General features: G+C 45.1%; 1 protein-coding gene across 1 annotated transcript; it reads left to right on the top strand.

The window, feature by feature from the left end:
* Positions 1-34,170: 34,170 nt before the first annotated feature.
* Positions 34,171-43,037, top strand: LOC141075457 (uncharacterized). Its single transcript, XM_073562524.1, has 2 exons — positions 34,171-34,430; positions 39,666-43,037. The coding sequence occupies exon 2, from the start codon at positions 39,672-39,674 to the stop codon at positions 42,333-42,335; it is 2,664 nt and encodes an 887-aa protein (XP_073418625.1). The 5' UTR covers positions 34,171-34,430; positions 39,666-39,671; the 3' UTR covers positions 42,336-43,037.
* The last annotated feature ends 29,052 nt before the right edge of the window (positions 43,038-72,089 follow it).

Genomic DNA, 72,089 nt, shown 5'->3' with positions numbered 1-72,089 from the left:
ATCGGATCGATACCCCAAAAATATCGGGTATCGCCGATTCTAATACCGGAAACCCATGCAAGTCAATGGGGCACAAATATCGTAATAAAAATAAACCCTTTCTTTCCTTGCACATCCAGTTTGGGTGGGGGGAAGAGTGTGGGCAGTGCATGGGCGGAGACTGTGCGTGTGTGTGTGCGGGTGGGGTCTGTACGGGCCTCTCGGGGGTCTGTGTGGGCCTGCCGGGGGTCTGTGCGGGCCTGCCGGGGGTCTGTGCGGGCCTGCGGGGGGTCTGTGTGGGCCTGCCGGGGTCTGTGTGGGCTGCCGGGCGTCTGTGCGGGCCTGCCGTGTGTGTGCAGGCATCGTCCAATGGGACTACAAGTCTCATCGGGCTATGCCTGCTACAATGACAGTGATTGACACATTAGCCAATGATGGGACAGTAGTAGTCCCATCATCCAGCTAATGTGTTGCATGTAAAAAAAAAAGAAAAAAACATACATACTACATACATACTACATTCATACAACATACATACATACTACATACATACTACATATATACTACAATCATACAACATACATACATACTACATAATACATACATACTACATATATACTACATTCATACAACATACATACTACATTCATACAACATACATACTTACATACTACATACATACTACATATATACAACATTCATACAACATACATACATACTACATACATACTTCATATATACTACATTCATACAACATACATACACACTACATACACTCACTGGCCACTTTATTAGGTACACCTGTCCAACTGTGTGTTAAGACTTAATTTCTAATCAGCCAATCACATGGCGGCAACTCAGTGCATTTAGGCATGTAGACATGGTCAAGACAATCTCCTGCAGTTCAAACCGAGCATCAGTATGGGGAAGAAAGGTGATTTGAGTGCCTTTGAACGTGGCATGATTGTTGGTGCCAGAAGGGCTGGTCTGAGTATTTCAGAAACTGCTGATCTACTGGGATTTTCACGCACAACCATCTCTAGGGTTTACAGAGAATGGTCCGAAAAAGAAAAAAAATCCAGTGAGCGGCAGTTCTGTGGCCGGAAATGCCTTGTTGATGCCAGAGGTCAGAGGAGAATGGGCATACTGGTTCGAGCTGATAGAAAGGCAACAGTGACTCAAATTGCCACCCGTTACAACCAAGGTAGGCAGAAGAGCATCTCTGAACGCACAGTGCGTCGAACTTTGAGGCAGATGGGCTACAGCAGCAGAAGACCACACCGGGTACCACTCCTCTCAGCTAAGAACAGGAAACTGAGGCTACAATTTGCACAAGCTCATCGAAATTGGACAGTAGAAGATTGGAAAAACGTTGCCTGGTCTGATGAGTCTCGATTTCTGCTGCGACATTCGGATGGTAGGGTCAGAATTTGGCGTAAACAACATGAAAGCATGGATCCATCCTGCCTTGTATCAACGGTTCAGGCTGGTGGTGGTGGTGTCATGGTGTGGGGAATTTTTTCTTGGCACTCTTTGGGCCCCTTGGTACCAATTGAGCATCGTTGCAACGCCACAGCCTACCTGAGTATTGTTGCTGACCATGTCCATCCCTTTATGACCACAATGTACCCAACATCTGATGGCTACTTTCAGCAGGATAATGCGCCATGTCATAAAGCTCGAATCATCTCAGATTGGTTTCTTGAACATGACAATGAGTTCACTGTACTCAAATGGCCTCCTCAGTCACCAGATCTCAATCCAATAGAGCATCTTTGGGATGTGGTGGAACGGGAGATTCGCATCAGGGATGTGCAGCCGACAAATCTACGCCAACTGTGTGATGCCATCATGTCAATATGGTCCAAAATCTCTGAGGAATGCTTCCAGCACCTTGTTGAATCTCTGCCACGAAGAATTGAGGCAGTTCTGAAGGCAAAAGGGGGTCCAACCCGTTACTAGCATGGTGTACCTAATAAAGTGGCCAGTGAGTGTATATACTACATTCATACAACATACATACATACTACATAATACATACATACTACATATATACTACTTTCATACAGCATACATACATACTACATACTACATACATACTACATACATACTACATATATACTACATTCATACAACATACATACGTACTACATACATACTACATATATATTACATTCATACAACATACATACTACATTCATACAACATACATACTACATTCATACAACATACATACTTACATACTACATACATACTACATATACTAACAACAAAAGTCCCATAAATAAGGGATATGAAGGAGACAAGGGACAACCCAGCTCCAACACCCTAAAGCAAGCTCAATAACATGTAATACTTAGGAGAAAGAACATGAGAGCACGCAATAAGTTCCATATAGAAAAAATATAAATTTTTTATTATTATTATTAAATAGTTTACAAAAGATGGATAAAACAAAATGTGCTCATAAACAATATGGACCATAAATCCCATGTACCGACCAAATCCCCTCCAGATGGAAAACCAGGTGAGAATATACTGACGGCCTCAAATCATGTCCAGGAACTAAAAATCGCCCCAGCAAATATAGAATCCACAAATCACGATAGCGGTAACTGGTATTACCAGTATCAATACACGCTAACAGCAGAGATCAAAGTGCTGGTGGACATGATAGATGACCACTAGGTTCCCTCCCTTGTCGCTGTGTCCCTCTGTGGATATTTTTACCAAATTGGTGAGTGAGGATTTTAAAAAACTATCCTCACGACGTAAATTGGATAACCTAACTCATAAACAGCGGTTGGCGATCTCCCAATTACAATCATTGGAGGATGTCGTGTTTAAACCTGCTGATAAGGGGGGGAACATAGTGGTATGGCCTAGTCAGAAATATGAGAAAGAAGTGTTTCGCCAACTGAGGGACCCAGAAACATATAAAAAACTACCCTCTGATCCAGGGAGTCGTTTTTTGTATGAACTCAGACTGATCCTGGAGAGGGCATTTGAAAGCGGTGTCATAACTAAGAAGGTCTTTGAGGGCTTGGTGGTAAAATTCCCCAGAACCCCCACTTTTTATCTTTTACCCAAGGTCCACAAGGATGCCCTCGACCCCCCAGGACGTCCTATAGTGTCAGGGATTGGCAGTATTTGTGAGCCCGTATGTCGCTTTATTGATTTCTATCTTAAGCCATTAGTAGAAGCACTGCCATCCTATATACGTGACACGACGGATGTCCTGGCTCGGGTTGATGGCATCCTTGTGGAACCGTCCACTCTTCTCGTCACTGCCGATGTAGAGAGCCTCTATACATGTATCGATCATTCGGTTGGAGTTGATGCTGTTCGCCTGTTTTTGGGGGCCTCCGACCTGGATGGCCCGCTATGTGAGCTGGTACTTGAGCTGGTCGACTTCATCTTAACCCACAATTTTTTTGTTTTCAAGGACCAATTTTATTTGCAGAAGCGGGGCACAGCCATGGGAGCGGCTTGTGCGCCTTCGTACGCCAACCTCTTTTTGGGGGCTTGGGAGAGGGATCTCTTTGGCGACGGGGGCCCACGTGACGCTTCCCATGTGCTGTGCTGGTACCGCTTTATTGACGATATTTTATTTTTGTGGGATGGTGGGGTCGACCTGCTCGGGAATTTCATGAGGTCATTAAATGTCAATAATTACAATATTCGCCTGACATATAAGCATGATGGCAGGGTTGTGGATTTCCTGGACGTCCGTCTGGAGATCGACATTGATCGGCGTATCCAGACAGACGTCTTTAGGAAACCCACCTCTGTCAATTCTTTATTACATGCATCTTCGGCCCATGATCCGGCTACTGTGTGGGCCATCCCGGTCGGACAGTTCCTCCGCATGCGACGCATCTGCTCCACCAATGATCGATTTGAAAAACAAGCCCAAGATATGAGGGATCGCTTTCTCAAAAGGGGCTACAGTCGTAGGTGCATTAAGAGGGGTTATGATCGAGCAAGATGTACCCCGCGCAATGGTCTCCTACAATCTACTATGAAGACTGGCAGACGAGATAAAGATGGACCTATACGTTTTATATCAACATACAATCATGAATGGTCCAATATGCGCACCATTCTACAAAAGTATTGGTCCATTTTGGAGACAGAACCAGCCCTGAGGACCGTCCTTGGACACTCCCCTTCCATGACGCCACGTAGATCCAGGAACTTAAGGGATCTCTTGGTTCGGAGCCACTATGTACCCACCCCCAGAAATTTCTTTGGGACTAGTGGCCCGGTCTGGGGATCTTTTCAGTGTGGACATTGCCTGGCTTGCGCTAATGTCCTACGCTGCTCCACCTTCAGCTCCTCTGATGGTAATAGGGAGTTCACAATTAGACAACGGATATCATGTGGGACGTCTAACGTTGTCTACTATGCAACTTGTCCGTGCCCTAAAATTTATGTGGGCCTCACCACGAGGGAGCTGAGGGTACGGACACGTGAACATGTGCGGGACATTGGCGCAGCCAGGGCGATGTCTGATTCCACTGAATTGAAAACCATCCCCAGACACTTCCGGGCTTATCATAACTGTGAGGCAAGTCTATTAAAGATCAGGGGGATTGATGCTCTGCATATGGGCATAAGGGGTGGGGACCATAGAAAGATCCTTGGGCAAATGGAGGTTAAGTGGATTGTCCGATTGGACACTATGAGACCTAGGGGACTGAATGAGTCCTTGAGTTTTATTCCATTTTTGTGACACTCCATTTTGCAAAATAAAATTCTGTGGTTGTCCGTTCCCCCTTTTTTGACCCCTGTTCATTTACAACATCTCACTTTATGTGAGATTACCTTTTCTTCTTTGATCCAACCTGAATGAATCGTAACATGGTTTCCCCAGTCCTTTTTTAAGTCCCGCAGGACTCTATATTTCCTATGTTTTCCCTTAGTGGTTGTTTTTAATCTATTTTCTTCCTAATCTTATTGTTTTTAATTCTGAGATATGTGTTTTGTTATTTTCAGTATCATCTTATATGTCCTGGTTTTGCCTCAAGTAGCCCTATATACTGGATCTGATTTTCCTTTGTCTACAATCAAGAACATCCATTCAGGGGTTGAATAACATCGAAATTGCTGTTTATTTGAATTTTTTGCTGTATATTGTTGTATTTCACTCTTTATGTATTAATGATCTTCTGCTCACTCCTTATAATTAATATAATGTACGATACTATATACATATTATCGGATGGGGGGGTTATTTGTGGATCATTGTCTATAGTATTTTTTAGGACTTTCATACAGCATCGTTGCTCCTGTCATTATGGGGCCTATTCTTATGTCATCCTGGCCCCTTGCTAGGGAATCTTGGATCAGGGATTACATACACTGTGTCCTAGTTCAATCGTTATATGGCTGTGCGCATCGCCGTGCTGTGTGCTGCTCCATGCTGCGGTCGGCGTCCCTTTACACAGTACGCTATGCCTCGGGTACCGACGCATGCGCAGTGTGTGGACGCCGGGCTGCAGCATAGGACCTGCGGACACCACGGCGCATGCGCCGCTTAGGCCATTTTGATTGGCTGACGCCGGTCATGTGACCGGGGTCAGGGGCTATTTGAAGGCCCTACTGGGATCTTTCTATTCACTCTCCTCCTTGATAAAGCGGCGGGGGACGTCGCGAAACGCGCGTCGGAGGCTCCACTACTGGACCCCCCCCCTTTTTCCCCTCCCTGGTGAGTTGTCATTTATTTGACTTTGTACCACTACCAGCGCTCTTTGATACTATTGGCAGTGTATTTTTGGCATTTGTATTACTAGCCTCTACCTCCATGACTACTTATTTTACATCAGCTGGGGTGGCTTTTTTCTGATGGTCATCTATCATGTCCACCAGCACTTTGATCTCTGCTGTTAGCGTGTATTGATACTGGTAATACCAGTTACCGCTATCGTGATTTGTGGATTCTATATTTGCTGGGGCGATTTTTAGTTCCTGGACATGATTTGAGGCCGTCAGTATATTCTCACCTGGTTTTCCATCTGGAGGGGATTTGGTCGGTACATGGGATTTATGGTCCATATTGTTTATGAGCACATTTTGTTTTATCCATCTTTTGTAAACTATTTAATAATAATAATAAAAAATTTATATTTTTTCTATATGGAACTTATTGCGTGCTCTCATGTTCTTTCTCCTAAGTATTACATGTTATTGAGCTTGCTTTAGGGTGTTGGAGCTGGGTTGTCCCTTGTCTCCTTCATATCCCTTATTTATGGGACTTTTGTTGTTAGTAATTGTTTCTGTGTTTTTCACAGCTGGTCCGACTTATATTATGGATTTTCGCTCACGCGACCTTACGTGGCGAGCACAACTTCATGATGTGTTTCAGAATGATGTGGACGGGGAATGCGGGACTTCTAACAAGGATGTGCAGGAAGTTATTGTTCGATTTAAGGAACTGTTGAGAAAGCGCACCAAGACATGGTGGAACCATGAATTTTTAGATCAATACATTCAGAAAGAGTTGATACCGAGGGGACTTAGAATTCAAGTTTTCCCGTCTTTTCCGATTTTAGATGAGACTTTTAAGAACAAATGGGAAGAATTGACCAATAACTGTTCAAAAGGTTTTCTGACCCTCTTAAAGCAGATGGATCATGATTCCCTTGCTGTTATTGAAACAGAAATTGACGAATTGCAATCTATTCTACATAAAGAGATGTCCAGTGATGCCCTTAAAAAATTGAATGATCAGATTGATTCGGATCTACAAAAATGGGCTCTGGACATCCAAGTAAATAAGGCAAAAAAATTCAAAAGAGATGTTCAAGACAAACAACTTTCTAGGGTGTATAGATGGCGGGATATGAGTGGGCGATCCCGCCCTAGAAATAGAAATGCATCATATTCACGGTCAAGATCGACCTCACTTCGTTCTAACATATCAACTCAGGATGATGATCAGGGGCAGAGAGGTATTGGGTCGAACTTTGGCCCGAAGGTGGCTGCTTCCAAGAGGGTCGAGACACGCCAGTTCACAAAAACCAGAGCTGGGGGATCGGGAGTCTCCAAGGGTGGTCCTCAGGGGGACCTACAGGTATTAAACCTTTCAGATTATGTATTAACTGATGTACAATTGGAGGTTCTGGGGAAGGGTCTAACATTTTCACCCACTAATTCTTTTAATTACTTTACAGCCCTGAAAGACCTTCAATTATTTTCAAGGAAATTAATTTTGAAAAAACTTCATACTGCACGTTATGCTCCTGGGTCCCTGAGCAACACTGAAAGGGAGGCAATTCGTGATTTGGAGGAGTTGCTTGCCGAACAGGATGGTCCATCTATGAGTAAGTTCCCCCCCTCATTTGGGCCTAAATCCACTAGGTTCCCTCCCTTGTCGCTGTGTCCCTCTGTGGATATTTTTACCAAATTGGTGAGTGAGGATTTTAAAAAACTATCCTCACGACGTAAATTGGATAACCTAACTCATAAACAGCGGTTGGCGATCTCCCAATTACAATCATTGGAGGATGTCGTGTTTAAACCTGCTGATAAGGGGGGGAACATAGTGGTATGGCCTAGTCAGAAATATGAGAAAGAAGTGTTTCGCCAACTGAGGGACCCAGAAACATATAAAAAACTACCCTCTGATCCAGGGAGTCGTTTTTTGTATGAACTCAGACTGATCCTGGAGAGGGCATTTGAAAGCGGTGTCATAACTAAGAAGGTCTTTGAGGGCTTGGTGGTAAAATTCCCCAGAACCCCCACTTTTTATCTTTTACCCAAGGTCCACAAGGATGCCCTCGACCCCCCAGGACGTCCTATAGTGTCAGGGATTGGCAGTATTTGTGAGCCCGTATGTCGCTTTATTGATTTCTATCTTAAGCCATTAGTAGAAGCACTGCCATCCTATATACGTGACACGACGGATGTCCTGGCTCGGGTTGATGGCATCCTTGTGGAACCGTCCACTCTTCTCGTCACTGCCGATGTAGAGAGCCTCTATACATGTATCGATCATTCGGTTGGAGTTGATGCTGTTCGCCTGTTTTTTGGGGGCCTCCGACCTGGATGGCCCACTATGTGAGCTGGTACTTGAGCTGGTCGACTTCATCTTAACCCACAATTTTTTTGTTTTCAAGGACCAATTTTATTTGCAGAAGCGGGGCACAGCCATGGGAGCGGCTTGTGCGCCTTCGTACGCCAACCTCTTTTTGGGGGCTTGGGAGAGGGATCTCTTTGGCGACGGGGGCCCACGTGACGCTTCCCATGTGCTGTGCTGGTACCGCTTTATTGACGATATTTTATTTTTGTGGGATGGTGGGGTCGACCTGCTCGGGAATTTCATGAGGTCATTAAATGTCAATAATTACAATATTCGCCTGACATATAAGCATGATGGCAGGGTTGTGGATTTCCTGGACGTCCGTCTGGAGATCGACATTGATCGGCGTATCCAGATGGACGTCTTTAGGAAACCCACCTCTGTCAATTCTTTATTACATGCATCTTCGGCCCATGATCCGGCTACTGTGCGGGCCATCCCGGTCGGACAGTTCCTCCGCATGCGACGCATCTGCTCCACCAATGATCGATTTGAAAAACAAGCCCAAGATATGAGGGATCGCTTTCTCAAAAGGGGCTACAGTCGTAGGTGCATTAAGAGGGGTTATGATCGAGCAAGATGTACCCCGCCCAATGGTCTCCTACAATCTACTATGAAGACTGGCAGACGAGATAAAGATGGACCTATACGTTTTATATCAACATACAATCATGAATGGTCCAATATGCGCACCATTCTACAAAAGTATTGGTCCATTTTGGAGACAGAACCAGCCCTGAGGACCGTCCTTGGACACTCCCCTTCCATGACGCCACGTAGATCCAGGAACTTAAGGGATCTCTTGGTTCGGAGCCACTATGTACCCACCCCCAGAAATTTCTTTGGGACTAGTGGCCCGGTCTGGGGATCTTTTCAGTGTGGACATTGCCTGGCTTGCGCTAATGTCCTACGCTGCTCCACCTTCAGCTCCTCTGATGGTAATAGGGAGTTCACAATTAGACAACGGATATCATGTGGGACGTCTAACGTTGTCTACTATGCAACTTGTCCGTGCCCTAAAATTTATGTGGGCCTCACCACGAGGGAGCTGAGGGTGCGGACACGTGAACATGTGCGGGACATTGGCGCAGCCAGGGCGATGTCTGATTCCACTGAATTGAAAACCATCCCCAGACACTTCCGGGCTTATCATAACTGTGAGGCAAGTCTATTAAAGATCAGGGGGATTGATGCTCTGCATATGGGCATAAGGGGTGGGGACCATAGAAAGATCCTTGGGCAAATGGAGGTTAAGTGGATTGTCCGATTGGACACTATGAGACCTAGGGGACTGAATGAGTCCTTGAGTTTTATTCCATTTTTGTGACACTCCATTTTGCCAAATAAAATTCTGTGGTTGTCCGTTCCCCCTTTTTTGACCCCTGTTCATTTACAACATCTCACTTTATGTGAGATTACCTTTTCTTCTTTGATCCAACCTGAATGAATCGTAACATGGTTTCCCCAGTCCTTTTTTAAGTCCCGCAGGACTCTATATTTCCTATGTTTTCCCTTAGTGGTTGTTTTTAATCTATTTTCTTCCTAATCTTATTGTTTTTAATTCTGAGATATGTGTTTTGTTATTTTCAGTATCATCTTATATGTCCCGGTTTTGCCTCAAGTAGCCCTATATACTGGATCTGATTTTCCTTTGTCTACAATCAAGAACATCCATTCAGGGGTTGAATAACATCGAAATTGCTGTTTATTTGAATTTTTTGCTGTATATTGTTGTATTTCACTCTTTATGTATTAATGATCTTCTGCTCACTCCTTATAATTAATATAATGTACGATACTATATACATATTATCGGATGGGGGGGTTATTTGTGGATCATTGTCTATAGTATTTTTTAGGACTTTCATACAGCATCGTTGCTCCTGTCATTATGGGGCCTATTCTTATGTCATCCTGGCCCCTTGCTAGGGAATCTTGGATCAGGGATTACATACACTGTGTCCTAGTTCAATCGTTATATGGCTGTGCGCATCGCCGTGCTGTGTGCTGCTCCATGCTGCGGTCGGCGTCCCTTTACACAGTACGCTATGCCTCGGGTACCGACGCATGCGCAGTGTGTGGACGCCGGGCTGCAGCATAGGACCTGCGGACACCACGGCGCATGCGCCGCTTAGGCCATTTTGATTGGCTGACGCCGGTCATGTGACCGGGGTCAGGGGCTATTTGAAGGCCCTACTGGGATCTTTCTATTCACTCTCCTCCTTGATAAAGCGGCGGGGGACGTCGCGAAACGCGCGTCGGAGGCTCCACTACTGGACCCCCCCCCTTTTTCCCCTCCCTGGTGAGTTGTCATTTATTTGACTTTGTACCACTACCAGCGCTCTTTGATACTATTGGCAGTGTATTTTTGGCATTTGTATTACTAGCCTCTACCTCCATGACTACTTATTTTACATCAGCTGGGGTGGCTTTTTTCTGATGGTCATCTATCATGTCCACCAGCACTTTGATCTCTGCTGTTAGCGTGTATTGATACTGGTAATACCAGTTACCGCTATCATGATTTGTGGATTCTATATTTGCTGGGGCGATTTTTAGTTCCTGGACATGATTTGAGGCCGTCAGTATATTCTCACCTGGTTTTCCATCTGGAGGGGATTTGGTCGGTACATGGGATTTATGGTCCATATTGTTTATGAGCACATTTTGTTTTATCCATCTTTTGTAAACTATTTAATAATAATAATAAAAAATTTATATTTTTTCTATATGGAACTTATTGCGTGCTCTCATGTTCTTTCTCCTAAGTAATACATACTACATATATACAACATTCATACAACATACATACATACTGCATACATACTTCATATATACTACATTCATACAACATACATACATACTACATATATACTACATTCATACAACATGCATACATACTACATAATACATACATACTACATATATACTACATTCATACAACATACATACATACTACATACTACATACATACTACATATATACTACATTCATACATACTACATACATATTACATATATACTACATTCATGCAATATACATACATACATACTACATACATACTACATACATACTACATATATACTACATTCATACAACATACATACATACTACATAATACATACATACTACATATATACAACATTCATACAACATATATACGTACTACATACATACTACATATATATTACATTCATACTACATACATACTACATTCATACAACATACATACTACATTCATACAACATACATACTTACATACTACATACATACTACATATATACAACGTTCATACAACATACATACATACTACATATATACTACATTCATACAACATACATTCATACTACATACTACATACATACTACATATATACTACATTCATACATACTACATACATACTACATATATACTACATTCATACAATATACATACTACATACATACTACATATATACTACATTCATACAACATACATAGTACATACTACATACATACATACAACATACATAAAACATGCTACAGACATACAGCATACATACTACATACTACATACAATATATTCATACATTCATACAATACATACATATAGACATACAGTACATATAACATAGAGTACATACTCACCATCACTTGTCACTTTGATCCCCGAAGCCAGTGTCATCTGTAAAAAATATTAAAATAACAAACAACCAATATACTCTCTGATCCGCAGAAATCCACGACGATCTCCCGTGGAGAGCAGCAGCATCAGCTTATGCAACCTCGCTCTGGGGGCCCCAGGAATACAATGACGGGAGGTAGGTATCCTTCCGCACTGTATTCCTCTGCCACTATAAAAAAATAGTCCCTAGTCTCACTTTTGGCATTGCTGTGTGAGAAAGTTCCCACGCAGCTTTTGCCATAAAGTGAGACCAGTGAACTATAGTAACCTCTCAGTGATGCACTGCAGGAGATCATTGTGGGACACTCGTGGATTTCTGTGGATCAGGGAGTATATTGGTTGTTTGTTATTTTAATATTTTTTACAGTGAGATGACACTGGCTTCGGGGATCAAAGTGACAAGTGATGGTGAGTATGTACTCTATGTTATATGTATTGTATGTCTATATGTATGTATTGTATGAATGTATGAATGTATTGTATGTAGTATGTATGTTGTATGTATGTAGCATGTTGTATGTATGTTGTATGTATGTAGCATGTTGTATGTATGTTGTATGTATGTTGTATGTATGTTGTATGTATGTAGTAAGTATGTAGTATGTATGTTGTATGAATGTAGTATATACAGTGGGGAAAAAAGTATTTCGTCAGTCAGCAATAGTGCAAGTTCCACCACTTAAAAAGATGAGAGGCGTCTGTAATTTACATCATAGGTAGACCTCAACTATGGGAGACAAACTGAGAAAAAAAAATCCAGAAAATCACATTGTCTGTATTTTTTTCATTTTATTTGCATATTATGGTGGAAAATAAGTATTTAGTCAGAAACAAGCAATCAAGATTTCTGGCTCTCACAGACCTGTAACTTCTTCTTTAAGAGTCTCCTCTTTCCTCCACTCATTACCTGTAGTAATGGCACCTGTTTAAACTTGTTATCAGTATAAAAAGACACCTGTGCACACCATCAAACAGTCTGACTCCAAACTCCACTATGGTGAAGACCAAAGAGCTGTCAAAGGACACCAGAAACAAAATTGCAGCCCTGCACCAGGCTGGGAAGACTGAATCTGCAATAGCCAACCAGCTTGGAGTGAAGAAATCAACTGTGGGAGCAATAATTAGAAAATGGAAGACATACAAGACCACTGATAATCTCCCTCGATCTGGTGCTCCACGCAAAATCCCACCCCGTGGGGTCAGAATGATCACAAGAACGGTGAGCAAAAATCCCAGAACCACGCGGGGGGACCTAGTGAATGAACTGCAGAGAGCTGGGACCAATGTAACAAGGCCTACCATAAGTAACACACTACGCCACCATGGACTCAGATCCTGCAGTGCCAGACGTGTCCCACTGCTTAAGCCTGTACATGTCCGGGCCCGTCTGAAGTTTGCTAGAGAGCATTTGGATGATCCAGAGGAGTTTTGGGAGAATGTCCTATGGTCTGATGAAACCAAACTGGAACTGTTTGGTAGAAACACAACTTGTCGTGTTTGGAGGAAAAAGAATACTGAGTTGCATCCATCAAACACCATACCTACTTTAAAGCATGGTGGTGGAAACATCATGCTTTGGGGCTGTTTCTCTGCAAAGGGGCCAGGACGACTGATCCGGGTACATGAAAGAATTAATGGGGCCATGTATCGTGAGATTTTGAGTGCAAACCTCCTTCCATCAGCAAGGGCATTGAAGATGAAACGTGGCTGGGTCTTTTAACATGACAATGATCCAAAGCACACCACCAGGGCAACGAAGGAGTGGCTTCGTAAGAAGCATTTCAAGGTCCTGGAGTGGCCTAGCCAGTCTCCAGATCTCAACCCTATAGAAAACCTTTGGAGGGAGTTGAAAGTCCGTGTTGCCAAGCGAAAAGCCAAAAACATCACTGCTCTAGAGGAGATCTGCATGGAAGAATGGGCCAACATACCAACAACAGTGTGTGGCAACCTTGTGAAGACTTACAGAAAACGTTTGACCTCTGTCATTGCCAACAAAGGATATATCACAAAGTATTGAGATGAAATTTTGTTTCTGACCAAATGCTTATTTTCCACCATAATATGCAAATAAAATGAAAAAAAAACAGACAATGTGATTTTCTGGATTTTTTTTTCTCAGTTTGCCTCCCATAGTTGAGGTCTACCTATGATGTAAATTACAGACACCTCTCATCTTTTTAAGTGGTGGAACTTGCACTATTGCTGACTGACTAAATACTTTTTTTCCCCACTGTATGTAGTATGTATGTAGTATGTATGTATGAATGTAGTATATATGTAGTATGTATGTATTATGTAGTATGTATGTATGTTGTATGAATGTAGTATGTATGTAGTATGTATGTAGTATGTAGTATGTATATATGTATGTTGCATGAATGTAGTATATATGTAGTATGTATGCTGTATATATATAGTATATATGCAGTATGTATGTATGTTGTATGAATGTAGTATATATGAAGTATGTATGTAGTATGTAGTATGTATGTATGTTGTATGAATGTTGTATATCTATGTAGCATGTATGTAGTATGTATGTTTTGTTTTTTTTACGTTCAACACATTAGCCGGATGGTGGGACTACTACTGTCCCATCATTGGCTAATGTGTCAATCACTGTCATTGTAGCAGGCATAGCCCGATGGGACTTGAAGTCCCATCGGACGATGCCCGCACAGACCCCCGGCAGGCCCGCACAGACCCCCGGCAGCCCGCACAGACCCCCGGCAGCCCGCACAGACCTCGGCAGGCCCGCACAGACCCCCGGTAGCCCGCACAGACCCCCGGCAGGCCCGCACAGACCCCCGGCATCCCGCACAGACCCCCATCAGGCCTGCACAGACCCCCAGCAGGCCCGCACAGACCCCCGGCAGCCTGCACAGACCCCCAGCAGGCCCGCACAGACCCCTGGCAGCCCGCACAGACCCCCGGCAGGCCTGCACAGACCCCTGGCAGCTCGCACAGACCCCCGGCAGGCCCGTACATACCCCCGGCATGCCCGCACAGACCCCCGGCAGGCCCGCACAGACCGCGCATCATGATGACATCATTTCAGCAGCCAATCACAGCCATGCCATTAGTTAACATGGCTAACACAACTGGCTCATTGCATTATGGGAACTTCCGATTCCGGTATTCGATATTGTAAAAATATCGGAACTCGGTATCGGAACTCCGATACAGAGAATATCGGCCGATACCCAATATTTGCATGCTCAACACTACTCAGGATGTCATTACAGCACAAAGAGATTAGCTGCAGGGTTGTTTGACTGTGAGTTGAAAGGTCATCCCATCACTAAAGTAATGTATGAAAGAGCTAGTGACAGATATTGTACAAGCAAGCTGGATATTTCAAAATGTGAGTTTAGTACTCTTTTCTATTATAAACTATTTGGAGCCTTGCATTTTACTTTATGCATGCTCTTACACTAATTATTTACCTCTTGACTAGAGCTGATCGAATCTTTTGAAATTTCAAATTGCCCGGTTCTGTGACTTTTTCACAAAAATCTTCCAATCACAAGTAATCCAATTGCCTTAAAAAGTTGAACGGTCTCTTAAGACTATTTCCAATCTGTTTATATGTCCTTATGCCCACTCTTTGATTTTACATTCCAAAATATTGTACTGCTTTTTGGTGCTCAAAAATGTGTGTAATTTGAATACAAATAAAGTAGAACACCATATCATAAATCAATTACACTGACACTGCCGCTTAGTAACTTCAAAATTGAATCAAGCACAAACAATTGTATCCATGTTTTCCAGTGACATCAGTCTTTAACCCCTTTCCTACAATGGACTTAATATTCCGTCCATGTGACCTGGGACCTAATTCCCATGGACGGAATATTACGTCATAGCGATCAGCGGCACCCACGTGTTGAGCGCTGCTGATCGCGGCCGGGTGTCAGCTGATTATCACAGCTGACACCCGGCACAATGTGTCAGGGGTGGTCACAGACACATCAAGCACGATCGCGGTGTACCGGCGGTTAAAGGGAAGCATCGGCAGGGAGGGGGCTCCCTCCGTGCTTCCCTGAGCCCCCCACAGCAGCGCAATGTGCAGCGCTGCTGCGGGAGCTCCTTCCATGCAGGTCCCCGGATCCAATATGGCTACGGGGACCTTCGGGGGCCTGCAGGGAGCTGACTTTCTCATGCCTGCAAAGCGCAGGCAAGGAGGAAGCCTGCAGCAGTGCCTGTGACAGATCGCTGATCTGTCACAGTGATCTGTCACAGGACAGTGATGTCCCACCTGGGACAATGTATTAAAGTTAAAAAAAAAAAATCGCTAAATAAATAATAAAAAAATATTCCCTAATAAATTCATTTTTTGGAAATAAAAAAAAAAACAATAAAAGTACACATATTTGGTACCGCCGCGTCCATAACGACCCGCCCTACAAAACTGTCCCATTCGTTAACCCCTTTAGTGAACCCCTTTAAAAAAAAAAAAAACGAAGCAAAAAATAATGATTCATTATCATACCGTTGAACAAAAAGTGTAATAACGCGTGATCAAAAAGATGCATATAAATATCCATGGTACCGCTGAAAATGTCATCTTGTCCCGCAAAAAACGAGCTGCCACACAGCATCATCAGCGAAAAAATAAAAAAGTTATAGCTCGCAGAATAAAGCGATGCAAAAATAATTATTTTTTTTATCAAATTGTTTTCATTGCATAAAAGTGCTAAAACATAAAAAAAGACATAAATGAGGTATCGCTGTAACCGTACTGACCCAAAGAATAAAACCACTTTATCACTTTTACCGCACGCGGAACAGTGTAAACGCACACCCAAAAGAAATTCATGAAACGCTGGTTTTTGTTCATTCTGTGTCCCAAAAATCGGAATAAAAAGTTTTCACATGCCCGAAAATGATACCAATAAAAATGTGAACTCGTCCCGCAAAGAATAAGACCTCACGTGACTCAGTGGGTCAAAATATGGAAAAATTATAGCTCTCAATATGTGGTGATGCAAACACTATTGTTACAATAAAAACCGTCTTTCAACGTGACAGCTGCCAAACATAAAAATCCACCATAAATAGTAAATCAACCCCCCGTTATCATCCCCTTAGTTAGGGAAAAATAATACAATTAAAAAAAAGTATTTATTTCCATTTTCCCATTAAGGTTAGGGCTAGGGCTAAGGTTAGGGCTAGGTTTAGGGTTAGGGATAGGGTTAGGGCTGAGATTAGGGATAGGGGTGTGTTTGGGTTAGGGTTGGAGTTAGAATTGGGGGGTTTCCACTGTTTGGGCACATAAGGTGCTCTCCAAACGCAACATGGCATCTGATCTCAATTCCAGCCAATTCTGCTTTGAAGAAGTCAAATGGTGCTCCTTCCCTTCCAAGCTCTGCCATGCGCGCAGTGTTTTACCCCCACATATGGGGTATCAGCCTACTCAGGACAAATTGGAAAACAACTTTTGGAGTCCAATTTCTCCTGTTACCCTTAGGAAAATAAAAAATTGGGGGCAAAAATATTATTTATGTGGAAAAAAATATGATTTTTTGTATTTTCATGCCCGGGCGTTATAAACTTCTGTGAAGAACTTGGGGATTCAAAGTGCTCACCACACATCTAGATAAGTTCCTTGGGGGGGTCTATTTTCTAAAATGGTGTCATTTGTGGAGGGTTTCCACTGTTTTGGTACATTAGGGGCTTTCCAAACGCGACATTGTGTCCGATCTCAATTCCAGCCAAAAACGTCAAATGGCGTTGCTTCCCTTCCAAGCTCTGCCAAGCACCCAAATAGTCGTTTACACCTACATATGGGGTATCAACGTACTCAGGACAAATTGCACAATAACTTTTAGGGTCCTGTTACTCTTGGAAAAATAAGAATTGAGGGTGAAAAGATAATTTTTGTGGAAAAAATATGATTTTTTAATTGTACCGCTGTACGTTATAAACTTCTGTGAAGCCCTTGTGGGTTCAAAGTTCTCACTACATATCTAGATAAGTTCCTTGGGGGTCTAGTTTCCAAATTGGGGTCACTTGTGGGGGGTTCCCACTGTTTTGGTACATCAGGGGCTCTTCAAACGTGACATGGCGTCCGATCTGAATTCCAGCCAATTTTGCATTGAAAAGTCAAATGGCGCTTCTTCCCTTCTGAGCTCTGCCATGCACGGAAACAGTGGTTCCCCCCCACATATCAGGTATCAGCGTACTCAGGACAAATTGCACAATAGCTTTTGCAGTCCAATTTCTCCTGTTACCCTTGGTAAAATAAAAAAATTTGAACCTGAAGCATTTTTTTCGTGGAAAAAAATTAAATGTTCATTTTTTTTAAATATTCAAAAAATTCCTGTGACGCACCTGAAGGGTTAATGAACTTCTTGAATGTGGTTATGAGCACCTTAAGGGGTGCAGTTTTTAGAATGGTGTCACTTTTGCGTATTTTCTATCATATAGACCCCTCAAAGTGGCTTCAAATGTGATGTGGTTCGCAAAAATAAAATGTTGTTGCAAAAATGAGAAATCGCTGGTCAACTTTTAACCCTTATAACTTCCTAACAAAAAAAATTTAGGTTCCAAAATTGTGCTGATGCAAAGTAAGCATGTGGGAAATGTTACTTATTAAGTTTTTTGGGTGCCGTATCTCTGTGATTTAAGGGCATAAAAATTCAAAGTTGGAAAATTGCGAAATTTTCAAAATTTTCGCCAAATTTCTGTTTTTTTCACAAATAAACACAAGTTATTTGAATGAAATTTTACCTCTATCATGAAGTACTATATGTCACGAGAAAACAATGTCAGAATCACCAGGATCCATGGAAGCGTTAAAGAGTTATCATCTCATAAAGGGACTGTGGTCAAAATTGTAAAAATTGGCCCGGGAGTTAACATCTAAACCACCCTTGGTAGTGAAGGGGTTAAAAAAATTCTGAAAAAAGTTATATTTTTATATTTGAAACTACCTTTAGAGTCTGAGTTAGGGCAATAAATTATGTAAAGTACATGAAAAAATGAACAAAAAAGGAGTATTTTTGTTTCTAATATGTATCTCAGCTTTCTTGTTGTCAAGTTCAAGTTATGTGTTGCTATTTGTCATTTGTTCTGTTTGATGGCTTTATTAGATTTTGTTTCCTAGTTCCAAAGCAGGCTTGAGTTCATTCAGCGAGCTAATTAAAATCACAGCAATCACTTTACGGCTAGCTTTAAGCATTCTAGCGATTCTTGTGAAACCCATGTAGGAACAGATGGGCACCTTATTAAAACTTGTAAAAGAAAAGCTAAATCAATTTAGAAACATGTTATGATTTACATCAGTTTTAAACGCATCACTATAGTACTCTCTGAGATGTCATCATTCCATGGGAAAATTTGGCAGGTGCACTGTCCATCTGGGTCCTGTAAAACTTCATCCTGCTAGTTCTTCTATTGAGTAGTTATAGAATTATGGTTTGATAGGTATCAATAACTTTTTTTTTATTGAACCAGATAAATAAATTATGACTTTTTATCAGCTTCAGAGAATGTGTTTGATTTAATAGCAACAAAAGCACAATGACTACATTGTGGATGAGAATTTGATTGTACTTGGAAAGGTAGCATATTACAGCACATATTACAGCACATAAATGTGCCTACACTATTATTTATTTATTATTTATTGTATACTGTATTAAGAAAACACAACAGTCCATTTCAGACATATTTTATATCAATTTACTATTTAAGGTGTTACGCTACAGGAGATGTGAGCAAGAGTGGACCCACTGGACTGTGACGTTGAACCCTCCCTGAGCGTGCGCACCAGGCGGACCGACCCCTATACAGGGATCGTTTGGGAGCAGGCTCAAGAAGTTCAAACGTCACGGCAGCCGGGACCAGGGGTCGGCTCAAGAGGATGAGCTGCAGGGGAGCGGTGGAGGACCGGCGAGATTTCCGGGACAACCAGGGTCCGGGGGCAGAGACAGTGGAGCAGGCGGACAAGGGAGAGAGAGCAGGACCCGGGCGGAGGCAGGAGTACAGCGTACTGCAAAAGAAAGACACAGGAAGGGTTAGCAGGGAAGCAGGCAGGCAAGGCACAGGAGCAGAGAGAGCGCGGACTGGAGCAGACAGCGAGCAGCAGCGCGCACGGCCTAGACTAAGCGAGGAAACTCGACAGTCAGGCGCCTCCCCTAAGGGAGGGCGGCCTGAAGTACCTGCTGGTGGCCACCGATTGGCCAGGTGATGAAACCGGGTCAGGGCAGGGTGATAGACGACCGTGCTGAAGGAACGCGCGGTCTGACTCCCCGGCGCGTGCACGGAGGCAACGTGCGCGCGGCAGAAGGCAGAGGAGGAGCGCGCCGGGAAGCCGCCCGTTGGAAAAGGGGAAGACTGGAGGCGCGCGCCGGAGCTGGCAGGCAAGAGGGACCCGGAGCGGAAGCAGACAGCGCGGCGGGACCAGCGGTAAGTATGGAGGCGATGGGAGCAGCGGTGCTGACAGTACCCCCTCTCTTACATCCCCCTCTACTGTGTCTGGAAAAAAACCTCTTAAGGATGTGTGGAGCATTGACGTTCTCCATCGGCTCCCAAGATCTCTCCTCGGGACCAAAACCCCTCCAATCGATGAGAAAAAATGTTTTACCCCTTACCCTTTTAGAGGCCAAAATGTCAGTTACCTCAAAAACATTATCAGCGCTGACTGGTGGGGGAGAGGATTTCGGAAGCGGGTGGAAACGATTCAGGACAACTGGCTTAAGGAGAGAGACATGGAAGGTGTTGGGGACTCGGAGCGAGGCAGGCAACTCCAACCGGTAGGACACGTTGTTGATACGTTTGAGAATCTTAAAAGGCCCAATGTAGCGAGGTCCCAGCTTGTACGAGGGGAGCTTCAACCTAATATACTTGGCAGAGAGCCAAACTTGTTGTCCCGGCAGATAAGTTGGAGAGTCCAAGCGTCTCTTGTCCGCGTGTCTCTTCATGCCTCTCCGGATCTCTTGAGAGCTTCTTTAGTCTCGGACCAGACCTTGGAGAATTCTATGGCCAAGGAATCTGCAGCCGGCACACCGGAGGTAGTGGCAATCGAAAACGGGATCCCAGGATGCATCCCAAACACTACAAAAAATGGAGACTTGGCCGAGGACTCGCTGGAATGATTATTGTAGGAAAATTCTGCCCAGGGGAGGAGATGGACCCAGTTATCTTGGTGGGCATTAGAGAATAGACGTAGATATGACGCTAGTACCTGATTGACGCGTTCCACTTGCCCGTTGGACTGAGGGTGGTATGCGGAAGAAAAGTCTAATTTGACCTCCAGAAGTTGACATAGGGCTCTCCAAAACCGAGAAGTGAATTGTACCCCACGATCAGAGACAATATGCTGCGGGAAACCGTGAAGGCGGAAGATCTGCTGGATAAAAATCTTCGCCAATTCAGGAGCCGAGGGTAGTGCTGGCAGAGGAATAAAATGGGCCATCTTAGAGAAGCGATCGACTGCTACCAGGATAGTCGTACATCCGGACGAGTTGGGCAAATCGGTGACGAAATCCAACACTATATGCTGCCATGGAACCGAAGGGACGGGCAGCGGCAGCAGAAGACCGGAGGGTGGCCGTCTGGGAACTTTGACCTTGGCACAGGACGAACAAGACGCCGTGAAGTCAATCACATCCTGGCGAAGTGTAGGCCACCAATAGAAACGAGTAATGAGATCCAGTGTTTTCTTGACTCCCACATGCCCCGAAAGTTTAGAGGAATGTCCCCAGCGCAGCACCTCTCTCCTATCTGCCTCAGAGACGTAGGTCTTGCCTGGAGGAGGAGTGATGAGATTCACTGGAGCCACTGTGATGATCTTGGCCGGATCGATGATGTGAGTCGGTTCCTCCACCAGATCAGGAGATTGCAGAGACCGGGACAATGCGTCAGCCTTGACGTTTTTAGGTCCGGGGCGAAAACGTATCTCGAAATCGAACCGTCCAAAAAAGAGAGACCATCTGGCTTGCCGGGGGTTCAGTCTGTGGGCTGCCTGGAGGTACGCTAGATTTTTGTGATCGGTAAAGATGGTAAATGGGTGGACCGACCCCTCCAGAAGATAGCGCCACTCCTCCATTGCCAATTTTATGGCTAACAACTCGCGGTCCCCGATGGAGTAATTACATTCGGCGGGAGAGAACGCCTTTGAGAAGAACCCACAGGTAACCAGTCGCCCGGACGAGGATCTTTGAGAGAGAACAGCACCAGCTCCTGTGGATGAGGCATCTACTTCCAAAACGAAGGGTTTGTTAACCTGGGGATGGTGGAGCACAGGTGCTGTCGCAAAGGCCTGTTTCAAACTGGAAAAAGCCTCTTCAGCCTCTGGTGGCCAGAGCGAGGGATCGGTTCCCCTGTGAGTTAGACTGGAAATGGGTTTGATGAGAGATGAAAAATGTGGCACAAATTGACGATAATAATTGGCGAAGCCGAAGAACCGTTGAATTGCCTTGGTACCCACCGGGCGGGGCCATTGGAGATTTGCCGACAATTTCTCAGGATCCATCTCTAGCCTGGAATCCGACACCACGTAACCCAAGAAGGGCAATGAAGATTGCTCAAAGAGACACTTCTCAAGCTTCGCGTAGAGATGATTCTCCCGCAGACGCTGTAGTACCCGACGAACACTCCTTCTGTGCGATGCCAGATCCGTGGAAAAAAATAAGGATGTCATCAAGGTACACTACCACGCAGGAGTACAGCAGGTCTCGGAAGATATCATTAACGAATTCCTGAAACACCGCGGGAGCATTGCAGAGGCCGAAGGGCATGACAAGATATTCATAGTGCCCGTCCCGGGTGTTAAAGGCCGTTTTCCACTCGTCGCCGGAGCGGATGCGAACGAGGTTATAGGCTCCGCGCAGGTCCAGCTTTGAAAAGATGTGGGCTCCACGCAAACGGTCGAAGAGTTCAGGAATAAGCGGCAAGGGATACTTATTCTTGATCGTAATGTTGTTTAATCCCCGGAAATCGATTCAAGGACGAAGTGAACCGTCCCTCTTCTTCACAAAGAAGAACCCGGCACCGGCAGGCGAAGAGGACTTTCGAATGAACCCTCTGCTAAATTATCCCGAATGTATTCGGACATGGCCGCGGTTTCAGCTGGAGACAGGGGGTAAATTCGCCCTCTGGGTGGTGTGGTTCCGGGTCGTAGGTCGATAGGACAATCGTATGGCCGATGTGGGGGTAGGGTCTCTGCCTCTTTCTTGTCAAACACATCCGAAAACGACCAGTATGCAGCAGGTAAGCCCGCAGGGCCCGAGGAGACTGGAGAAGGAATAGCCGGAAGAACGGATCGTAGACACCTCTCTTGGCAAGGATGCCCCCAGCGGAGGACCTCCCCAGAACGCCAATCCAACACGGGTTCATGTGTCCTAAGCCAGGGAAGCCCAAGTAGCAGAGCGTGGGACAGGTTGGGTAGAACGTAAAATGCGATCAGCTCCTGGTGCAAGGCCCCGACTTGCAGACGGACCTCCTCTGTAACCTGGGACACCGATACCTGCAGAGGTCTCCCATCCACAGAGGCGATAACATGTGGAGTCTTTAGGGTAATCACGGGAATCCGGTACTTCCTCGCCTCTCTTAACCGGATGAAATTGCCCGCCGCGCCCGAGTCCACATAGGCCACCTCCGAAGCACGTCTCTGACCAAAAACCAGCTGCACCGAAAAAGTAAGAGGATGAGAGGAGTGGGACACACCTAGGGCGGCCTCTCTTACCTGACCTAGGTGGAGGAGTTTCCCGGTCTCTCAGGACAAGATCGTAGAAAGTGAGACGCGCTGCCACAATACAGGCACAATCCCTCCCTCAGTCTCTCCCTCCGGCGCTGTTCCGCCAACTTGACCCGATCTACTTGCATCGGTTCTGGCGCCGAACTGGAAGACGGCCCAAGTGGACGTGGAATAGAGGGCCTATGGAGAGAAGAAGAAGATCTCAGCGGTCTCCTCTCCCTAGCGGCCTCGCGGTTGCGCTCCTGGAACCGGAGGTCGATCCGGGTGGCCAAGGAAATGAGATCCTCTAAGTTAGGCGGGGTATCTCGTCCCGCCAGTTCGTCCTTAATCCTGCCCGAAAGACCACGCCAGAAGGCCCCAACCAAAGCCTCATTATTCCACTCCAACTCAGAGGCCAAGGTACGGAATCGGATGGCGTATTGTCCAACCGTGAGCGAACCCTGAGTGAGGCAGAAAAGGGACTCAGTTGTGGAAGCCAACCGGCCGGGCTCGTCAAAAACTTTACGGAAAGTGTCCGTGAAGGTCTGGATGTTACAAACTATAGGGTAATCCCGTTCCCACAGGGGATTCACCCAGGAGAGGGCCTCTCCCTCCAAATGGGACTCAATGAAGGCTACTTTTGCCCGGTCAGTGGGATACTGCTGAGGCAGAAGTTCAAAGTGCAACCGGCACTGATTCAAAAAACCTCTGCATAATTTTGGGTCGCCGCCATACCGTGGCGGTTTACCAAGCCTAGGGGACGGGGCATGTACAGGATCTGGAGTACGAGACGAGTCTCGTGCGGCTGCGGACTGGAGGGAGAGCAGCCGATCGTCGACCGAAGCCATATAGGAGAGGATATGAGCCTGGGTATCTCGTTGTTGACCCAGCTCCTGCTGAAGGCTGGCCAATTGGGAGGCGTTGCTGGGATCTGCGGCCTGTAGGGCCGACAGGCGGGAGTCCATGGTCTTCATAAAAGACATTATGCGGGTTTGGTTCTCCCGTAAGAATACTAGCTCTTTCTGGGCAGCGGCCCCGGCTGGGTCCATGGCCTGACTGTTCTGTTACGCTACAGGAGATGTGAGCAAGAGTGGACCCACTGGACCGTGACGTCGAACCCTCCCTGAGCGAGTGCACCAGGTGGACCGACCCCTATACAGGGATCGTTTGGGAGCAGGCTCAAGAAGTTCAAACGTCACGGCAGCCAGGACCAGGGGTCGGCTCAAGAGGATGAGCTGCAGGGGAGCGGTGGAGGACCGGCGAGATTTCCGGGACAACCAGGGTCCGGGGGCGGAGACAGCGGAGCAGGCGGACAAGGGAGAGAGAGCAGGACCCGGGCGGAGGCAGGAGTACAGCGTACTGCAAAAGAAAGACACAGGAAGGGTTAGCAGGGTAGCAGGCAGGCAAGGCACAGGAGCAGAGAGAGCGCGGACTGGAGCAGACAGCGAGCAGCAGCGCGCACGGCCTAGACTAAGCGAGGAAACTCGACAGTCAGGCGCCTCCCCTAAGGGAGGGCGGCCTGAAGTACCTGCTGGTGGCCACCGATTGGCCAGGTGATGAAACCGGGTCAGGGCAGGGTGATAGACGTCCGTGCTGAAGGGACGCGCGGTCTGACTCCCCGGCGCGTGCACGGAGGCAACGTGCGCGCGGCAGAAGGCAGAGGAGGAGCGCGCCGGGAAGCCGCCCGTTGGAAGGGGGGAAGACTGGAGGCGCGCGCCGGAGCTGGCAGGCAAGAGGGACCCGGAGCGGAAGCAGACAGCGCGGCGGGACCAGCGGTAAGTATGGAGGCGATGGGAGCAGCGGTGCTGACAGTAGGCATGGTCTGCAATTTGCTCATGCAAGTTATATACAGTGATTATCAATAAAATGTCATCTTTAAGGTACAGTAAATGTATTCAGTGGTATATAAAACATTAAATAAAAACATGTTGTGCCTGACCTTACATCATAAACTTGTGTACATGATACAAATTGTTTAGTATTTATATACTATATAAAGTGTTTGTCATGATCCCAGTGCAGGTTTTTGAGCTGCACACCTGGGGTTAATGTCTGGAGCTCGGTGCAGGTCTTGACCTGCACACCTGGGGTTAATGATTGTGGCCTCTTTCTGGTTCTGGGAGAGCTTCTTAAACCCCTGGGAAGCTTCAATCCCTGCCAGTTATACTTTTGCCTTTGGCCTAGTGTGCTGACCCCCGTGTGCCTGTTTGTTGCTATAGCTTGTTTATATGGTTCTGACCCGGTTCTGTTCCCCGTTGTGAGTTTTCCTGTTGATTTTGTACTTCGTTATTATCTCTGTGTATGACTCATTGCCTGTGACCTGACTACTCTCTGCTCGCCCCTCTTGTACCTTTGCAGCTATATCTGTGTGTGACTCATTGGCTACTTCCTGACTATTCTCACTGTCTATGCCCCTTGGTAACTTTGTCTCGCAGTTACTCTGCTAGGAATTGTCTTGCAGCTCCTGGCTCTGTGGAGTTTAGGCCACGCCCCTAGCAGTCACGTGCTTCAGGTCCTGCACCTCTGAAGTACGCATCTAATCGGCTGCTGCCCGCTCCACAGGTATCTTTGAGCACTGTTCGCTTTACTCAGGACATGCGCACTGGCTCAGTGAGCAAGTTCAGTGCGGTGTTCCTGACGTTATAACTGGCCTACAATTTTTTTTTCTCTCCTAACTTCTGCAGCATGGACCCAATGTGTGCTTTATCTGAGCAGGTGAAATGCTTGACTCAGTCACTGCAGAAGCTTAGTTTGGAACACCAAACTCTGGCCCAGTCCCAATGGTGGGTGGAGGACTCATTTCAGGGGGTTCTTTCCGCAGGCTTCCAGCAGGTGGGGAATAGAGATGTCATTTTAGTCGCACCCAAATCCCCGGTTAAATTGCCAGATACATTTTCTGGTAACAAGGATGATTTCAGGGCATTTAAGTAGGGCTGTAAGCTCTTTTTCCCTTTTAGACCCCGCTCCTCTGGGGATGAGAAACAGAGGGTGGGGGTGGTTATGTCCCTGCTTAGGGAGTCCCAAAAAAGCCTGGGCATTTTCGCTTTCCTCTTCTGCCCCTGAAAGAATGTCTGTGGATGCATTTTTTGAAGCCTTAGGGCTTTTTTATGATGAGCCTGATAGAGTGCGGTTGGCTGAGGACAAGGTGATGAGTGTCTGTCAGGGGGAGCACTCGGCCGAAGGGTTCTGTACTGAATTCAGACATTGGGCAGCCGAGATTTCCAGGAGTGATGCCGTCCTTCGGGGGCTGTTCCACAGAGGCCTGTGTGAACGTCTGAAGGATGCCTTGGTACTTCATCCTCCGCCTGACTCCCTGGAGGATGTCATGATCCAAGCGGTTCGCATGGATCGCAGGCTGCGGGCTAGAGGCATTATGCAATGGGAAACACCATTATTCTTCAGTGGAGATGAGACCCGGACTCTTCCTATGGCTATGGAGGTGAGCGCTGTCACCTGTGAGGGAAAGGAAAGAAGACGCCGCCGGGAAAAGCAGTTGTGCTTCTATTGTGAGAAATCTGGACATTGGAAGAAGGACTGCCCCTCCTGTCCATCATCCTCCAAGATGGGGGGAAATGACTAGGTCTGGGAAGTAGTCGAGGAGGCTACCCAGACCTTCAGGTACAATTTTCCTCAAGTGCAAAAATGGTGCTGCAGGTGTTACTGGAACTTGGTTATTGTCCTGTTCAGACTACTGCTTTTATTGACTGCGGTTCTGCTGTGAACCTGATTGATAACAAAGTTATGACTCTTAATAAGATAGGGACAGTCAGGCTTCACGATCCTGTTAAACTTGTGGCAATTGACTCATCACCTCTTACCCAAGACGGTATCTGTTGCAGGTCTGACCTTTTTTCTCTAAAAGTGGGTTCCACGCATGTGGAAAAACTAACTTGTCTTGTGCTAGATAACTTGCCTGCAGGACTGGTACTGGGGATGCCTTGGCTTCAACACCATAATCCTACCATTGATTGGGTTACAGGGGAAATCACTCAATGGGGATGCAATAATAAATGTGGCAACCTGGGACATCTTGTTAACGCTGTTAAATCCGTGTCTGTGTCGTCTGTCTGTCTGGAAGGTATTCCGGAGTACCTGAAGGATTTCAAAGATGTTTTTTCCGAAAGTAAGGCTGAGGCGCTGCCACCACATAGACCCTACGATTGTGCCATTGATTTAGTACCTGGAGCCAAGTTACCTAAGGCTCGATTGTTCAATTTGTCTGGGTCTGAGCGCCAAGCCATGAATGAGTACATAGCTGAGAGTCTCCGCAAAGGGCATATCAGGCCTTCTGTGTCACCTGTGGCAGCAGGGTTCTTCTTTGTGAAGAAAAAAGATGGTGGTTTGCGGCCGTGCCTCGACTTTCGGGAACTGAACAAGAAAACGGTTAGGAACTCTTACCCGCTTCCCCTCATTCCAGACTTATGTAACCAGTTAGCTGGGGCCCAATGGTTCTCCAAGTTAGATCTGCGGGGGGCCTACAATCTGATAAGGGTTTGGGAAGGGGACGAGTGGAAAACTGCATTCCTCACATCAGAAGGACTCTTTGAGAACCTGGTAATGCCGCTTGGGTTAACTAATACACCCGCTATTTTCCAAAATTTCATCAATGTTGTGTTTTCTGATCTGATAGGCCGTTTTGTTATTATTTATTTGGATGACATTTTGGTGTATTCCCCGGACAGTCAATCTCACTTGCAACATCTAAAGACAGTTCTCCAGAGACTCAGGGAGAACCAATTGTTCGCTAAATTGGAAAAATGTTCATTTTTTGTACTGGAGCTGTCTTTTTTGGGGTTGATTGTGTCCTGTGAGGGGTTTCGTATGGATCTTAAGAAGGTGCTGGCGATCGCTGACTGGGTTCAGCCTCGAGATCTCAAGGGGCTCCAGCGCTTCTTAGGATTTACGAACTATTACCGGAGGTTCATTAAAGGTTTCTCACAAGTGGTTAAACCACTCACGGATCTTACCCAGAAGGGCGCTGATGTAAAAAATTGGTCTGTACTCACTAAGGAATCATTCTCAGTGATTAAGAAATGTTTCATGTCTGCCCCGGTGTTGGTACAACCTGACCCGTCCAAATCATTCATTGTGGAGGTGGATGCTTCTGAAGTGGGGGTGGGGGCTGTGCTGTCCCAGGGTCCGGCCACCCTTACCAATCTCAAACCCTGTGCCTTCTTCTCCAAGAAGTTCTCTTCAGCTGAGAAAAACTATGATGTAGGCAATAGGGAACTTCTTGCGGTCAGGCTGGCGTTTGAGGAATGGAGGCACTTTTTGGAAGGGGCGGCTCACTCTATCACGGTTGTCACGGATCACAAAAATTTGGCATACCTTGAATCTGCTAAGAGGCTTACTCCTAGACAAGCCCGTTGGTCACTTTTTTTTTTACACAATTTCAGTTCTCCATTACTTTTCGACCGGGGTCCAAAAATGTCAAAGCGGATGCCCTGTCCAGAAGATTTGATCCAGTGTCTCCCCCTGAGCTGCCGTCCTCCATTCTTCCCCCAGGGGTGGTGGTGGTGGGGGTCTCAACTGAGTTGGAACAAGAAATTCTAAGGGCTCAGGCCCTAGCTCCGGCAACCAGGCCAGGGGATAAACTGTTTGTTCCAGATTCATTGTGGCCTAGACTTCTGCAGGAGTTTCATGAGTCTAGGCTGAGTGCTCATCCAGGTATCACTGCCACTAGAGAGGCAGTAGCCAGGGGTTTTTGGTGGCCTTCATTAAGGTCCGATGTCAAGGAATTTGTTTCTGCTTGTGGCATGTGTGCCCGTTCCAAAAGCTCGCATAACCGACCGGCTGGGGAACTCATACCTTTACCGGTTCCTGATAGGCCATGGACTCATCTTTCCATGGATTTTATTACCGGCCTTCTACCTTCCAGGGGCAATACCGTGATCTGGGTGGTGGTGGATAGGTTTTCTAAACAGGCCCATTTCATTCCCTTGGCAGCATTTCCCTCAGCAGAAACATTGTCAAGGTTGTTTGTGCAGCATGTGGTCCGATTGCGTGGGGTACCCCTGAATGTTGTGTCTGACAGAGGTGTGCAGTTTGTGGCCAAATTTTGGAGGGCGTTCTGTATGAAATTGGGCATCTCACTCTCCTTCTCGTCGGCATATCACCCGGAGAGTAATGGTCAGACAGAACGCACCAATCAATCCCTGGAACAAATTCTCAGATGTCTGACCTCCGCCAGACAGGAGGAATGGTGTGATGCGTTACCGTTGGCTGAATTCGCTTTTAACAACCGGGTGAGTCAGTCCACCAACATGTCCCCATTCCTGATTAACTATGGGTTTAATCCGCATTTTGGGGAGTTTTCTCGGGTGGATTCCGGTTGTCCAGGGGCAGAGGGGTCCGTTCAACGGTTAAAAAACCTATGGGCTGAAGTCCGGCATAATATCTCTCGGGCCCAGGCGAGATACAAATATTTTGCTGACAAAAAGAGAGCCTCGGGAGAAATGTTTCAGGTGGGAGAGAAGGTTTGGCTCTCCACACGTAACATCAACTTAAAGGTACCATCAGCTAAGTTGGGACCAAAGTTCATTGGTCCGTACGAGATTATGGAGATAGTCAACCCAGTGGCATATAGGATGCGTCTCCCCGCCTCCTTAAAAATATCCAATGTGTTCCATAAATCTCTGTTGAAACCCGCAGGATCTGTCAGAGAGAACTCTGAGTCTGTTGTTCCTCCAGTGCTGGTGGAGGGTCAATTGGAGTATGAGGTCGGACATATTGTGGACTCTCGGCGGGTGCGCCGCTCTTTGCAGTACCTGGTCCACTGGAAGGGATATGGACCAAAGGAGCGCTCATGGGTCCCTGCTCGCTTGGTACATGCAGATCGCCTGGTTCGGGCTTTCCATGCCAAGTACCCGGGGAAGCCTGGGGGTCCAGAGGCACCCCGTTGAGAGGGGGTACTGTCATGATCCCAGTGTAGGTTTTTGAGCTGCACACCTGGGGTTAATGTCTGGAGCTCGGTGCAGGTTTTGATCTGCACACCTGGGGTTAATGATTGTGGCCTCTTTCTGGTTCTGGGAGAGCTTCTTAAACCCCTGGGAAGCTTCAATCCCTGCCAGTTATAATTTTTCCTTTGGCCTAGTGTGCTGACCCCTGTGTGCCTGTTTGTTGCTATAGCTTGTTTATATGGTTCTGACCCGGTTCTGTTTCCCCTTGTGAGTTTGCCTGTTGATTTTGTACAGCGTTATTATCTCTGTGTATGACTCATTGCCTGTGACCTGACTACTCTCTGCTCGCCCCTGTTGTACCTTTGCAGCTATCTTTGTGTGTTACTTATTGGCTACGTCTTGACTATTCTCCCTGTCTATGCCCCCTGGTAACTTTGTCTCGCAGTTACCCTGCTAGGAGTTATCTTGCAGCTCCTAGCTTTGTGGAGTTTAGGCCACGCCCCTAGCAGTCACGTGCTTCAGGTCCCTCGGCTCTGAAGTACGCATCTACTCGGCTGCTGCCTGCTCCACAGGTATCTTTGAGCACTGTTCGCTTTACTCAGGACACGCGCACTGGCTCAGTGAGCAAGTTCAGTGCGGTGTTCCTGACAGTGTTCATCACATCTTGTTCAACCATTAGGCAGTAGAAACAGAACACTTGCCTCAAAGGCTGCATGAGCTTATGGCTGGGACCAGGGTCATGTTCCTAAAATTGAAGGGGCAACATCGCTGGTATGCAGTGGGTGTGATCTCAGAAGGAAGGGAGCAGAATAAACCCTTCTTAAAGAATGAACGGGCCTGGTTGAGGCTCCTTGAGGCGGATCGAGACAGGGCTACTACCACCCTCAAAAGAGCATACAGTCCTATGCAGGAGCAGACGATGGTTCAGGTGACACGGTGGGATGTTGCCAATTTCTTTATCTCTGGGGCTCCGGCACTACCAACACTGGGTCACTTGTAGCCCAGGCACCTTGGGATCTGGCTCTAGGAAGCAGGTGGAAGCTGTCCAAAAAACCTCCAGAAGGAGAAGAAGAAGTGGACACCTGAGTAGGATTACTGTATTACCCTCCTTATAATTTTTTACTGGTTTTGTACTTTGTACAAAGCCTTTATAAAGGAGGAGTACAGCAATTACACTTTAAAAATATTTGACTGAGGCCTGCCAGGTTTTGCCTTTCAGGGGTCCATGGATAATCCTCCTTATAATTTTTTCATGGATTTACACTTTCTGCAAAGCCTTTATGAGTGTAGAAGTACATAAACTACACTTTCAAATTATTTACATTTCAAATTTATTTCTGAATTCAATTAGTCATCATACAGTTTAACGTGGTTTTTGGTACATTAGGGTGGTATGTAAAACTCCAAAAAAGCATTACAAAATTTGGCTCGGTTAAATTACTCACCTATACAGTATTCCGTGGCCTGGAGTAAATTTCTGAGATGACACTGTATTCAATTACTCATACAGAGAGTATTATGTGCTCTGAGATACATTTTGGTGCTATATAACACTTAAAAAAAAAGTTCAAAAATGTATCTAGATTAAATTAGTCATCCATACAGTATAATATGTTCTGGGGTGTATTTCTTTGGTATATAACCATCCAAAAAATTGATCAAAAATGTATTTGTTGTTATATGGCTCATCCATAGTTTAACATATTCTTGGATAGATTTCGGTGTTATACAAGCCTCCGAAAAATTGTTCAAAAATCAATCTGGTATCATATTGCTCATCCGTAAGGTATTACACCTGCTTGGGTACATTAAGGTGGTATCCAACACTCCAAAAAATTTTTTAAAATGTATTGGTGCTATATTGCTCAATCACACAGTATTATGTCTTCTTTGGTACATTTTGGTGGTATCTAACCCTCCAAAAATGTTCAAAAATGTATTGGTATTAAATTGCTCATACATAGAGTTTTCCATGTTCTTAGGTAGATTTCGGTGCCATTTAGCCCTCCAAAAAATTGTTAAAAAATGTATTGGTATTATATTGCTCATCTGTAAAATATTACATGTTCTTGGGCATATTTCAGTGGTATAAAATCCTCAAAACAAGTTGTCACATATTTTTTTAGTACCATATTGCTCATTCATACAATATTATGCATACTTGGCTACATTTCGGAGGTATGTAAAACAGATAAATCCAGAGAGAAATTTAGATTCAATTACTCATGCATACAGTGTTACTTGATTTCTGTTACATTTTGGTGTTATATAAAACTGCCACAAAAATTATTGTTATAAAAATCCAAAAACACCTTCCAAAATTTTTAATGGATTCAAGGATTCATACATATACTGTAATGCGGTACTTTTTATGAATTCAATGATCTATACATACACTTTAATGTGCTTTGTGTAAAACTATGGTGGATTAACATTTGTAAGAACTTCTTGGCCTGGTACAGTTCACAAAATATTTTTTTGTCAAGAAATGTACTATTGTCGTATATACTGTAGAACCTGCTCTGTGTGATATTTCATTGGTTTGAAATAGAAACAAAAATTGGCTTGCTACAGGTGTACACTTTCTTAGTAATCTAATAAGCCTGTCCAGTTGTTGCCTTCAAGAGTGTACAGATGACCCTGCTTGTAATTTTTGGAAGGCTTTGCACTGTGCAGAACTTTTATGAGTGTACGAGTACCACAGCAATGTTTTGCTCACAATATTTGAATGAGGCAGCACAGTTGGTGCCTTCAAAGCTGTATGGATGACCCTGCTTATTATTTTTGGAAGCCATTGCACTCAGTGTATAGCCTTTATTAGTCTAGGAGTACCACTACCTGACAGTTTGAAAAGAATGTGTATGAGGCCTTTCTTTATGTCTAATACAGGGTGTATCTGAGTCCCTCTTACATCACATTTTTGGCAGTTCTTCCTTCCTTCACAAATTACACTGATATTTCCAATTTTTCCTTAAAATGTTAATTTTGGGTTATTTTTTTAATCCGTTTTAAATTTTGCCTTATATAAAAGTCATTATACAGAGAAGAATGCTTCTAAACATTTTTTTCTTGTAAACTCCAATTTCTTGTTTATTTTGAATGTTTTTTTCTCAGTCCTTAAAGTGGAGTAAAAGTGTGACACAATTGTTTTCAGCAGCGATGTGGGAGAGATGTTTTCAGGGGTCTTCCTCAGGATGTTAACCTTCAATTCAACACTTTTTCCATATATTTCATGTAAAATATCAGTATTTCTATAATAAAAAATATACAGAGTCTAGTCCAGCTAGCAGAGGCTCTGGTTAGAGTGTGACTGAGCTATTCTGGATTCCTTGGCTCACACAGCTGTCTCTCTTGTCAAATGTATAGGTCAAGATAGTCAAAGCTGTCAAAATGTGACTATTTAGAGATAATGAATGGTTCTAAAGATCTCAGACTTTAGGCTTAAATATCTCAGACTAAGGTAATGCATAAATAACTGTATGCATATTGTTAAAATAACTACGGTTCACTTAATATGGAAGAACTTCTGAACATAGTGGCAAGCCACCATATGTGGTTGTAGTTTATAGGTCAGAATAGTATATAAAGCCGGTCTAACTCTTGTTCAGGAGATCTCATATCCCTTGAGACTCTCGAACACCCGGACAGCTGCTCAAGACTATATGTAAGAACAATGCTCGTTTTCTCTTCAAATAATTATTGCATGTCATGAACTTACTTTTCTTCATTTTTGTAATCACTTTTTGAATGAACAATTAAAAACAAGATTTATTTTATCCTCAACATTGCTTTTACTTTTTGATTCTCAACCGTGCAAGAAGATATATATATATATATTTTTCTACATTTTGGCGAGCCGTAGCCAGCCTGATCTTTTGTGCTAATTTTGGTTGGCATTCCTTCCTCGATTGTACAAGGGGGGAGCACGAACTCTGCTAAAAAACCACCTGTTGTACAAGCTTCCTCAGGAATTCCACTATTTCACGACACAAAGATCACACTGAACCTGAAGACGACGGGTGAGGATCGTAAAGAGCTGCATGCGTCTCATCCAGACGGAGATCTGAGGATTGCATAAGGACACAGAGGACCATCCATTGACGGGAAAGACTCTCAATAGGTGAGAAAAAAATATAATGGATTTTATACATGATTATGCTAAGAAAAGTAACATAGATTTCAAGTTTGTTCATAATCATACGGATGCCCAATTATGGTCTAGTTTGTATAATCAATGTGAGGCAGAAAATGTTAAAATTGACAAAAGGTTTTTCTCAGTAAGAAAATTACAAAGGAAACTTCAGAATGTTATGCAGCTAGTCCATGTGTATAATAGCTTAGTCTTTGAGAAAACTGAACCTAACACCTATAAAACATGCATTGTCACACAAGACATTAATCACACTGACACACCAGGTGACACACAAGAGTCTGACGGGGATTACTTTGATTGTCCAAATTGTTTGATTTTGTCAGAACATATAGAACAATTGGAAGATCAAATAGATACCAGGACAGAGTTATTGTCTAAATTACGACAAGATATAAAGAGGGTTTCTGTTAACACAAGATCAACAGGTAAACAGGAGGACAGTGTTGCCTCTTCATTTGTACCAAATATGCAAAATCCAGATGCTTCAGTAGAGGAATTAGAGGCAGTAGAATTACAACGGAAAAAATTACATGACAGAGCAGCACGCATTAATCTGAAAATACACGATCAGCTAATGAAAATTGTAAAAGACATTCCAAATTACAATGATAAGATGGATGCCTTTTATAATGCGGACACTTTTGAATCAAACACAGACAAATACAATCTGAATGATGAGCAAAAGAATAAAATATTCAAAGTTTGGTTACCTTCACATATGGGAAAAAGATTACAGACCACACCCAGATTAAATGATGAGAATGAAATGGCACATAGTACAAAAGAAGACAGACTTAGACAATTAGTATTGTTTACAACTGGAGAAGACATGCCTACAGTTGATATTTTAGGGAGTTTACAAACAAATATTTCTGAAGACCCATTCTCTTTTTTGGTAAAGTTTGAACAGGCCTATAGGATGGTAATGGATCTCAGGCCTCACGAAGAGCCAGCATCCATGATCAAATTTTTTGTAAAGAAGTTCAAGTACTTAGATCCTGCCTCAGTGCAATTGGCTAACACTCAGCCATCATTGCAAGAAGCAACAGTTTTTATTGACAGAATAAGGAGATCCATGAAACAAAATCAGGTCAAGGCTAAAATAGCGATAGTTCATGAGAAGGAAGACAGTCAACTGAAACCTAGAGCCACAGTATTCTCCAAGAGCAGGGATTACATTGAGCATAGAGGTAAAAATACTACACAAAGGAACAATATCCATTGTTATTTTTGTGGTATACCTGGACACTTGAAGTGGCAGTGCAGGAAATTTTTGAGAGCAGAATCAGAGATGGGTACACAAGGAACAGGTAAGCTTGGAAGGGAAAACGGACTCATGCCAAAATCATACACCACACCTTCCGCACCTGCATTACAATTATCTGCACCTGCTCATACTACCAACAGACAAACACAGTCACCATATGCACCATTAATCAGACAGATCAGAGAAATGACAGTGAAGGAAACAGAGTCAAGGGATAGAATTCCAAGGTCTTTTAAAAAGGACACAGGTCTTCTCCCATCTCCTTCATCTTTCTGACAATCACAGACTATTCCTGTACCACATCCATTGGAATTTGTGACTCGAGTTACATTGGATGACTGTGGAAGACCATTTATCAAAGTAAGTTTAGCAGGACAGAATGCTGTATTCCTCATTGACACAGGAGCTCAGTTAAGTGTTACAAACCTTGATTTGAAGCTAAACCCAGATTCACCAGTTTGTACAATTGTCGGTTTCAGTGGAAAAGGTGGAACTAAAGCAACCTTAGTTCCCAATGTGATTTTAGAAATACCTAGTTCTTTCAAAACAGAAATTGACATCTGGTATTGTCGTGATTCTGAAAATATACTTGGCACAGATTTTATGCAGAAATTCGGATGGGTAGTTGACCTAGGAAATCAAGTGATCTGGAAAGATTCCAATGGTTGTAAACCGGTAGTCATTGATCCTAATGATTATAGCCATGTTGGAAGTATTTGCTTGAATGATGTGGTGTCATCTGACCATTTGTGGCCTGACACTAATGATGACAAGGTATTGACAGAAATTGTACAGCTTTTTCCTTCTCTTTGGGCTCAGTTCAGGAATCAGGTTGGAACAATGAAAGACGTTATCGTGAATGTGGAGGGGCGTGATCCCCCGCCACAGCGTCAGTATAAATTGCCTCCAGAATCAATTGACTCTATGTCAAAGATCATACAGGAATTGTTAGATCAAGGTGTTATCCGAAAGGCTAATTCTGTAAGTAACAATCCTTTGTGGTGTGTTTTGAAATCTGATGGTTCTTATCGAATGATATTGGATTTACGGATGTTCAATAAGCATACACCCAATGTCGCACCAATTGTGGCAGATACTCATGACATGATGGCAAGGTTAAATGCAAAGGCCAAATACTTCTCTGTACTGGACATTAGCAATGGTTTTTTCAGTATACCTCTTGAAAAGAGTTGTCAGTATAAGTTTGCATTTACTTTCTTGGACGAGCAATATCTGTTTTGCAGGTTACCTCAAGGAGCACATTTGTCACCTAGTGTTTTTCATCAGGCATTGGCAAAGGTATTATCCAGATTTTCGAGGCCTGATTGCATTCTGCAATATGTGGATGATATTTTATTGTCTACAGAGGATAAAGAGACACATGTTTCTCTTCTGACAGAATTGTTTGAGTTGCTGCATGATGCAGGGTTGAAATTGAACACCAAAAAGGTCAAATTGATGCAGACTGAGGTCAGATTTTTAGGGGTGCTGTTGAGTCCAGGAAAAAGGCAGCCACTGCAGGAAAGAATTGAGGCAATTGCTTCCCTACCAATTCCGACATCACACAAGGCATTGAGACATTTTTTAGGTCTTATGAATTATTCAAGGGATTTCATTGAGAATTTTGCAGATAAGGCCAGACCTTTATATGATCTTTTGAAAGGTGAAAACAGTGATTACTTTGGTCCTTGGGGTGATGAACAGCAAACCTCATTTGAACAATTGAAAATGAATTTACAAAATGCACCTGCTTTGTCCACAGTAGATCCTTCGGCTCCATTTGCTTTGCAAGTGCATACATCAGGAACATCTGTTTCTGCTGTATTGCTGCAATTACATGGGGAAGAGTGGAGAATTTTGGGCTATTTTTCAAAACTTCTCTCACCTGTTGAAAAAGGTTTTGAGACCTGTGCAAGACACTTGGTAGGTGTGTACTTTGCAGTCAAAGCAACCGAACATATTGTCGGGTTCAACAAAATCATTTTGCAAACTCCTCATTCTACACTAAAACTTCTCTTTGAGAATAATATCCCAGGTGTGTCACATCAGAGATTTGCTCATTGGTTATTGTCATTGTCTCCCAAACAAATTGAGGTAGATTACAAGGCCAAATATGTTCTTCCTCAGCTGATGCAATATGAAGGACAAACTCATGATTGTTTACAGTCTTTTCAGGATCCAAGTCCATCACTTTTCAGACGGAAAGCAGAGGTAACAGACGAACCAATTTTTGTAGATGGTTCCAGATTCTATTCAGATGGGCACTATTATTCAGGATATGCCATTTTTTATCCCAAAAGAGGACAGGTTGTGAAGCACAAATTACCGAGTCATTTTTCAGCTCAAAGAGCAGAGCTAGATGCAGTAAAAATGGTACTACAGCTGAATGAAGCAGATGATCAGTGTCCCATTACAATCTACAGTGATAGCTCTTATGTTGTAAGATCACTGACAGATTACTTGTCAGTTTGGGAAAAACGAGGCTATGTAGATTCATCTAATAAGACTCTTGTTCACAGTGACACACTGAAGACAATTTTCAGGATAGCATCAAAAAACCCTAATGGTTTTGCTATTGTCAAGGTTCCGGCCCATAAAAAATCTGATGATGAATTATCTGTTGGAAATGCAACCGCAGATATGCTAGCCAAAGAGGCAGCCCTGACAGGAGAAGAGGTGTTTGAACCTGAACCTCTCGAGGTTTCAGCAGTTCAAAGAACAGACACGCATATCCCTTCTTTTGCGGAAGAACAAGAAAAAGACTCATCTCTTGTTGCTTCCCGGGTTGATCCAAAACCTCCCTTTGTTTGTGAAAACGGGGTTTTGTGTCATGACTTAAACGGGGAGTTGCGTCCTGTTGTCCCAAGACATCTACAGGTTGAGTTCACAAAATACAATCATGAAAGTTTGGGTCATTTGGGCCAACAAAAATTGTTAGGCATTCTCAGAGAGAAATTTTACTGGGAAAAGATGGAAGAGACAGTGCAAAGTGTTGTTCAATCATGTCTCATTTGTGCCCAAATTAATCCAAGACCAAAAGGACAGAAACCGCCACTACTCCGAATCGCACCTGCAGATGGTCCATGGTCTACGTTACAAATCGACTACATTGGACCGTTACCATCAGGTAAAAATGGTCTCAGGTATGCATTGGTTGTAGTAGATGTTTTTTCTAAGTGGGTTGAAATTTTACCTGTCAGGAAAGATGATGCTTTGTCTACAGCTAGAGCATTAGTTAATCATGTCTTTTGTACTTGGGGGATCCCAAGAATGATCACCTCTGATCGAGGAAGTCACTTTACAGGAAAAATCATGCAAGCCGTTTGTGCTATTCTAGGGGTACGACAGCAGTTTCATGTACCCTACCATCCACAGTCTGCTGGTATTGTGGAAAGGATGAATAGAACAATAAAATCCAGAATTGCCAAGATGTTATTGGACAAAGGTAATACTTGGGTTGATGCAGTACCTTTTGTACTGTTGAGTGTAAGAGGAACAACCTCTGCCACAACTCAGTTTACTCCTTTTGAACTGATGACAGGAAGAAAAATGCCATTGATTTTTCCTCATGAACCATTTTTGTCTACACCACAAAAAGATGCTGTTGTAAGGTCCAAATGGTTGCAATTGTTACAGGAAAATTTGAAAAAGATTCTTCCACATGCTGCATCAAGAATGCAGAGAATGGAGCCACCATATGTATCCAAATTCAAGAAAGGGGCTCTAGTGATGATTAAAACTTTCAGGAAGAATGGACCTTGGGAAAGTAATTGGGAAGGTCCCTTTGAAATTATCGAAACCATGGGACAAGTGATGATACTTGTGCAACGAGCATCTAAGGTGGTTAAAAATACCCGCAGACAACAAAAATTGTGGGTACATGTTGATCAATGCAAACTGTATATTGCAAAATAATGATACTGCATTTCTTTTAGGAAGAAATGGATTCCAATAAGAACTGGAATACGAAACTCCACGTCCTTGATGGAAGGGATTCAACACCAATCCTTCAGGAGAAAAAGAAATTTCCCAGGAAAAGCTACTATCTGATGGGAATCACATTTCTGCTGTTTTGTACTGTTTCAACTGTGATCTACGCTGAAGATATTTCACACCATGGAACAAATACTAGTGAAGTGAAGGAACTTTTCAAAGGAACTTTACATCCAAGGAAACCAAGAGGAACGAATCTACAAAGCTTAATAGATGAGGACATACCGGACGATTCAGTAGATATTACTGGAAACATTTGCATGGGTTTTGGTGTAAAATGCTGTATTGAGCTACACTTCATACATGACACTGACATAATATTACATGCAGCCACAGGACCTAAGACGAAGTTCACACAGTTACAAGGAGATTATATACACAATAATAAGACAGGCACATGGGAATGTAGTCCTACAGATGTGTTATTCTGGAATATAGAGATAAGAGGTGAAGAGAAAGCTGTGTGGTCAGGCGACATTACAAATGATATGATCGCAAAAGGGAAAGTTGAAACATCCAAAACAGATGCTTGGTTAAGGACACAACTATTTGGGAAAGTTTTAGATCCTGCATTTCTTTCTATTACAGAAGGAGACGAGGATTGGGTAAAAACATGGAATTTTCAGATAACCAGAGAACCAGTACAAGTACAGGTATCTGTAGTTTTTACAGTTTCAAATACTATAGCTCCAGAAGTAAGGGTTACACCACAAGCAGTATATAGTCAAGAAAATATGTCTCCTTTATTACTAAAATGCAGCACGAGGTTAGAGCTACCTTCAGAATCTTTGTTAATATGGACCAAAGATAAATCATTTTTGGGAAGTTTTTCAAATGGTCCAACAAATGTTATACACAGAGGTCAATCCGGTAACGTGAGATGGTTAAATAAGGATTTTATTTTTTCTGTAGATAATCCATCTCCTAAGGATTCTGGACTTTACCAATGTTGCATTTTAACGAAATATAACTACAAACAATGTAGAGATGTAAAGGTAAATATATGGTCAGCAGTAGATAATGTATGCACACAGACAAGATTTCAACCATCTACTCCTTTTCAGATCAATCAGTTCCAAACTAAACCTCTGTTACGAGATGGAGTGTTTCTGACCATGGTATGGACCTTTAACATGTCTAACTGGAAAATCTCTTCTAGATATCCCCAGTGTCAACCACATCTCACTAACATGGAGATGGGAATAGAACAATGGTTTGGGAAAAGAACTTCAACACAGGTTAGAAGTAAGAGGGGAGTGTTAGAAGGTATTTTGGGGGGATTAGGAACAGTAGGAAGTTTAATTAACACTATGGACATTCATACACTTAAATCAGATCTGGAAAATATTGGGTATATTGGAGGAAAAGGGGTAAAGATTCAGAAAAGTTTGAATCAAGTCCTTGAAAAGATGGTTTTGAACACTGCTACTGTATTGGGATCTTCTGTATCACATCTTCAGGATGCTACTTTAGCTTTAATGGAAAGTGAACAGGAATCTCAAGTGGCCAAAACATGTCTAGAAATTCAGATTGAATATTCCACCAATCTGAAAATGATTGCACAAGCCTTACAAAGTGGAATTACCCCTTTACGGCTAATAAGAAATTTGCCCATAGAATATAACTTTGCGTTAAACCATACAGATTTGTGGGTAAATAAGTGGTTAGGATGTGAACAGAACATTTGTGTAGGAACATCATTGATTCCAGTGTCAGGAAGAGAAGAAACCCTGGTTCCTATAGGTGTTCTGGGAATTCCTGTCAGTCCTACACAATTGCTATATTATCAATTACAATACACAGATTTTGCATTTGATGGTACAAACATTGAACAATTAGACATTTCGTCATGCTTAAATTTTGTTTCCAAGGTAATGTGTCTACCTGGACAGGATAAAGTCATTTATCATTCATGTTTCCATAATCATACTTCTTGTCATGCCAGAGTTGAGAATGTCCACACGATACATGACTTGGTGACACCAGCAAGCGCTAACAAAACTTGTTTCCAAGTCATGTCAGGAAAAGAAGCAGTTTCTGCATTCTTCTCATCTTGTGTACATGTCGAAAATCTGACAATGGGTTTATATTGTATTGAGGGAAATGTTAAAACTCTCACAAAGAAGGAAGGAAGTATTAATATTACGTCAATAAGCTCAAGACGTCTGAAAATCCTTCCGATCCAGTTCAATTTGTCACAAGTCAATAAATTCCCTTGGGATTTGTGGACAAATGAAATAAAGAAAGACAAGGGTTTATTAAATCTGCTGACAAAACAATTAAAAGAAGCTGAAATTGTATTTAGACATGAACAAGGTAATCTAAATGATATTGAACATGAATGGACGAGTATGTCAGGCTCATCTTGGTGGAGAAATTTAGGAAAATCTGTAACCAGTTGGTCACAGTCTTCAGCGAAAATGGCAACAGGAAATGTATTGTCTAATCCGATCGTTATTTTATTTATCATAGTTTTGCTGTGTATAATATATCAAATAATTATTATGTGTAAAATTAGGAGAATTTATAAGAATATAAAGATAGAAATGAAAAAGGAAGATGATATTTTAAGAGAGATGTTAAAACGAAAAAAATATAACTCTCTGATCTAATTTTTGTTTTTACAATAGGTTTGAAAATTCAGATGACATTCAGGGCAGATGGTGATACAAGGTTTTCAGAATAAAGAATGAATGTGATACGAATGGTGAGAGAATGAGTTAGGATTGATTATGATATGTCTCAAATCATAATCAGGGGGGATTGTAAAATATCAGTATTTCTATAATAAAAAATATACAGAGTCTAGTCCAGCTAGCAGAGGCTCTGGTTAGAGTGTGACTGAGCTATTCTGAGTTCCTTGGCTCACACAGCTGTCTCTCTTGTCAAATGTATAGGTCAAGATAGTCAAAGCTGTCAAAATGTGACTATTTAGAGATAATGAATGGTTCTAAAGATCTCAGACTTTAGGCTTAAATATCTCAGACTAAGGTAATGCATAAATAACTGTATGCATATTGTTAAAATAACTACGGTTCACTTAATATGGAAGAACTTCTGAACATAGTGGCAAGCCACCATATGTGGTTGTAATTTATAGGTCAGAATAGTATATAAAGCCGGCCTAACTCTTGTTCAGGAGATCTCATATCCCTTGAGACTCTCGAACACCCGGACAGCTGCTCAAGACTATATGTAAGAACAATGCTCGTTTTCTCTTCAAATAATTATTGCATGTCATGAACTTACTTTTCTTCATTTTTGTAATCACTTTTTGAATGAACAATTAAAAACAAGATTTATTTTATCCTCAACATTGCTTTTACTTTTTGATTCTCAACCGTGCAAGAAGATATATATATATATATTTTTCTACATTTCAACATTTTCACTGCCTCTCTGACCTCTTTGTTCAAGCAATAGGGATTGTATTAATAGGAGCTCTGCCTTGGGTCATTATCCTATTGGAACATTAAACTTACACAGCGCAAGAGCTACTGTACATAGTTGGTATGGCATGGTTTTGCAAATTGGGATGACAGCCAACCTTACATCCTCTATCATTTGTGACTAATTACAGCAAGAACCTCTAATTTTAAAATTTGTTCTGCATTTCATAGATATTTTTCTGTGATTTAAAAACTTAAAATTTAAATTGTCTACCCATAACACTTTTCTATCATTTCAATTTTTGTGTTTTCCTCTTATTTTAATAACCAGTTTCATTATTTTCCTGTAATTGGCCATATGTGGCTTTTACTAGTGGTGAGTGAACTTGGCAAACGTTTTTTGAACAATCTCAAATTCGGTACGAACGTAGCACATTCATAGTTATCCAATGTAAATTTCACTGCGCTTACTCTGCAAAAAAGCTGCAATAAATGTGTATCTAGAAAAATGTTGCACCAAAAGGGTACCACAAATATACCAGACCCAGTCCCTGCCAGGTGGCAAATGGTTAAATAACATACAGTGGCTGTGCCCCGGGAACACTATGCAGACTGGCCCCTCACTGCTAGCAGCAGAAAGTGGTGAGATATAATCTCCGCTGATAAGGATGAAAGGTGTAGTAATTAGGTTCTGCTAATTCAATTAGGCGCCACAAAAAGTTGTTTGGATATGCAAACTGCTATTGTTAATAGACAGTAGTAAAGTGAGGCACTTACTTGTTTAGCATGGCGGCTGTCCACGTGACGCCACGCCCCGCCCCCCCCGTGCCCCGCGTTGCGCCGACGGCGGCGCCCCGGCCGAGCCCGCCGCCAGCCCCCGCCCCCCCAGCTCCCCGCCCGCACTCCCCACGCGCCGCCAGCATGCTGATTTCCAGCAGCACACAGTGGCAGCTGTATACCCGATACTCAAGAGACAGGAGAATGAGCTTCAAAAAACCAAAGATATTTATTAACGAAAGTTAAACAAAAGGGAAAAGGTGCCTGAGGGAAGGACCTTCTGGATCATGACACTGCACAGCATAGTAAAGCACTGGTCAAGGTATACCCCTATACAGGGATTCCCCCCGTAACAACACCAGGAGGCATAAATGCCGTGAATCCCGGACCAGAGAGTCGACCCGTACAGGCCAAATAGAAGAGACTGTGGAATACTGGCTCTGTGGGTGGAGAGAATCCCAGAAGCTACATATAATCCCGGAAAGGCTGATTTAGCCGGCAGTGGTATCTGGATGGTTCCATGAAGAAAGGCTTGGCCAGACTGGAGTGGGATCCAGAGTGTCCTGGGGAATCCATTATAGGGAACTGCCAGAAGAGGATTCTATGGAGACAGATGTATCAGTTTAATGCAAAGCAACAGTCTTCAGATTGCAGAGCACTGCAGAGTACAGCAGAATGTGGCCTAAGCAGGAGGCAATTATCCTACAGAATGAACACATTGCCCAGGCACCTCCCTTAAGGGGAGGATGCCTTTTATACACAGATCATCACAGCACAAACAGCCTTAATAGAGAACAGGTGTCCTGCTGCTATAAGTATGTTCAGTAAGCTAGCAAGCAGTGCCCTCATTCTTTTTGGCATCTGTTTTGATCTATGTGTTTATTGTTATGCTGTATTGTCTATTGTCTTTACAAGTCCCCTTTGAAATGTAAAGTGCTGCAGAATATGCTTTCACTATAGAAATAAAATGATTATTATTATTATTATTATTAGAGTTGAGCGACTTTTGGTTTTTTAGGGTCGCGTTTCGTTTCGTGAAACCCGACTTTTCCAATAGTCGGGTCGAGCAAGATCGTCCGATTATAGGGAAAAGTCGGGGTCGTCCCAAAACACGAAACCCAATGTAAGTCAATGGGGAATAAAAGTCGGCAGTGAGAGGAGGACAGGAAACACACCAACAGTGCCCATTTGAATGCCAAAAGCATCAATTCTTCTTACTTAAGCTTGTCAACCTTAATTAACTTCATAATACAAGTTACGCACTGAAAAATGGGGGTTATTTGGCTACAGACTGTGGGGGGGAGGGCTGGCTCCAGGTTTTCATGTGCCCTGGGCGAAAGAGCGCCCCTTTAACACATACCACAACTCATCATGCTCCGATACGGCAGAGAAATAGCGGTATAGTACAATGAAAAATACCTCACTTTTTACATCTCATGATGAGGCCCATCTATTTCTCCATACAGAATCATTGGTCCCATATAATGTTTGAAACAGTATATGATGAGCTCCACATAATGCTACAGTATATGTTGGTCCCCATGGATGAAGCTCTACTGTCTTATGGGCCCAAATAATGCTCCAAACATAATGGGCCCCATTTCTAATGCTCTAGTGTATAATGGGCCCTGTAAATGCTGCTCCAGTGTCTGATGTCCACCTTTGGAATGTTCCAGTGTATGGTGGGCCACATCTATCATTCTCAGACGGTGTTAGGCTCAGTATGGATTGCACGTGATTGCACAAAGGTGAGAAAGGGTACCGTATCCCCAGATAACATGTATGGATAGTGTACACATTCAAAATATATGTCTATACATCAGGAGGCAGGCTCAGACGGTGTTAGGCCCAGTATGGATTGCACGTGATTGCACAAAGGTTAGAAAGGGTACCATATCCCCAGATAACATGTATGGATAGCGTACACATTCAAAATATATGTCTCAGGAGGCAGGCTCAGACGGTGTTAGGCCCAGTATGGATTGCACGTGATTGCACAAAGGTTAGAAAGGGTACCGTATCCCCAGATAACATGTATGGATAGCGTACACATTCAAAATATATGTTTCAGGAGGCAGGCTCAGACGGTGTTAGGCTCAGTATGGATTGCACGTGATTGCACAAAGGTTAGAAAGGGTACCGTATCCCCAGATAACATGTATGGATAGCGTACACATTCAAAATATATGTCTCAGGAGGCAGGCTCAGACGGTGTTAGGCCCAGTATGGATTGCACGTGATTGCACAAAGGTTAGAAAGGGTACCGTATCCCCAGATAACATGTATAGATAGCGTACACATTCAAAATATATGTCTCAAGAGGCAGGCTCAGACGGTGTTAGGCCCAGTATGGATTGCACGTGATTGCACAAAGGTTAGAAAGGGTACCGTATCCCCGGATAACATGTATGGATAGCGTACACATTCAAAATATATGTCTCAGGAGGCAGGCTCAGATGGTGTTAGGCCCAGTATGGATTGCACGTGATTGCACAAAGGTTAGAAAGGGTACCGTATCCCCAGATAACATGTATGGATAGCGTACACATTCAAAATATATGTCTCAGGAGGCAGGCTCAGACGGTGTTAGGCCCAGTATGGATTGCACGTGATTGCACAAAGGTTAGAAAGGGTACCGTATCCCCGGATAACATGTATGGATAGCGTACACATTCAAAATATATGTCTCAGGAGGCAGGCTCAGACGGTGTTAGGCCCAGTATGGATTGCACGTGATTGCACAAAGGTTAGAAAGGGTACCGTATCCCCAGATAACATGTATGGATAGCGTACACATTCAAAATATTTGTCTCAGGAGGCAGGCTCAGACGGTGTTAGGCCCAGTATGGATTGCACGTGATTGCACAAAGGTTAGAAAGGGTACCGTATCCCCGGATAACATGTATGGATAGCGTACACATTCAAAATATATGTCTCAGGAGGCAGGCTCAGACAGTGTTAGGCCCAGTATGGATTGCACGTGATTGCACAAAGGTTAGAAAGGGTACCGTATCCCTGGATAACATGTATGGATAGCGTACACATTCAAAATATATGTCTATACATCAGGAGGCAGGCTCAGACGGTGTCAGGCACAGTATGGATTTGACGGCCCAGATTACACAGCGGAGGAGCAGGGAGAGGTAAAGATTGCAAATGCTGGGGCCCTGCCCAAGCAAGGGGGGCCCACTCGTGGGCGTCGGTACTGGCACTGGGCCCCTCATAGTACAGCGGTGTGTCTGACGGCGGGTGTGCACCACCACCACCGTCAGAGACACTTGACTGCACTATGAGGGACCCTGTGCCAGTGCCCGCGCCCAAGAGTCGGCCTACCCACCTGTCCAGGGCAACGGCACTCGCACGGTGTCGTGCGCTAGGTGGTGACCCCGGCCATGGGGGGGGAGGCAGCACAGTTAGGGAGTTTTAGAAAGTGGCATATGTTGATGTTGGACATTCAGCTGATGCAAAAGGCGAAATAGGTGAAGTACCAGGAAGAGGTGGACCAAAGCAAGCCATTTTTCTGTCACCCTATGTGTCATAAGGGGAAGGTGGGACAAAATCCTTGGAAACCCATGCGTGGTTCATTTTAATGAAGGTTAGATCATCCACATTTTGGGTTGACAGACGGGTCCTTTTTTCTGTCAGGATTGATCCAGCTGCACTGAAGACTCTTTCCGATAGCACACTTGCAGCTGGGCAAGCGAGCTCCTGTAACGCATATTGGGCCAATTCAGGCCAGGTGTCCAGTTTAGCGGCCCAATAGTCAAAGGGGAATGACCTGTGTGGGAGAACATCGATATGGGAGGAAAAGTAGTTTGTAACCATAGTTGACAACTGCTGTCTCCTGTCACTTTCCATCGATGCAGTATTACCAGTTGTGTGAGCGGTATTTGAAAAATCAGTCCACAACATTGTCATGAAACCCCTGTCTCCAACGCCACTTCTGCTGTGTGCACCACGAACACCTCTGCCAAGCTGCCCCCGGCCCGTTTGGCTCGTGTGAGAACCATCACCGCTGCTGTGTGCTGGGAATGCCTCAAGCAACCGATTTACCAGAGTTGCTTGTTTATTAGCCAATATTTGGTCAAGGTTCTCCTGTGGCATGATGTTTTGTAATTTGCCTTTATAGCGTGGATCCAGGATGCTGGCCAACCAGTAGTCGTCATCGTTCATCATTTTGGCAATGCGGGGGTCCCTTTTTAGGATCCGCAAGGCATAATCTGACATGTGGGCCAATGTTCCCGGTGTCAATGATGCACTGCGAGTGCTGGGTGGAGGAGCACTTTCTGGCAAATCCACATCCCTCCAGTCACGCACAAACCCTGTACCAGACCTTGCCACGCCAACATTTTCACTTGCCCTACGAGATGCATCCTCCTCCCCTAAGTAATCATCCCCATCATCATCCTCCTCCTCCTCTTCTTCCTCCACCTCGTCCAGGAGAGGTCCCTGAGCAGACAATGGCTGAATGTCATCAAGGATTCCCTCCTCCTCTTCCTCCTCATCAACATTGGCTGCAGACGCCTGCTCCTTAAGGTGCGTCAAAGTTTGCATGAGCAGACGCATAAGTGGGATGCTCATGCTTAGGATGGCGTCGTCTGCGCTTACCAGCCGTGTGCATTCCTCAAAACACTGAAGGACTTTACAAAGGTCTTTCAGCTTCGACCACTGCACACCTGTCAACTCCATGTCTGCTCTCAAAGTGCCTGGCCGTGTATCCTCCCACAAATGCATTATGGCCTGCCTCTGCTCGCACAGCCGCTCCACCATGTGCTGGGTGGAGTTCCACCTTGTTGCAATGTTGATAATGAGGCGGTGGTTGGGAAGGTGGAGCAATCGCTGCAGCTTCTGCATACGAACGGAGTGTACAGGCGACCGGCGGATGTGCGCGCACAGTCTTCGCACCTTCTGGAGCAGGGCTGTTAACTCCGGATAATTTTTGAGGAAGCACTGCACCATCAGGTTCAAGGTGTGAGCCAAGCAAGGTATGTGGCTGAGTTTTGAAAGGGCTATGGCTGCCACAAAATTACGGCCGTTATCACTAACTACCTTGCCTGCCTCAAGATGTACACTGCCCAGCCATGACTCAGTTTGTCGCTTCAAGTACTCGGCCAGCACCTCGGCGGTGTGTCTGTCGCCCAAACACATCATCTGCAACACAGCCTGCTGACGCTTTCCACTAGCTGCTCGATAGGGGGACACATCGTGTGCAACAGTGGCAGCTGCAGATGGAGTGCTCGTACAACTGCGCTCTGTGGACGAGCTTTCGCTTCTGGAGGAGGAGGAGGAGGAGGAGGGTGGAACGCCTACAGCCAACTGTTTCCTATACCGTGGGCTAGGCAGCACTGTCCCACCACCGCTGTCCCCTGTGGACCCTGCATCCACCACATTAACCCAGTGCGCAGTGATGGACACGTAACGGCCCTGGCCATGCCGACTGGACCATGCATCAGTTGTGAGGTGCACCTTTCCGCTCACTGACTGCTTGAGTGCATGGACAATGCGGTCTTTCACATGATGGTGGAGGGCTGGGATGGCTTTGCGAGAGAAGAAGTGGCGACTGGGTAGGTCATAGCGTGGTACTGCATAGGCCATGAGTTCGCGGAAAGCTGTGCTTTCCACCAACCGAAAGGGCATCATCTCAAACGAGATTAGTTTGGCAATGTGGGCGTTCAAACCCAGTGTACGCGGATGAGAGACTGAGTACTTTCTTGACCTACTCATAGTGTCTGGGAGGGTGAGCTGGACTTGAGAGCTGCATATGGTGGAAGTAGCGGTGGACAGAGCGGACTGAGAGAGGGTTGATGATAGTGATGGAGTTGGTGTTCTTTCTGATGGCCTAGAATCAGTCTTTCGTTGATATAACAGTGGGATTCCCTGACTGCTGTGGTCTTGCAACGACACCTCAACATTTGCTGCTGTGCTAACTGGTGGGCTTACAGTGGGGGAAACAATGTAGCGTTGCTGACTACCTTCGTTGTGATCAGTTGAACATGTGGCACTTGAGGTTTGGTGTTGTGTCCACGCTTGCAAGTGCATGCTGGTTAAATGTCTAAGCATGCAACTGGTATTCAAATTTTTCAGATTTTTCCCTCGGCTAAAGGTCTTTGCGCACTTCTTACAGATAACCTTGGCCTGATCATGAGGATTTTGGTCAAAAAAGTGCCACACTGCACTCTTCCTACTTTGGCAGACATTTTGCGGCCTAGCACGCTGTGATCTTTTGACCCTCTGGACAAGCTGTCCAGCAACTCTTTTGATGTTTGGAACCTGTCTTTGGAGTGCTCCGGGCCTGCCAGATAACAGCTGTTGCGATGTCGATGTTTGCTGTGGATGCTCCTCATCTGAGCTATTGGAAGCAGCACCCTCTTCCCCCAATGGATGCCAATCTGGGTCAACAACTGGGTCAACCATCACCTCCTCTTCTATGTCATGTGCACCTTCCTCTGTGTCACCGTGTATGGTGGTATTGTGTGCGGGAAGGGGCACCTGAGTCTCATCAGGGTCAGAATCTGGCTCTGTACACTGCGAGGACAATGTAGTGCTCTGAGTGAATGTACCAGCAGAATCATCCATCAGCGGCTGTGCATCAGTGCACTCCATGTCAGATTCATCTTGGCATGGGTAATTCACCATTTCATTTGATATTCCAGGAATGATATGTGAAAACAGCTCCATGGAGTAATCAGTAGTATGGCCTGCGTCATCCTTCAATCTTGGTTGGGGTGAAGGACACAAGGAAAGGTGTGGTTCATGAACATGAGCCTCCAATGACGACTCAGTGCTTTTACTTTTTACAACTGAAGAAGAGGAGGCGATAGAGCTGGAGGCTGAGTCAGCAATGTAAGACACAACTTTTTCCTGATGCTCTGGCTTTAAAAGCGGTTTGCCAACTCCTAGAAAACTAAGCGTTCGAGGCCTTATGTAGCCAGACGATGACGCAGGGTCAGCACCTCCTGCATTCGGTCCTATTTTGCTCTTGCCACTACCATCAGATCCACCACCAACACCATCATTACCAGCTGCCAACCCCCGCCCAATTCCACGGCCTCTTCCACCAGCCTTCCTCATTTTTGGTAGAAACGTAGACAAAATCCAACAAACTATAAAGTAATGTAAAACAAGGTACAAGGTGTCTATAGGACAGGGGAGATTTTGAATTTCTGCAGACACTTGTGGACACTGGACACTTTTGGATTGTGTGAGGCCCACTGATATCTGAGCGCTATGTGACAGGCTCGATGGCACAGCTGTGACCAAAGTGACTAGAGGATAAGGGAGATTTTGAATCTCTGCACACACTTTTGGACACTGGACACTTTTGGATTGTGTGAGGCCCACTGATATCTGAGCGCTATGTGACAGGCTCGATGGCACAGCTGTGACCAAAGTGACTAGAGGATAAGGGAGATTTTGAATCTCTGCACACACTTTTGGACACTGGACACTTTTGGATTGTGTGAGGCCCACTGATATCTGATCACTATGTGACAGGCTCGATATCACAGCTGTGACCAAAGTGACTAGAGGATAAGGGAGATTTTGAATCTCTGCACACACTTTTGGACACTGGACACTTTTGGATTGTGTGAGGCCCACTGATATCTGAGCACTATGTGACAGGCTCGATGGCACAGCTGTGACCAAAGTGACTAGAGGATAAGGGAGATTTTGAATCTCTGCACACACTTTTGGACACTGGATGGACACTTTTGGATTGTGTGAGGCCCACTGATATCTGAGCGCTATGTGACAGGCTCGATGGCACAGCTGTGACCAAAGTGACTAGAGGATAAGGGAGATTTTGAATCTCTGCACACACTTTTGGACACTGGACACTTTTGGATTGTGTGAGGCCCAATGAATATCTGAGCGCTATGTGACAGGCTCGATGGCACAGCTGTGACAAAAGTGACTAGAGGATAAAGGAGATTGGATTGCTTTTAAAAAAGCAGTTTGCGGAGCAGTTGGTAAACAGCAATGCAGGAATGTCAGGAAGCCTTAGAAGGCAGCCCAACAACCAACACCACTGATACACCACTATATAGCCTCCCCTTGCACTGCACACACAGTGACTGGTGTGTTGTGCAGGCCAAATCGCTAGCAGCAGAAGCAGTTTTTTTGTCTTCTTCCCTGCCAAACTATATAGTAATGTAAAACAAGGTACAAGGTGTCTATAGGACAGGGGAGATTTTGAATTTCTGCAGACACTTGTGGACACTGGACACTTTTGGATTGTGTGAGGCCCACTGATATCTGAGCGCTATGTGACAGGCTCGATGGCACAGCTGTGACCAAAGTGACTAGAGGATAAGAGAGATTTTGAATCTCTGCACACACTTTTGGACACTGGACACTTTTAGATTGTGTGAGGCCCACTGATAGCTGAGCGCTATGTCACAGGCTCGATGACACAGCTGTGACCAAAGTGACTAGAGGATAAGGGAGATTTTGAATCTCTGCACACACTTTTGGACACTGGACACTTTTGGATTGTGTGAGGCCCACTGATATCTGAGCGCTATGTGACAGGCTCGATGGCACAGCTGTGACCAAAGTGACTAGAGGATAAGGGAGATTTTGAATCTCTGCACACACTTTTGGACACTGGACACTTTTGGATTGTGTGAGGCCCACTGATATCTGAGCGCTATGTGACAGGCTCGATGGCACAGCTGTGACCAAAGTGACTAGAGGATAAGGGAGATTTTGAATCTCTGCACACACTTTTGGACACTGGACACTTTTGGATTGTGTGAGGCCCACTGATATCTGAGCGCTATGTGACAGGCTTGATGGCACAGCTGTGACCAAAGTGACTAGAGGATAAGGAAGATTTTGAATCTCTGCACACACTTTTGGACACTGGACACTTTTGGATTGTGTGAGGCCCACTGATATCTGAGCGCTATGTGACAGGCTCGATGGCACAGCTGTGACCAAAGTGACTAGAGGATAAGGGAGATTTTGAATCTCTGCACACACTTTTGGACACTGGACACTTTTGGATTGTGTGAGGCCCACTGATATCTGAGCGCTATGTGACAGGCTCGATGGCACAGCTGTGACCAAAGTGACTAGAGGATAAGGGAGATTTTGAATCTCTGCACACACTTTTGGACACTGGACACTTTTGGATTGTGTGAGGCCCACTGATATCTGAGCGCTATGTGACAGGCTCGATGGCACAGCTGTGACCAAAGTGACTAGAGGATAAGGGAGATTTTGAATCTCTGCACACACTTTTGGACACAGGATGGACACTTTTGGATTGTGTGAGGCCCACTGATATCTGAGCGCTATGTGACAGGCTCGATGGCACAGCTGTGACCAAAGTGACTAGAGGATAAGGGAGATTTTGAATCTCTGCACACACTTTTGGACACTGGACACTTTTGGATTGTGTGAGGCCCACTGATATCTGAGCGCTATGTGACAGGCTCGATGGCACAGCTGTGACCAAAGTGACTAGAGGATAAGGGAGATTTTGAATCTCTGCACACACTTTTGGACACTGGATGGACACTTTTGGATTGTGTGAGGCCCACTGATATCTGAGCACTATGTGACAGGCTCGATGGCACAGCTGTGACCAAAGTGACTAGAGGATAAGGCAGATTTTGAATCTCTGCACACACTTTTGGACACTGGACACTTTTGGATTGTGTGAGGCCCACTGATATCTGAGCACTATGTGACAGGCTCGATGGCACAGCTGTGACCAAAGTGACTAGAGGATAAGGGAGATTTTGAATCTCTGCACACACTTTTGGACACTGGACACTTTTGGATTGTGTGAGGCCCAATGAATATCTGAGCGCTATGTGACAGGCTCGATGGCACAGCTGTGACAAAAGTGACTAGAGGATAAAGGAGATTGGATTGCTTTTAAAAAAGCAGTTTGCGGAGCAGTGGGTAAACAGCAATGCAGGAATGTCAGGAAGCCTTAGAAGGCAGCCCAACAACCAACACCACTGATACACCACTATATAGCCTCCCCTTGCACTGCACACACAGTGACTGGTGTGTTGTGCAGGCCAAATTGCTAGCAGCAGAAGCAGTTTTTTTTTCTTCTCAGCAGGACAAAAAAAAAAATTGGGATTGCTTTTAAAAAAGCAGTTTGCGGAGCAGTGGGTAAACAGCAATGCAGGAATGTCAGGAAGCCTTAGAAGGCAGCCCAACAACCAACACCACTGATACACCACTATATAGCCTCCCCTTGCACTGCACACACAGTGACTGGTGTGTTGTGCAGGCCAAATCGCTAGCAGCAGAAGCAGTTTTTTTGTCTTCTTCCCTGCCTAACACTCTCCCTACAGAATCAGCAGCAACCTCTCCCTATACTAAGATCGGCAGAAGTAAGATGGCAGTCGGCGTGCACGCCCTTTTATACCCCCTGTGACGCCCACCAAAGCAAGCCAATCACTTGCATGCCCTTCTGAAAGATGGTGGTGACCCGTGCCTATGTCATCACGTTGCCCACAGTGTCCGTGGATCCTGATTGGCTGAAAAAGAGCGCAAAACAAACTTTTGAAACGCGACTTTGGCGCGTAAGTCGCCGACCTCGTGGCCGACCTCATCCTAGGGTCGGGTTTCGTTTCATGAAACCCGCCTTTGCCAAAAGTCGGCGACTTTTGAATTTTTTCGACCCGTTTCGCTCAACTCTAATTATTATTATTATCTAACACTTCTTCCACTGCTTCTGGCTCCTTCACCTCCTCTAGGGCCTTGACCTGTGCCCTCAACTTCTCATTTAATGAGACACACATTTCAACACTGCATAGAAAATCCCCCACCTCCATACTACCCAGCCAGAGCTCACTGAAATCAGGCAATGTTTAAATTACTATGCCTTGGAGATCGTCTTCACACAGCTCAGGAGTTGTGGACAGCTATTCAGGCGGAGCTTGAGCAATGACTATCTCCATTGAACCTGGAGCCAAGGAAAGCCATGTGCGACAGTGCAAACCTAGTGGTGGCCCTATGCTGGAGCAACTTCACACACGTGACTTGCATGCATCACGTCCTTATCCTGATGGAACAATAATTTCTCTACCACTATCCTGGCCTGAATGAGCTGCTGCAGATAGCACGGTTGCTGTGTTCTCACTTTCAAATGACTGCATCCCGCAGGTCATCGATTTGCATCACTAATGATGTATTTTGGACTATTAGGCAACTGGCTGTCCCCTGAAAGTGTAGACCACCTAAATTTCATCAAAATGAAGAAGTCATACATCTCCAATGACTTCTGCACACCAGCCGCAGACTGGGCAGACTAGGCGATGGTGTCGTTTTTAGTATTCTAGAAAAACCTCGGCACACAAAACATAATACATTCATATATTACACATCGCAGTTATCGATATTCAACATGAAATGTATGTGTTCATTACAAAACAAAAGCATTCCAATAAAACTCAATATGTACTAATAAAGTGTGATTATCATGGACTACCACCATCTCTCACGAAAAACTTTTATCTCTGTTATTAACATATTTGAATGGCAGACCACTAATACATAGACATCCAGAAAAACAAAAATATTCTAATACCTGTACAAGTTTGGGTCATAAATCGTGGAAACAGGATTTCATCTTATGCTCAATTCATATGAATATGATAGGGTTACCTTTTACCAAAAAATAAATGCAATGATGATAAACAGTGTCCAACGTATCTCCTATGCATGCAGTGTAAAAAATCGCCATAAAGAGGAAAAGAAAATAAAATAGAAGGAAATCCAAACATACCACCAAATGAGCTGTCCACAATACACGCCAACAGGAGCCACAGAGGAGTGAGGTGTGCTCTGTAGCCGCCATGCAGGCACACGCTCCCTTATGTGCCAGTGAGACAAATCATATCCGGGGTAAATGTCGGCGTTCATAGAAACAGACTGCGCATGCACCGCCGAGGCCTGACGGAAAATGCCGAAGTGTGCTTAGAAGTGAAAGTGCCGAGTACCCCTGAGGATCACCGGAAAGTCCTGCGGCTGATTCTGAAGTGCAGCTTGTGCTCGAAAAACAAATCTCGCAGGTATCAATGCCGATTCATGAATGAAGTGGCCCGTTAATCGCGGATGTTGTCAGTATGCAACTAAAGAAACAGAAATTAGGAAAAAGCAATATTAATTCAGGTTAACCCAATTAAAATCTAAATGTAATATTAAATGCTAATTTCTCTTAATCCTCATCCACAATATTTATAAAGATACCGCTACTGCTATCATAAGAGAAAAAAATTGGGAAAAAAACAAACATATATTGCAAGAAAAACATATACCATCCAGATGACTACTATGTGGTCTGAAAAAGTCAGAATAACCTTCATACGTTCATCCACAGCACACGCTAGTAGGATACCATAAATAGGATTATAATCACATTAGGCAACATTTAACAATATTACCAATTTGAAAAAAGAAGAGATACAGACATGGAAAAAAAGATCTAACAATGTTCAATGATACTGTCTTACACAATACTGTAAATTAATGCGTATTCTTGTAAAATACTCAGGACTAGTTACCAGATAAAAATATAGTGGTTTATTTGGATTCTTCCATCAAAGAAAAGATTATTACAGAAAAACATAAAAATAGGTGCATGATTATAAAGAGATTGTTCATAGCAAAGCTTGTAACCTTCTTTCTCTGGGATCCCACATGGCAAATGGCATCTGTCTCTGTTTGGCTTCTCACGTAGCAAAGTTACATACCAGCTGTTCGAAATGTCATGGCCCAGCACAGATGACTTCCACACGTCTGTGTCTCATGATGGGGAGGCAGCTAGCGCCACCTCTAGAGTTAGCCATGAATTATATACGTCTCTTAAAGCACGTGCTCTATGTATATATGGAGCCGACCTTTTACCATGAGCTAAACTTAAATATGTAGTGGAGCTGACATGAGCTAAACTTCCAAGAATAACCTATATAGTGTCAGCTAAAGCAATGTACAGAACTGGGTGTAATAAGAATACAACTCCATAACTAATATATATAAATCCATAACTAATAATATTTAACAAATACAGAGAAAGGTTTTTTCAAAAAATTCTCCTGATGATGAAAAAATTATTTTAAATATTGAATGACTAACTGGAAATATCATATTCTCTGTTTAACCCCAAAGGTGTTAGGGCCTGTAAAGTGTGGATCCAAAAGGATTCACGCTCTTTTAACCTCTTCACCCTGTCCCCACCTCTTCTGGCCATTAATACCTTATCAATCACCTGATACCTCAATTGCGCTACCGAATGGCCACGAGACAAAAAATGAGCTGGCATGGGTAATAGAGTCCACCCACACCTAATGGTAGATTTGTGCTGTGAGATGCGGTCTCGGATATGCTGGGTCGTCTCCCCAACATATCCGAGACCGCAAGGACATTTTATAAGTTACACAACAAAAGAGGAATCACATGTAAAATATCCATTTATTGGATAGAGACGTCCTGTCCGGGGGTGTGTAAAAAAGTCCCCTTTTGTAATATTCGAACATTGTAAGCATCCTAAACAGGGGAATGTCCCCTTGCGATATGTGGCCAATGTTTTTAATAAGATCTTTTCTGTTGGAACCAACGTTCGCCCTAAAGAGATAATTTTTAATGCTATTAGGTCTCTTATAACACATGATAGCTGTGGAAAGAAACTCAGGAATAGTAGGATATGAATTGTTAAATATATCCCATTGTCTGAGAATACATCGATTGATAAGGTTATTAAAAGGATGAAATGTATTCCCAAAAGCCACTCTCTTCTCTTTCTCTTTAGGAGGAGAGGGATTTTTAGTCTGTTTAAGTATCTGAATTGGATAACCCCTACTAAGAAAATGTGCTTCCATCTCCTGGTGTCTAACATCTCTAATAATAGGATTAGAGACTATTCGATCAATCCTCACATGTTGTAATCTCAGTAATGCCCATTTTATATGTTGTGGATGACTGCTCTCAAAGTGAAGTAAACTATTTTTATCAGTTGATTAAATGTACAAATCAGTTTCAATAGAACCTTCCAGTTTAGCAATAACAAGAGTGTCCAGAAAATTGATTGAATGACAATCGTGGTGAAGGGAAAAGGTAAGTCCTGCAGTGTAAGTGTTGAGATCATTAAAGAAACTCAGAAATGAATCTTCACCCCCAGTCCGAACAAGAAAAATGTCATCAATATAACGTTTCCAGTATATCGCATAAGATGCAAACAAAGGATGGTTATACACAAATGAGTCCTCAAAATGTGCTATAAATATATTGGCATAGGGGGTGCCACATATGAACCCATGGCTGTCCCCTTCTTTTGTACGTAGCACTGATCTTCGAAAAGAGAGAAGTTTTTAGTCAAAATTAGAGTAAGTAAATCCCTGCAAAATTCGATCTGATCACCTGAGAAATTAGTATACTTAGATAAAAATGTAACCATAGATTCAATGCCATCTTAGTGCACAATACTTGTATACAAACCGTTAACGTCAAGAGTTACAAATCTACTATCAGTAGGAATAGAACCAATAGATCCAATGCTTTGCAAAAAATCAGAGGTATCTTTTATATAAGATTAAATAAGAGGTACGGACGGCGTTAAGATTTTCTCCAAGGTAATCGAATGAGGAGACAGGACCGAATTAGTGGAGGCGACTATAGGTCGTCCAGGTGGTCTCCACAGATACTTATGCACTTTTGGAAGAGTATAGAATACTGGTATTGTTGGACTAGAATTAATTAAAAATTCCCCTAGTTTCAAGTCAATAGTACCTAATTGACAATAAAAATTAACAAGATCTTTAATTTTTCTCTCTATCTCAAAGGTGGGATTCTACGAGATCGGGGTATAAGTATCCGTATTACATAACTGTGATTGAATTTCCGCAACATAATAAGAACGATGCAATATTATTATAGCCCCTCCCTTGTCCGCTGGCTTATTAATTAACTTTTATTCTCCTTTAAACTGTTTAATCACCTTTTCTCCTCTACTGTAAGATTATTCTTAATCCGTACTGAACCTCTATTCACAGTTTGTATAGTTTCGGTAATATCCCGTTGGACCAAATCAATGAATGTTTCTACAGGATGATAAATACGTGGAGGTGAAAAATTACTCACAGACCGTAATTTCAAAGAATGCAAAGAAAACTTAGAAGATACGTCAACCGAGTCCACTTTTGTCCCCTAAGTACAATCAGAGAATGTACTTTTAGACACAATGTTCTATAGAATCTGTGAAGATCCTGATCCAACTGAAAAGAGTTAAATGCTGACGTAGGGCAGAAAGTTGGACCTTTTTGTAATAGAGTCATTTCTGCGGGGGAAAGACATTCTGATGAGATGTTATATACGATGTTGTCATGAGGGTGCCTACCTGTGACCCCGGGATCATTCTCTGCTGTTCTGTTACCCCGCCGCTTCCCCCTCCGCGTCTTCCTCTGTAAGGATGTTCTTGTCATCCTCCTAAAAAAGAAGTTGCCGCTGTCCGAGCTGGTGGACATGGAGCTGTATCCTCGTCGAAAGGATCGACTACTTCTGTAAGTACTGGAAAAACGCCATCTGTAAACTTGGTTATTGTGATAATCATCCGTATCCCGGAGGAATTTACTCTTCTTCCTAATTTATTAGTTATTCCGAAATTCAAGGATGGTTTGATCCAATTTAATTTTTAAAGTATTGAAGTCTTCAGACAGAATAGCGTTAACCAATTGTTGTTTTGTGGCTGAGATTTTGGCATTCAAATAACATAGTAAGGCTAGTTTCACACTTGCTTTTTTTTGCAGCGCGTTTTTCCCGCAAAAAAACGCATTGAAAAAACGCATACAAAAGCATACAACTGCTGCGTTTTTTTCAAGCATTTTTATGAGCATGCATGAAAAAAACGCAGCGTTTTTATGCGTTTGTATGCGTTTTTAGTGCGTTTTTACCGCGTTTGCGTTTTTTTCCAACATTAGGTGGCCCCTCACACTAACCCAAACCATGACTTTACTAACCCTAACCCTGACCCTAACCCTAACCCTAACCCTGACCCTAACCCTAACCCTAACCCTGACCCTAACCCTTAACCAAATCATACTTAACCCTAACCCAAACCCTAAACCCTAACTAACCCTAACCCTAACCCTAACCCTGACCCTAACCCTAACCCTAACCCTGACCCTAACCCTTAACCAAATCATACTTAACCCTAACCCAAACCCTAAACCCTAACTAACCCTAACCCTAACCCTAACCCTAACCCTGACCCTAACCCTAACCCTAACCCTGACCCTAACCCTAACCCTAACCCTGACCCTAACCCTTAACAAAACCATACCTAACCCTGACCCTAACCCTGACCCTAACCCTTAACAAAACCATACTTAACCCTAACCCTAACCCTAACCCTGACCCTAACCCTAACCCTAACCCTGACCCTAACCCTTAACCAAACCATACTTAACCCTAACCCTGACCCTAACCCTGACCCTAACCCTTAACCAAACCATACTTAACCCTAACCCTGACCCTAACCCTAACCCTGACCCAAACCCCAACCCTAACCCTGACCCTGACCCTAACCCTAACCCTAAACCCCCTTAACTAACCCTAACTCTAACCCAAACCCCTAAATTCCATGGTTAACAAAAAAAAACGCATGTGCAAAAAAACGCATACATGAGCATGCCAGTGCGCACATATGCGCATCCATAGGCTATAATGGCCATTTTTAGCGCAAAACGTGCGCATATGTGCGCATGCGCTTTTTTGCAGGGCCAAAAAATGCAACATGCTGCGTCTGGAAAATACAAACGCACACCCCAAAAAAACGCAGCGCATGAAAATCGCATACATGCGCTTACAAGCGCGCAGGTATGCGCACCCATGTTAAATATAGGGGAAAAAACGCATGCGCACATATGCGTTTTTTTCCAGTGCTAAAAAACGCAAATGTGAAACCAGCCTAACATAGTTTTGAAGGCTGAAGGAAGACCTTATGTCCATCTAGTTCAGCCTATTTTAGTGCAGCTGTTCTGCATTGTTGATCCTGGGGAAGGCAAAAATACCCACAGAGTAGAAGCCAATTTTCTCCATAGGAAAAAAAATTCCTTCCCCTAAGCTGGGTCAACCATCTATACTGTTACAAGAAAAGCATCCATTCCTTTCTTAAATTAATTCAGTGAGTTGGCCATCACCACTTCCTCAGGAAGAGAATTCCAGAGCCTCACTGCTCTTACCGTGAAGAACCCTCATGGTAAGTCAGTAATTTATTTTTGTAAAAAATCAATGGTTAATATTATTATGTCCATAGAACACTTGTTCAAAATGGATTCAAACCTCAACAATACTGTACTCAGTATTATCTTGAAACAAAGTGGGTCTCAATAAAACCCTTAATCCTCGTGGCATTCGATTGACCTTATGGCATTCTGCCAGTGTCGTGTAATGGAGATCAAATGCTGTTAATCTCCTCAAATCCTTTTTCAGATCCCTTGTGTGTAGTTCCTCTGAAGGGGTATTATTATTATTATTATTAAGGGGTATGCAAAAAAGTGCCAGAAGTCTTGACTTTAGAGAGAATACTGGAAGCCTCTTCCTGATTAAATGAAAATGTGGAAAAAGACATCTATGCTTTTTCTGGCAGGGGCTACACCTGAAAAAAGAGAATTATATAATAAATGACAGGGTGCTCACTGCTAGTGTTGAGCATTCCGATACTGCAAATATCGGGTATCGGCCGATATTCGTGGTATCGGAATTCCGATACTGAGTTCCGATACTTTTTGCATATCGAATACCGGAATCGGAAGTTCCCATAATGCAATGAGCCAGTTTGATTTGATTCAGTCAATGAGGAATCCTAAGATGCGTGGGCACATCCTGTTAGGCATGTTAACTAATGGCATGGCTGTGATTGGCTGCGAGCAGACCACCCAGCTCCTCCTCCCCCAGACACATGCTGAACAGTGATCTATGGAAAGTGAAACAAATGAGGGAGGAGGAAACGACCAGTTCTCATTTCAATGCCAGAACACCCCCCCCCCCCCGGACGCTTATCTTAGAAGCAAGAAATGATATCTTGGAAACCGTACAGACTAGCCACAGAAGGTAAATTACTTATTGTCAGCATTCTACAGCCTAGATATGCACTGAGATTATGTGAAAAGCCTGGACAACCTGTTCTGTTATGTTTTTCCGCCAAGTTGGATCACCCGCCAGGGCTGGTGGGGTACTCGTTACCGGGCCCGTTGGTTTCAATGGGAGATGTCACGGTAGCTGTGACCCGGTCCGTGGCCCTGGGCGTCCATTGTAAAAGGAAAATGTTGAGCATGTGAATGATGATTAAATTTCATAAGTGAATGATTTGTGACGCCACCTGTGGTGTTCAACAATGAAGATGTTAAGCCGACGCTGCAGACAGATCCTCTGGGACAGATGGTGTGGTGCAGCTTTGATGTTGTGGCCCTCCACAGGTAGGGCTGTAGTCCCAGGGCAGTGTAGATGGAGAGGTAGTGAAGAGACGTAGATGGTGCAGTGCCAGGCACAGAGATGTAGCAGTGCTGAGTGTGTTGGCGCAGGAATAAATGGAGGACACCAGGGCATGTAGTTCCAAAGCTTTAGTCACAGTCTGTTGTGCATACAGGTGCCCGCATCTGTGCCGTGCCCTCCGGGTCAGGGGCTCAGTCAACCTCCAAGCTCTATGAAGCACTCCGTTCCAACACTCCGCCTGTGACGATTCTGGCCTAATACGTCCAAGAGTGGACCCTCTGGGTCGTGGATCAGGAGCCCCTGGGCCGAGCTCACCAGGTGAAGACCGACCCCTGTACAGGATCGTTAGGGGCAGGACCGCAGGGGGCAGAACCGCGACAGCCGGTACCAGGAGGGACGGCTCGAAGGACAGGCAGGCAGAACAAGAGTACCAGGACGGAATAGCGGAAGGCACTGGGCAGGAGTCCACAGGAGGAGAGACGGAGCGGAGGGGACAGGGCAGAGACAGACAGACGGGAGCGGAGCAGGACACAGGGCACACAGGGGGAAATAGCCCTAGACAGAAGGACAGGCAGGATACTCTAGAGCAGATATGCGGCCGATGAGTGCAGGGAAGTCACACAATCACCAGGCGCCCTCAGAATAGGGCGGACGCCTGATATATCCTGAACCAGGAAGTACATCCTACAGACCCGCCCCTCAGCGACGCCCCCCACTAGCGGAAGAGAGCGGGGGAACGTGCGTGCGCGGCCTAAGGCCGGCGCGGTTACCCGCAGCAGGGCGGAGGCCAGAGCGGAAGTGCGCGTGGACAGGAGCGCGCAGGTGAGGGGACGCTGCGGCGGGAACCGCCGCTGAAGGGGCATCGGCGGGCACGGCCGCCGATGTCACAGTACCCCCCCCATAGGTCCTCCCCTTCTGAGGTTGGCCAGAAATCTTTTCATGATAAGGGGGGCATCGACATTCTCTCGGGGCTCCCAGGACCTCTCCTCTGGACCAAAACCCTTCCAGTCGATAAGAAAAAGAGTTTTACCCTTGACCCTTTTCATGGCCAAAATGTCCTTTACTTCAAAGACATCATCCGAACAAATTGGCGAAGGAGGGGACATGGAGGTTGGTTGGAACTGATTCAGAACTACAGGTTTAAGGAGCAAGACATGGAAGGCGTTAGGGACCCGGAGCGATGCCGGCAACCTCAATTTGTAGGCTACCTCGTTAATGCGCCCAAGTACTTCAAAAGGCTCGATGTATCGAGGACTTAACTTGTAAGCAGGGACTTTTAGGCGGATATGTTTGGTAGAAAGCCAGACTTTGTCCCCGGGATGGTATGGGGTAGATCCCTTCGTCTCTTGTCTGCGTGTCTCTTAATTCGAATGCTGGCTACCTCGAGCACCTCCCTGGTCTCCCTCCAGATTTGCAAAAATTCCTTGGCGAGAGTATCTGCTGCAGGAACTCCAGACGATGCGGAAAAGGGCAGCGGAACACCAGGATTTAGCTCAGTTACTACAAAGAACGGCGTCTTGGCCGTTGATTCGCTGGGATGATTATTATGAGCGAATTCTGCCCAAGGTAGGAGTGAGACCCAATTATCCTGATGGGCGTTAGAAAAGTGGCGTAAGTAGGTAGTCAAAATTTGATTAATCCGTTCCACTTGGCCATTGGTTTGCGGATGATACGCTGAGGAGAAGTCGAGAGACGTGCCCAGGAGCCGACAGAGAGCCCTCCAGAATCGGGAGGTAAACTGGACCCCTCGATCGGTCACGATTCGTAGAGGAAGACCATGCAGTCTGAAAACCTGGTGGATAAAGATCTCGGCCAACTTCGGAGCAGATGGCAGTCCGGACAAGGGAATGAAGTGGGCCATCTTGGAGAAGCGGTCTGCGACGACTAAGATGGTAGTACATCCAGCAGAGCGAGGCAGATCAGTCACGAAATCCATTGCGATTTGCTGCCAAGGGGCCTCTGGCACAGGCAACGGATGAAGGAGACCGGAGGGCAGAGTCCTCGGAACCTTGTTCTGAGCACAGGTCCTGCAGAAGGCTACAAAGTCCTTTGCGTCCTGGTGGAGAGAGGGCCACCAGTAATACCGGGAGAGAAGCAAAAGGGTCTTCTTAATCCCAACGTGCCCAGCAACCTTGGAGGAATGCCCCCAACGCAGCACCTCCAGACGCTTGTTCAAAGGGACGAAGGTCTTGCCAGGCGGAAGAGTAGAGAATCTCACAGGAGCCACGGAGATAACTTTAGCCGGCTCGATAATATATGATGGATCCTCCTCCTTTTCAGGTGACTGCAAGGACCTGGAAAGTGCATCAGCCTTGATGTTCTTACTGCCGGGCCGGAAGTGAAGCTTAAACTCAAAACGGGAAAAATACAGGGCCCACCTGGCTTGTCTGGAGTTGAGTCTCTGGGCGGATTGCAGGTAGGCCAAGTTCTTGTGGTCCGTGAAGATAGTAAAGGGATGCACTGCCCCTTCAAGCAGATATCGCCATTCCTCCAGCGCCATCTTAATGGCCAACAATTCCCGGTCCCCAATGGAGTAGTTGCGCTCCGCAGGGGAAAAGTATTTGGAGAAGAACCCGCAGGGCACTAGACGTCCGGATGGAGCCTGTTGGGAAAGGACCGCCCCAGCTCCAGTGGAGGAGGCATCTACTTCTAGGATGAAGGGCCTACTGGCTACTGGGCGGTGTAGGATCGGAGCAGAGGCAAAAGAGCGTTTCAGGGCAAGGAAGGCGTCCTCGGCTTCGGAAGACCAGCCGTTAGACTTCGTCCCCTTACGGGTCAGGACCGTGATGGGCTTGGTAACTGTAGAAAAGTGGGGTACAAACTGTCGGTAATAGTTAGCGAAGCCGAGGAAACGCTGGATGGCCTTTATGCCAACTGGACGAGGCCACTGGAGTACCGCGGACAGCTTCTCTGGATCCATCTTTAGGCCGGAATCCGTGATGATATATCCCAAGAAAGGTAACGCTGTTTGCTCGAAGAGGCACTTCTCAATCTTGGCGTAAAGACGATTTTCTCGAAGGCGCTGCAAGACCATGCGTACACTTCTCCGATGGGAGGACAGATCGGCCGAGAAAACGAGGATATCATCCAAATATACCACCACGCAGGAATAGAGTAGGTCCCGGAATACCTCGTTTACGAATTCCTGAAACACCGCCGGAGCATTGCAGAGACCGAACGGCATGACCAAGTATTCATAATGGCCGTCCCGAGTATTGAAGGCCGTCTTCCACTCGTCCCCTGCTCGGATTTGGATTAAGTTGTAAGCTCCCTGCAGATCCAACTTCGTGAAGATCCTGGCCCCCCTCAGCCGGTCGAAGAGTTCTGGAATCAGCGGGAGCGGGTACCGGTTTTTAACAGTGATGTTGTTCAGGCCCCGGTAATCAATACAGGGTCGCAGGGACCCATCTTTCTTCCGAACGAAGAAGAAACCTGCGCCCGCAGGGGATGAGGATTTCCGGATGAACCCCTTGGCCAGATTCTCCTGTATGTGTTCCGTCATAGCCGTGGTCTCTGCTGGGGATAGGGGATAAGTTCTCCCTCTGGGAGGGGTGGCTCCGGGGATCAGGTCGATAGGGCAGTCATAGGAGCGATGAGGTGGTAAGGAGTCCGCCTCCCTCTTGCTGAATACATCAGCATACGCGTGATAGGGTGCGGGAAGGCCCGGAAGGTCGGCTGGCTTCGACCACGGACGGGGACGAATGAGAGCCCGCAGGCAGTGCTCCTGGCAGGAGTGCCCCCAACGGAGAACTTCCCCAGAGCGCCAGTCAATCACCGGCTCGTGCCGTCTGAGCCAGGGTAGCCCAAGAAGAACAGCATGGGCTAGTTGCGGCAGGACATAAAAGGCTATTCTCTCAAGGTGGAGTGCTCCGATTTGAAGATCTACTTCGACGGTAACCGTGGTGATGAGTCCGGGTAGAGGTTTACCATCGACGGAGGAAATAGCACGAGGGTTCCTCAATACATTCACCGGGATCCGGAGTTTATCAACCTCCTCCTGGCGGATGAAATTACCAGCAGCACCCGAGTCCACATACGCCTCCACAGATCCACGCTCCCGACCTGTAATTATCAAAGCTGAAAGGGTAAGGGGGAGAGAGGAATTTTGATCACCTAGGGGGTCCTCTCTTACCTGACCTAGGTGGAGGCATTTCCCGGCCTCTCTGGCTTCTCCGGACAAGAGCGCACAAAATGGTTGGCCCCTCCGCAGTACAGGCAGAGTCCCTTGGTCATCCTCTCCCTGCGCCGCTGCTTGGACAGTCTGACACGATCAATCTGCATGGGCTCAGGAGCGGTACTAACAGGAGATGCAGGGAAACGAGGGACAGGAGCCTGGTACAGCCTAAAGGACCTTCTCTCTCCGACCGCCTCTCGAGCGCGCTCCTGAAAGCGTAGATCAATACGAGTGGCCAGAGAAATAAGGTCCTCCAGGGTGGTGGGAGTGTCTCGCCCGGCAAGCTCATCCTTGATCTTACTGGAGAGACCTCTCCAAAAGGCTCCCACAAGAGCCTCATTGTTCCATCCCAACTCTGAAGACAGGGTCCGAAAGCGGATGGCGTATTGCCCCACAGTAAGGGAACCCTGGCGGAGGTTAAAAAGGGCCTCCGTGGTGTATGCTAAGCGACCCGGTTCATCGAATACCTTGCGAAAGGTTTCCAAGAAATTCTGAATGCTAGACACTACGGGGTCATCCCTCTCCCACAAGAGATTCACCCAGGACAGAGCCTCACCCTCGAGATGGGACACAATGAACGCCACCTTGGCGCGGTCAGTAGGATACTGGAGGGGAGCCAGCTCAAAGTGCAGTCTGCACTGATTCAGAAAACCCCAGCATAACTTAGGGTCTCCGCTGTACCTGGGGGGTTTACCCAGACGGGGAGACGGAGCAGAGACTACGTCCCGGGGGGAAGTTGTTGCGGCCGCAGAGGATTGCAGAGCAAGCAATCGATCATCCACGGATGCCATGTAACTTAAGATGTGGGATTGAGCGTCGCGCTGCTGCGCGAGCTCCTGCTGGAGGCTGGCCAGGAGGGGGGCGTGCCCGGGGTCTGAGGTCTGCAAGGCGGATAGCCGGGTGTCCATAGACTTCATGAAGGACATTATCCGGGTCTGATTTTCTCGAAGGAAAAGCAGTTCCTTCTGTGTAGCGGCCGCGGCACCGGCGGGATCCATGGCCTGGTGATTCTGTGACGATTCTGGCCTAATACGTCCAAGAGTGGACCCTCTGGGTCGTGGATCAGGAGCCCCTGGGCCGAGCTCACCAGGTGAAGACCGACCCCTGTACAGGGATCGTTAGGGGCAGGACCGCAGGGGGCAGAACCGCGACAGCCGGTACCAGGAGGGACGGCTCGAAGGACAGGCAGGCAGAACAAGAGTACCAGGACGGAATAGCGGAAGGCACTGGGCAGGAGTCCACAGGAGGAGAGACGGAGCGGAGGGGACAGGGCAGAGACAGACAGACGGGAGCGGAGCAGGACACAGGGCACACAGGGGGAAATAGCCCTAGATAGAAGGACAGGCAGGATACTCTAGAGCAGATATGCGGCCGATGAGTGCAGGGAAGTCACACAATCACCAGGCGCCCTCAGAATAGGGCGGACGCCTGATATATCCTGAACCAGGAAGTACATCCTACAGACCCGCCCCTCAGCGACGCCCCCCACTAGCGGAAGAGAGCGGGGGAACGCACGTGCGCGGCCTAAGGCCGGCGCGGTTACCCGCAGCAGGGCGGAGGCCAGAGCGGAAGTGCGCGTGGACAGGAGCGCGCAGGTGAGGGGCCGCCGATGTCACACCGCCAACATGTGCCTTTTCTGAATGTCTCCCTCTATTGCTTCACAACCCCTTTAACATAGTCAATATCTTTGTAACTCCGAACGTCTTAAAAAAAAATTAATTCCTGCTATTCCATTTGATTGGGCTAAACCTCTATGCCTTTAATGTCTCCTCCACCTCCCCCAATACATTCTACATTATTCTTAGTTGTTTTCCTTCATGTAGAATTAACCTGCAAGGAAAGAAAGGGTTTATTTTATTTCCGATATTTCTGTCCCATTGACTTGCATTGGTTTCCGGTATCGGAATCGGCGATATCCGATACTTTTTGGGTATCGGTCCGATCCAATCCGATCCGATATTTCCCGATATCAGAAGGTATCGCTCAACACTACTCACTGCCTTTTATTTGGTGCTCAGAGGTAAAAAATGGTCCATCCAACGGCGTCAAAAAAACATGCGACAAAATAACGCATTACAGTCTATGGGATCGCAGGCGTGCACATGGACATGCACATGCCTGCGTTACAAAACGCATGCGTTTTAAGAGTTAGCATGGCTTGAAACTGGTTAAAACGCTTGCGCCTAAAAACGCATACGCATGCAAAATGCATGATGCATTTTTTGCATGCATTTCTATTGCGCATGAAGTGCTGCGCTAAAACACGCTGATGTGAAAGTAGCCTAAATGCTGTCTCAGACCCTGATACCTCATGCATGGCTCATGGCTGACTGCTTCTGTGCTATTATAAAATGTTCTACTGTGGGTCAATTAATCAGACAACTGCCTGTGTTACTATTTTTACATTTTTCTAACATTAGTTCTCTACCAATTTGATATTTGTGCCACCTGAGTGTGGCTGGGAAAAAAATACAATTTGAGCTGTTGCATGAGGTAGAATCATAGAATCGTAGAGTTGGAAGGGACCTCTTGGGCCATCTGGTCCAACCCCCTGCTCAAAGCAGGATTCGCTAAATCATCCCAGACAGATGTCTGTCCAGCCTCTGTTTGAAGACTTCCATTGAAGGAGAACTCACCACTTCCTGTGGCAGCCCGTTCCACTCATTGATCACTCTGTCAAAAAGTTTTTTCTAATATCTAATCTGTGTCTCCTCCCATTCGGTTTCATCCCATTGCTTCTAGTCTTTCCTTGTGCAAATGACAATAAAGATGATCCTTCTACTATGTGACAGCCCTTGAGATATTTGTAGACAGCTATAGACAGTCTCCTCTCAGTCATCTCTTTTGCAAGCTAAACATTCCCAAATCATGCAACCTTTCCTCATAAGACAGGGTTTGCAGACCGGTCACCATTCTGGTCGCTCTTTTCTGAACTTGCTCCAGTTTGTTGATGTCTTTTTCAAAATGTGGTGCCCAAAACTAGACACAATATTCCAGATGAGGTCTGACCAAAGAGGAGTAGAGGGAAATAATGACTTCACGTGATCTAGACCAGTGGTCCCCAACCTTTTTTGCACCAGGGACCGGTTTCAAGCAAGACCATTCTTCCATGGCCCGGCAGGGCGGGGATGGAGGTGTGACAGGGGCGGGGCTATGGATACGGTTGTAGTGTAGCAGTGCATACTTATAATTAAATAACATTTATAATGTGACTCAACTCACCATAGGTTTTGAATAAGTGCTCCATTACCCCCTTCTCCCCATCATTGCCTTCACCCCATCACTCCCTTCTCCCTATCATTGCCTTCACCCCATCACTCCCTTCTCCCCATCATTGCCTTCACCCCATCACTCCCTTCTCCCCATCATTGCCTTCACCCCATCACTCCCTTCTCCCCATCATTGCCTTCACCCCATCACTGCTGTCTCCCCATCATTGCCTTCACCCCATCACTCCCCTCTCCCCATCATTGCCTTCACCCCATCATTGCCTTCTCTCCATCACTGCCTTCACCCCATCACTGCCGTCTCCCCATCATTGCCTTCACCCCATCACTCCCCTCTCCCCATCATTGCCTTCACCCCATCACTCCCTTCTCCCCATCATTGCCTTCACCCCATCACTCCCTTCTCCCCATCATTGCCTTCACCCCATCACTCCCTTCTCCCCATCATTGCCTTCACCCCATCACTGCCATCTCTCCATCATTGCCTTCACCCCATCACTGCCATCTCTCCATCATTGCCTTCACCCCATCACTGCTGTCTCCCCATCATTGCCTTCACCCCATCACTCCCCTCTCCCCATCACTGCTGTCTCCCCATCATTGCCTTCACCCCATCACTCCCTTCTCCCCATCATTGCCTTCACCCCATCACTGCTGTCTCCCCATCATTGCCTTCACCCTATCACTCCCCTCTCCCCATCATTGCCTTCACCCCATCACTGCCTTCTCTCCATCACTCCCCTCATGGCCTTCTCCTCATGTCCCCATCTCCTCCAGGGCCAGGCTACACAAACACAGACCAACACACACACACACACACACACACACAGACACACATACATACACACACACATTATACATACACACACACACCACCTCTCACCTGCCCGCCGCCCGCGCTTCCTCGCTCTGACACAGCAGCGGCGCGCTCCTCTCTGTGTTAGTCAGAGACAGGAAGCGCGGGCGGCGGGCAGGAAGCTGGACGCAGTGGACGGGTCCTTGCAGCTCCGCTCCTGCTATTCCCTCTTGCAGGCAGCGGAGCTGCTTGGATCGCTCCCTGGCCGCCGCTAAGAATTGCTGCGCGCCGCCCCAGCCCCCGCTACGCCACTGACCGCCCTTGGCTCCCCTTGTGTCCACGGACCGGCAGGGGCACTGCAGCGGCCCGGTGCTGGGCCGCGGACCGGCGGTTGGGGACCCCTGATCTAGACAGTATGCTTCTGTTAATACATCCTAGAATTGCATTTGCTTTTTTTGCTGCTGAATCACACTGTTGTTTTAGGGCTCCTAGCAAAGAAGGCTTACACGGCTCCCTCACAAGCATCGTCTTACTTGAATCTTCAATACAAAGCTCTAAATGCTGACCCAGGCCCTGAGATATTATGCATGTCCCATGGCTGACTGATTCTGTGCCATTATCACATTTCTACTGTGGGTCAATTAATGCCACTTTTCCAGGTGTCTGCCCCTAATTTTTTAGAAATGTTTGGACACCTGATACTGATCAATGTTTCAGCTAAAAATGCTTGTCCAAGACCTGTCCCATACATCCATGCTGCACAATTATATTATTTGTACGATTGATGCCACTTTTCCTTGTGTCTGCCCCTAATTTGAGATGTTTGGAATATATTTGACCCTTTAAGGTGTTGTCTATGTGTTTGGTTTAGCCTCCCACTGAATTCAATGGGGTTCAGGAATGCTCGAAAAACCGTTCGCAGAACATGTTTGGCGAAAATCGAGAACCGAACACAACCTTGAAATATTTACTCATCTCTAGTTTTTACTTTCAAACTCTGACTAGGAAGCAAGTATGCTGATGCTGCGTTTTTGAATATGATATTAATACAGGTGCTTTTCACAAAATTAGAATATCATTTAAAAGTTAATTTATTTCAACTCATACAGACACAGTGATCTATTATTTTTCAAGCTGGTGTTATAAAGTATTCTAATTTTCTGAGTTAATGACTTTTGGGTTTTCATTGGCTGTAAGCTATAATCATCAGCAATAACAGAAATAAACACTTGAAATAGATCACTCTGTTTGTAATGACTCTTAATAATATTTGAATTTCACTTTTTGTATTGAAGAGCTGAAATAAATTAACTTTTAAATGATATTCTAATTTTGTGAGAAGCACTTGTAGTTTTCATGTAAAATTAACTTTATGATCTCACAACTTGAGATGTTTATTTTTCAAACTTGACTCCAATGTGATTATTGTTTTCCACAGTTGTGCATAAGAGCTTCCAAATTGTCTTTTGTATTCCAGTTGGAAAAAAAAGTACGCTATAGAGTCAAGAGAGCTGTTAGGGCACATGAGATGCGTGTGTTCTCATCTT

This window comes from Dendrobates tinctorius, unplaced genomic scaffold (genome assembly GCF_039654945.1).
Source record: "Dendrobates tinctorius isolate UK_male_01 unplaced genomic scaffold, ASM3965494v1 ptg000015l, whole genome shotgun sequence".
In the NCBI taxonomy this organism is placed as follows: Eukaryota; Metazoa; Chordata; class Amphibia; order Anura; family Dendrobatidae; genus Dendrobates; species Dendrobates tinctorius.
Note: the sequence above shows the minus strand (reverse complement) of the source record. Positions and strands in the feature narration are given on the sequence as shown.

Bases quoted from the DNA above. Each gene is read 5' to 3' on its own strand.
- LOC141075457 (XM_073562524.1), top strand. From the start codon at position 39,672: ATGGATTCCAATAAGAACTGGAATACGAAACTCCACGTCCTTGATGGA.